We start from the raw sequence: 72,089 nt of genomic DNA, 5'->3' as shown, positions 1-72,089 counted from the left end.
GCTCTCCACGATAGTCGATCTTGCGCAAGCCTCTTCATCCCCGAATATCTATGGCAACCTAAATCCATTTGAAGTTGTTGACTATATTCATGCCTAGGTCTCCGTCTATAGTTTTTACCCTTCCATGCTTTCCCAACCATTGCCAAATTGATGATTCCTTGATGCATCGGATGTGCCCTATGAAACAATACCTTCATTAAGTCAAGTTGTGCTACAAACTCCTTTTTTCCCCAATTCGATTCAGTACCTCCTCAATAGTTACTCGATGTACCTTCCTAACCTTCAGCATTCTTTTGTGGCTATATTGATCAGAAACTTCAGTTCTCTTCTTGTCTGATTACCCTCCACGCTTCAGTTCTATACAAGGTTACACTTCAGACGAATACCTTAAGAAAAGACTTACTAACACTTAACTGTATATTAGATGTTATCAGGTTCCTCTTTTTCAGATGACTTTCTTATTATTGCCAGTCTGCGTTTTATATCCTCTACACTTTGGCCTTCTCAGTTGTTTTGCTGCCCAAACAGCAAAACTCTTCTACTGTTTTTGAGTGTCTCATTTCCCAATCTGATTTCTTCAGCATCACCTGGTTTAATTCGACTACATTTCATTACACTTGGTTTATCTCTTCAAATGAATGAAAAACACTTGCCTTCGAGAGGATAGAATGTCCACTTATGAGGTTAAAAAAAAGGCGTGGTTTGACAGACCCACGAACAATCGATTTAGACGACCTCAACACATCAGTTGGGCCTGTCGAAAGTATCTCCGTGAAACATTTTGGGCCGCTATTACTCCGTTTTCAAAAGCATCTAGCCCAAACGTCATGAGCATGATCAGTTCTGGACCAGTTGGAAATGTTAGAACCCTCTAAAAGTAAAGAAATAGTATTTGTACATACCAAGAGAGTAATCTAACAGTTTCTGAGACATTGATGAATTAGTGATTTTGGTTCTTTCCTGATACATAAGCACCTTCCTAACTGTGAATAAGGTATAAGGCCTACGTTCAGATTTGAGTCAACTCTCTGCGTGCGTGGGCTCGAATTACACTCATTTTTTTCAATAATTTTTATACTTGTGGGAGAGAATGGGAGCTTTCGCGAATCTGTATACTTGTATTTAAAATAAAATAACTCTTACTATGGACAAGGAGAAAAGTGATAATCCTGTATGTCTACGTCTTTTGACGATCTTCAGTGCAAACTATTTATTTATTGTATATTTTCTCACAAAATACATTATCCTCTTTTTGGGAATGTGAAAATGAAAGCTAATTCCTAAGGCCAAAGAAGTATTGAGGAACACGTTTCCAATCTGCAACAAACAAAACCATGTGAATGGTACAACAGTTTGATTTTTAAGCATTTTACATACCTTCTACATCATCTGGACTTCGAAAGCTACCTTATGGTTTGTGACAGTGGGTAAATGTTCCGCCACTACCATTTCCCCCATCCCGTACCCTGTACCTCTCACGAAGGTCGAGCAGGACGACTATTGGTAAGTCTCCGTGTGTGCTCGAATCTGTCTAATTTTTCCTTCATAGTCTCTTCGGAAGATTTACGTAGGAGCAAGCTAATTGTTCATTAACTCTCCTAGGAAGGTATGGCCTCAGAATTTCAATAGCAGTCCACACGGTGATGAACGGCGCATTTCTTGTTCGTGTGCCACTGAAGTTGAATGAGCTACTGTGTGAAGCTTTCGCTCTTACTAAACGAACCTGTTATCAAACGTGCTGTTCTTCTTCCGATGTTCTGTATTTCTTTTATCAGTCCTATCTATTACGAGTCCCACTAAAACCAGCAATAGTCAACTGTTTGTTGAACCACCTTCGTGGTTGATCTACAATCCCTGAGGATTCTTCCAATGAGTCCCAGTGTGGCAACTGACTTCCCTGATATCCGTTTCATGTGACCATGCCACTTGAAACTGTTCCGTACTCATACTCCCAGATATTAATGGATTTTACTGAGACTGTGAGTGTTTTGCAATCGTGTAATGATACGATAACGAGTTTTTCATCTTACGTATGCTCAATACGTTACAGTTGTTCATCGAAATCTACATTTATGTCTATATTATGTGTGTCACCTAGCAGTGTGTGGCAGACGGTACTTACGATAAAACTATCTTTTTTCCCATTCCCTGTTTTATCCGTGAATCACGCGTGGGAGGAATGATTGTCTGTACGCCATGATATTAGTTCTAATTTCTTAGGTTTTCTCGTTGCGGTCATTTCCCGAGACTTATGTGAGTAATATGTTGCTCGACGTTCCGGGAACGTAATATCTCGGAATCTCAATAGTAAACCTCTTCATTATGCACAACGTGTCTCTTGCAGGAGACGTCTCTTGCATGCAAATGCTCTTCCAACTGAGCTACCCAAGTAGGACTCAGGAGCCTTTCTCACAGCTTTACTTACGCCAGTATCTCATCTCCTACCTTCCAGAATTGCCCGTAAAAGGCAAAGGTACCGCGTTCGGATCACGATCCAGCACACAGTTTTAATCTACCAGGAAGTTATATATCAGTGCACATTCCGCTGCAGAGTGAAAAATACGTTCTGAAAACTTAACTTCACTAACACATTAATACGGTTGCATCTGTGACAGAATCCTATATCTTACTCTATACCGAGTGAGTGGCGCAGTGGTTAGGCACTGGACTTGCATTCGGGAGGACGACGGTTCAATCCCGCGTCCGACCATCCTGATTTAGGTTTTCCGTGATTTCTCTAAATCCCTCCAGGCAAATGCCGGGACGGTTCCTCTGAAAGGGCACGGTCGAATTCCTTCCCTGTCCTTCCCTAATCCGATGAGACCGATGACCTCGCTGTCTGGTCTCCTACCCCAAACAACCCAACCCAGCCCCCCCTCTTAGTCTATTATTAAGCAGGCAACAGAGAACAAGGTAGGTCAATAGCTTACGAAATAGTTCATTGTTGGCAATCTGTTCATTTATGCTGTTGCACATCCACACAATTTCCCCTTTGACCAGCTATCGATAACGCTTAAAAACATTATTCCGTTGAAAAATATCTAGCGTTACTTCTATTGAGATGTATGCGAAAGTTCATATATTAATCACATGTCTAAATACTCTTCTGCTGTGTGCTGTCAACTGCCAAATACCCATTTGATTATCTGGGATCATTTATGAACAATGATCAATTTTGTGAACAACTGATTTTTCGCTGTATGGATTTTGTTTGTGTGGGGAAATGAGTCCACTACATAAAACTGTTTTCTCGAGATTGGAGACAGATAGAGAATTCCTCCTGAGCTTAAAAAAACTGAGTTTGTTATAAAATCGTGTGAGAAAAACTGTGGACTAGCAGACGAGTGCTCATCTCTATTTTGTCACTGTAGTGTGTCAACTGCCCCGGAATATACTACCGTTTATTCCGGCTGGGCAGCCGGCCGGGGTGGCCGAGCGGTTCTAGGCGCTACAGTCTGGAACCGAGCGACCGCTACGGTCGTAGGTTCGAATCCTGCCTCGGGCATGAATGTGTGTGATGTCCTTAGGTTAGTTAGGTTTAAGTAGTTCTAAGTTCTAGGGGACTGATGACCTCAGAAGTTAAGTCCCATAGTGCTCAGAGCCATTTGAACCATTCCGGCTGGGCACGCAGGGCGTGGCCCCTGCGGTTAGTACTGCGACCCATCTGTGACTGAGTGCTGTCCCTTCAAATAACACGTGTTCTTTGTGTTGCTTCAAGCCACCTGACACTGCTATCCGCTATGCAGGAACCTGCGTTCTTTGCGCATCCCAACGGTCTGGCCACGATTCCTTGGAGTACTCCTGGAATTACCTTTACATCTGTCGATTTTGTTCCAATAAGAAAGAGATGGTGTGATCTATCTGCAAGAAAGACCGGTATGCAGTCACAAATCTCATCCGCTACATGGTAAGCTCGTATTTTGTTCGCTAAACGAGGGTACAGAACTGTGCATTGAGTGTCAACTCTCGATCCCTACAACGAGCGTTGATCATCTGCAGGTCTTCCTGCATTTCGCTACAAAGTTAGTTTCCCAGTTTTTTTATATTCGTTGCCTGGTAAAATTCAACATCCTCAAGGTGTGGTGGTAAGTTCCTATGGGACCAAACTGCTGAGGTCATTGGTCCCTAGCCTTACACACTACTTAATCTAACTTAACCTAACTTACGCTAAGGACAACACACACACCCATGGCCGAGGGAGGACTCGAACCTCCGGCGAGGGAGCCCCGCGAACCGTGGAAAGGCGCCCCAGACCACGTGGCGCATCCTCACGGACAAGGTCAGTTTATTTACAAGTGACGTGACAGGTTACTCATCATTGTAGCAGTATATGATAGCAAATTCAGATCAAAAGAAATTCACATGTCAAAGTAAAAAAAAAGTTGTCCAAATAGTCGCATCAGTACACAGTATAGTGCCTCTAGCGGCAATTCAAGGCGTGTATTCTCAAATGAAGACGATCATAAAGATGTCGAATGGCATTCCGCGAGTGTCACAAGCATCCTGTGCCTTCTGTTGTTATTTGGCAATAGTTCTTACAGGACCTAGAGGAAGTGCCTGCTTCATCTCGTGCCGTATCTGTTCTATTGGCGAGAGATCTGGTGATGTTACTGGCCGAGGCAGTTGTTGAACAACACAAACAGGATGCTGTCTCGCAGTAGCCATATGTGGACGTGCATTGTCATGCCAAAAAAGCACATCACCTTCCTGTCGAAGAAACAGCAGTAGCACGGACATAAGAGCCTGTGCAATATAGTGGCCAATGAGTACTTCACCTTGTTTACCATGAAGTGCAGAAACACCAAATGTGACCACGAGTTGTAACTATGGCCCTCCAAACCATGAAGCCTGGTATCGGACGTGTGTGTCGTGGACAAATGCATTCTGGAACAGGAAGCTCACCAGGCCTACGCCATACTCTTGGACATCCATCAGTCGCATATAAACACAAACTATTCTCAACAGAGCGCCATTCCACTCTCCAGTCAGCTCTTTGACTGACGACCCAGAATAACCAGACTTCGCAGTGTCGAGGCGCCAGTGGTTGCCTGGCCAGAGGCACACGTGATCTTCATCGTGCGGTGAGCAGAAGGTCCCAAAAGTCCCTGATCAAGTGGCAGGTGCAATGTGTGCCCTGATTTCGTCCCTCGATGGTATTTAGACGGCCACCACTGCTCGCACAATGCATCTCTCTTGGTTGGTGTCTGTACTATATGGGCGTACATAACTTACGGTCACCATTTGGAATGGCTCCCCAAGAGTCCTACCGAAAATCCTAATGACTTTTTTGCAGATAATAGTTTATGTGATAATTGCAGTAATGAGGGTCTCATTTCCATTACATAAAGGTATAAATCCGTTCAATAGTTCTGATCACAGTTCTGGATAGCTCCCCAAGCGTTCTACCGAAATAGTTAAACTCTTACTCGAACTCGGGAAACTTCGTCCTCAGGTAGCAGGACGGTCTCGTGCACAACTGCTTACCCATCTGCACATGATTGTGCAGTCTTTCGTTCTCTAATTTAAATTATCTACTTAAAGTAATATTAAGGCAGGGTTAGATTCTACATGATTTTTAATTATCGCGATAACGTATTTCATTTTCAGTGCGAAGCGTTCTAGAATGTGCAATGCTATGGAGATGTTGTGGTAAGAATTCCGAGTGCTCTTTTAATTTATTTACTGGAGGCAACGAAAACTTAAAATAATGAAATTCTGTTAAAAGAAAATGCGAATGTGACACACCACCGATGCATTGTGCTCGACACGTGCAGCAATCTGCCGATATGTCAATTCAGCTTCCTATAGGCCCACAATACGACCCCATTCAAATTGCTGAAGCTGTCCAGGATGTACTCGTTAGTGGTACATGGTTGTACCGTACAATGAATGTCCAAACACTGTACACCTCTCAACTGAGCACAGTTAATGCCTGCAGAGTCAAAACAGAGGCTGCACAGGCAGGCCACCTGAGCGCCTTCTGGTACCCAATGACCGTGACAAATGAATAGACGTAGGGGTGTAAATGTGGAAGCGTGTGGGTAATGTGGAAACGTCTAGTATCTGGCCTGCAGAGTGCTGCACTGCAGCGGGGCAGCCAGAAATTGTTGCAATAGTTCCTATTTGTCACGGTGGAGTGTTAGCAGTCAGTTGAGCAACAGACGCCGTGACAATGATGCAGTTTATGTTCACGCATTTTCTAAACCTTTTTCGAGGTAAGTTTTGGTATTACATTTATCTACATACTTTGTAGCTATCTTTTCTTTACGTCTGATAGCTTATAAATGGAGGTGCATAGAAGGTTTTAGCAGTCGTTTATCAACCTTAAATGGATAGTTGCTTAATGTAATCTACCGAAATTTAAAATGGCCATTGTGTAGGTAATGTGGGAGCATACATACGATGGCATTGTGGAAACGTTTCCACAATACCAACATCAAATACATTACTTCCAATACGTTTTGCGTCTGTTTCTAGATGCCACGAAAGCTAACTGATCGGAGACCAAGAGCTATTGTGAATAAGTCGGATGCTGGAAACATGACTAAGGCTATAACAGCCTTAAGGGAAAAGCAGATGGCGTTAAATTGTTCAAATGACTCTGAGCACCATGGGACTTAACTTCTGAGGTCATCAGTCCCATAGGACTTAGAACTACTTAAACCTAACTAACCTAAGGACATCACACACATACATGCCCGAGGCAGGATTCGGACCTGCGACCGTAGCGATCGCGCGGTTCCAGACTGTAGCGCCTAGAACCGCTCGGCCACTTGGCCGGCAGATGGCGTTAAGAAGAGCACTAAAAGCTTTCAGTGTAGCTCAGACGACACTTCAAAGATTTGTGCATTGTGATATGTCACCTGAAGAATGTGTTTCTTTGAGACTTGGACGTAAGCCTGTACTACCTGATGCTATTGAGAAACAGTTGGTACAGTATCTCATTGAAGTGGGTAATCTCTTCTATGGCCTTACCAGATTAGATGTCAAGACAAAGGCATATCAGCTAGAGGAAAGAAATAATATTAATCATCCTTTTACTTCAAATGCTGCAGGTAGAGCTTTGTTTGACCTTTTTCTTAGACGACACAGAAATAAACTCACAATCCAGAAACCTATGGGGACCTCATTCTTGAGAGCAAACGGGTTCAACAAAGACGCTGTAGACAAGTTTTTTGATATTTTGGGAGCTGAGTACAGTAAACACTCCTTAAGTTACCTGAGGATTCAGATGTAGAGCCCAATGCACCAACTGTCTCTTCAGGCGAGTCAGATTTGGATCTCCCAGTTGGGGAAGAAAAACCTACTGAAGAAGATGCCATTTGTATTTTTTGTGGAGGCGCATTTTCAAAGACGTTCGGGGAGAATTGTGGATTAAGTATGTAGTGTGTGAGGAGTGGAGGCACTCTTTGTGTGCCAGAAATGAAGGAGATATTTAAATATGCGATTTTTGCAAGTGAACTTCGCTTATGAAGCATTTTTCTATTACACTTGCTTTTAAAAATATTTTTGTGTAATTTCAATTTAATATAAAAAATAGTTCCTAAAATTTTTAATAGTTTTCGTTTGAAGTAGTCAGTTTCCCACAAATTTAAGGCGTTTCCACATTACCCGCACTTCTTGAAAAATTAATTAGTTGTTGTGCAAGGAGAAAATATTTTTTTAATTTTTAACATATTCAGTTTTTGTGTCTCATAATATTAAATTCATTGCTAGAACATTATGAATTAGCTTTGGCTAATTTTTGAAGCTGATAGAGAAGTAAATATTTCTTTTATACAGCAAAAACAAACTGGGTTTCCACATTTACACCCCTACCTGTACTAATGCGACAACTCCTCAGTAAGCACCTTCGAGGGTAATCCCGAAAGTAAGGTCTCCTATTTTTTTTTATAAGTACAGAACTCTGTTTGTGTGGCAGTTGGTCACACTGTTACGAAGAGTGTTCCACGCGCTGTGTGTAAACATGCGCACGCCGCGCTGAGGCGCGCAGTCTTGGCTTGGCAGCAGTTGAGAATGGAGCTCCCGTTGGATGTTACCGCCAAGTGCCAATTGCGCGCAGTTATTCGGTTTTTGAATGCAAAGGGCTCTACGCCGATTGAAATCCATCGCCAATTGACGGAAGTGTATGGTGAGTCGTGGATGGATGTCAAAAATGTTCGTAAGTGGTGTAGAGAGTTTGCAGTCTGCTGGTAAAGTCATTACAACCGGTGTTTGGGGTCGGAAAGGGGTATTGTTGTTTGACTTTATGCCCACTGATACCACAATTAACGCTGACAGGTACTGTGAGGCTCTGAAAAAACTCAAACAGGTAATTCAGAAAAGGAGAAGAGGAATGTTGAGCAAGGGGGAGAATCTCCGTGACTACGCTCGCCCACACATCGCTCGGCATAATGTTGCTCTCCCGCAACAGTTCAGTGGAACGTAATCACCAGCCATCCTATAGTCCTGACTTGGCGCCCCGTGACTATCACCTGTTCGTTAGATTAAAAGAACATTTAGCCGCCGGCCGCGCTGGCCGAGCGGTTCTAGGCGCTTCAGTCCGGAACCGCGCGACTGCTACGGTCGCAGGTTCGAATCCTGCCTCGGACATGGATGTGTGTGATGTTCTTAGTTAGTTAGGTTAAAATAGTTCTAACAAGGGAACCTCCTCATCGCACCCCCCTGAGACCTAGTTATAAGTTGGCACAGTGGATAGGCCTTGAAAAACCGAACAAAGATCAATCGAGAAAACAGGAAGAAGTTGTGTGGAACTATGAAAAGAATAAGCAAAATATACAAACTGAGTAGTCCATGCGCAAGACAGGCAACATCAAGGATACTGTGAGCTTAGGAGCGCCGTGGTCCCGTGGTTAGCGTGAGCAGCAGCGGAACAGGAGGTTCTTGGTTCAATTCTTCCCTCGAGTGAAAAGTTTAATTTTTATTTTCAGACAATTATTATCTGTCCGTCCGTCCGTCCGATGCGAGGTAACTGCGCCGTAGTATGGGGACGTTAAAAACATATGTTTTGACAGAGCACAGGGAAAACTGTGCAGCTGTGAAACTGTTGCATTCATTTGTTGCAGTTTATGTGACAAACTCTTATGTTTTCATCACTTTTTTGGGAGTGATTATCACATCCACAAGAAAACCTAAATCGGGCTAGGTAGAAGAATCTTTTTTACCCATTCGCCAAGTGTATAAGTTAGGTGGGTCGACAGCATATTCCTGTCATGTGACGCACATGCCGTCACCAGTGTCGTATAGAATATATCAGACGTGTGTTCCTGTGGAGGAATCGGTTGACCTATGACCTTGCGATCAAATGTTTTCGGTTCCCATTGGAGAGGCACGTCCTTTCGTCTATTAATCGCACGGTTTTGCGGTGCGGTACCAAAACAAAGACACTAAACTTATTACAGTGAACAGAGACGTCAATGAACGAACGGACAGATCATAACTTTACGAAAATAAAGAAAGTGAACTTTTCACTCGAGGGAAGACTTGAACCAAGGACCTCTCGTTCCGCAGCTGCTCACGCTAACCACGGGACCTCGGCGCTCCTGAGCTCACACTCTCCTTGGTGTTGCCTATCTTGCGCATGGACTACTCAGTTTGTCTAGTTTGCTTATTTTTTCATAGTTCCACAGAACTTCTTCCTGTTTTCTCGATTGAGCTGTGTTGTCCGCAGCTCGTGGTAGTGCGGTAGCGTTCTCGCTTCCCACGCCCGGGTTCCCGGGTTCGATTCCCGGCGGGGTCAGGGATTTTCTCTGCCTCGTGATGACTGGGTGTTGTGTGATGTCCTTAGGTTAGTTAGGTTTAAGTAGTTCTAAGTTCTAGGGGACTGATGACCTGAGATGTTAAGTCCTATAGTGCTCAGAGCCATTTGAACATTAGGCCGGAAAGCGATTCAGCTCCGACGACGAGGTGAAAGGAGGGGTTCATAACTTTCTGAACAGAATGGCGGCGAGCTGGTATGACGTCGGCATACAAAAGCTGCCACAGCGTCTGCAAAAATGCATCGACAGAAATGGTGATTATGTCGAAAAATAGCTAAATGTTCAAGGTGTAAACTGAAGTGAACCGTTGTAGAAATAAACAGATCTATGTACTTATAAAAAAAATAGGAGACCTTACTTTTGGGGTTGCCCTCGTATTATACACTGGTGTCAATGAATATAAGCCTAGAGGGTGACGCATTTTCTCTTTTTTTGCGGGGCTGGGGGGGGGGGGGGGGGGCTGGCAGAGTATTTGAGCCATCCCTTCTGAGTGTTGCTATTTTCATAAGGTCTCAAAAAAAATGGTTCAAATGGCTCTGAGCCCTATGGGACTTAACATCTGAGGTCATCAGTCCCCTAGAACTTAGAACTACTTAAACCTAACCAACCTAAGGACATCACACACATCCATGCCCGAGGCAGGATTCGAACCTGCGATCGTAGCGGTCGCGCGGTTCCAAACTGAAGCGCCTAGAACCGCTCGGCCACTCCGGCCGGCCTCACAAGAGGGCAAACGTAAACAAGAAAGTAATGCGATTGCAGGTGAGAGACAGCTTTACTCTCGGGACGAGCAGGTACAGTCTACCAGAAGGCGTCGCGGGTCCTGACGGGGCTGTGGGGGTCCCTGCTGGAGACGCATCCGGACGTGGAGCAGGCGGCGGCGCCCGCGGCGGTGGAGCGCCGGGCCCTCTCGCGCTCCACGGAAGTCCTGCCGGTGTCGGTGGAGCGGCGGCGGCGGCCCTCGCTGACGCCTCGCCAGTAGCGCGCCGTGGCGAGCGCCAGCCGCAGCATGGGCCGCGTGTTGGACAGCGCCAGCGTCAGCAGCTCCGCCGAGGGCGCGCACAGCGCCTCCACCAGCGCCAGCGCGTCCTGCGCCGACACGCCGCCGCGCGAGTCCGCCTGCTCGCGGTCCATCACGGCCAGCGGCGTCAGGCCCAGCTGGCGCTCCAGGTCGCCCTGCAACCGCCGCCACGAGCCTTCCGTACCGACAGTGGGCGCGCCGCGCACGAAGCAGCTTCTAGCTCAGCCGGCTAACCTGGTCATTACTGTACAGAGGGTAGCTCGGCTGGCTGACGACCGGTCTGTAGAATTTGGCAGCCGAGTGTCGAGCAAACGTTTTGTTCGGAGTTCTCGATCTGTATGCAGGATGTCTAGAAATGGAGTATCGATTTTGTTGAAATAATTACTGTATCCTTGGAGGATATAAGATGAACATTAACAAAAGCAAAACGAGGATAATGGAATGTAGTCGAATTAAGTCGGGTGATGCTGAGGGAATTAGATTAGGAAATGAGACACGTAAAGTAGTAAAGCAGTTTTGCTATTTGGGGAGCAAAATAACTGATGATGGTCGAAGTAGAGAGGATATAAAATGTAGACTGGCAATGGCAAGGAAAGCGTTTCTGAAGAAGAGAAATTTGTTAACATCGAGTATAGATTTAAGTGTCAGGAAGTCGTTTCTGAAAGTATTTGTATGGAGTGTGGCAATGTATGAAAGTGAAACATGGACGATAAATAGTTTAGACATGGTGCTACAAAAGAATGCTGAAGATTAGATGGGTAGATCACATAACTAATGAGGAGGTATTGAATAGAATTGGGGAAAAGAGAAGTTTGTGGCACAACTTGACAAAAAGAAGGGACCGGTTAGTAGGACATGTACTGAAGCATTATGGGATCGGAAATTTAGCATTGGAGGGCAGCGTGGAGGGTAAAAATCGTAGAGGAAGACCAAGAGATGAATACACTAAGCATATTCAGAAGGATGTAGGCTGCAGCAGGTACTGGGAGATGAAGAAGCCTGCGCAGGATAGAGTAGCATGGCGAGCTCCATCAAACCAGTCTCAGAACTGAAGACCACAACAGCAACAACATCCTTATTACTTAAAACGGTTACTGTTGATTACATGTTACATTCAACATGAGCACCATTCATATCCCGACACAACTCCCAGCTGCTGGTTGTGACGAAAACGATATTCCGGAACACCTGCAGTGTTATATCTGCAGCAGCTTGTCTAATTCACTCCCGAGGCTGGACAATCGGTTATACGGTGTCGGCGAAACACGCTTCCGTCGATAAATCCCAAGACGAAGAAGTCTGTGGGGGAGCGCGCCGCCCAGGTCGTGAGCGCTGCATTCCCTATCCATCTTATATGAAAAAAATCATTCAAACACGTACCAACATCTATGACATAACTGCATGGTGCCCTGTCCTGTTAGCCGGCCGCTTTAGCGGGGGGGTCCAAGCGCTTCAGTCCGGAACCGCGCGATCGCTACGGTCGCAGGTTCAAATCCTGCCTAGGCATGGATGTTTGTGATGTCCTTAGGTTGGTTAGGTTTAAGTAGTTCTAAGTTCTAGGGGACTGATGACCTCAGATGTTAAGTCCCATAGTGCTCAGAGCCATTTGAACCACTTTTTAACCTACGGACATCACACACATCCATGCCCGACGCAGGATTCGAACCAGCGACCGTAGCGGTCGCGAGGTTCCAGACTGTAGCACCTAGAACCGCTCGGCCACCCTGGCCGGCAAATTCTAAGTCTAGGGGACTGATGACCTCAGATGTTAAGTCCCATAGTGCTTAGAACCATTTGAACCCTATCCTGTTACACATAAACAATGTGCTCACGTTAATTCTGCACAAGCTGTGTTAACAGGAACTGTTGCGGAATATTCACGCACATTGCCCCATTGATGGAGTTTCCAGCGAAGAAGAATTGGCCGTAGATTTTGTCAATGGATATTCCCATCCAAACATAACTTTGGGGGAGCCTCGCTGGAACTGCAGGTGCTCCGCTGGTAGTTTGCCGAGCCACGTGTTGCATTTACATCGGTTAACCATTCCACAAGTGTGAAAGACTGTCTCGTAGCCGAACATAATTTGGCTACAGCCGTCGGCAGACGGACCGTGCATCCGAACGTTGAGCGTTGAGCGTGCCGAGTTTCTGACGTAGTAGCGTGGAATAGCACGTTCGGGAGTCTTTCCGAACGTGTAGAGCAATATCTAGCACGTCAGATATTCTGAGCGCGCGTCTGAGCGTTGACCAATCAGATGGCACAACACCACCTACGTCACACGCACGCCATCTTCCTTCAGCACGGAGTTGTGAGGCGCCCTGTTGGCATTCATTTCAAGCCTATACGTATATATGACGTTTCTGAGCACCAGCAAACTGAGAATCACTCGAAGACATGTTGTTAACTGTGTGATTCGTTGCAGTAAAATAATGAGAAACATCATATTCGTGGCAAAAGAATTATTGTAACTTGCGTCTGATGAGACTATGACATTTGAAGGCAACGACACACTGAGGATCCACCAAAAAACGCATTGTTCTTGGTACAATTTGTTATAATTAAATTTCAATTAGCAACATAGCTACGATTAAATCGTTTAGCAAGTAGGAACATGCTAATAATGGCTACAGTTCACGAATTGTCGTTCAGCGTAGTGAATAGCGCGACTGATTTCTACAGTAGCTGCAGAAGATGTTCGAGGCTCCCCCTGTCCAAATTTTTTTCTTCCTAACGTTCGCGTTTTTAATAGGTTAGATGCTTTATTATTAGTTTAATGTAAGTATATACTATAATATTTGATGTTATTTAAATATAAGTTCACCTTTCTTTTGAGCGGTGAGTTTGTTCGATTGGCTTAATCTACAGGACAACTTGCGCTACTTGCGTAAAGATATTTTGCTCCTTTTTCTTTTACGTTTCGTAATTCACATGTTGCAACGATTCTGCTAGTAGGTAAGAACAGTGATCAAGTAAGGATGACCTTGGGGTTTTACTATAATGTGGGAATGATGAAATAATGTTTATCTTATGTGGAGAACTGTTGCAAATTTGGATCGCGCTCTTTGTAATGGAACGTTTGTAAGTCTGTATGCTTATTGATTGGACATGGTACTTTCCTTTTCGTCTTGAAACATGTACATGGATATTGAAGTTTTTATTTGTGTATATTACAAATAGAACAACGTGGCTATCATATGGACAATGGAGGAAATGTGCGTTTTAATAAAGCTAACGTGGGCATTTTACGTGCGCCCGTTTAGCAGTGTGATTTACGAACTAGAAACATCCCGCAACTGCCGCAGAGGGTGTTGTGATCGCGTATACCACGTTGGGGCCCACGTACCGTATGCACAAATCGCATCGTTTCTGAGCGATCAGCAGCACGTTGAACTCAGCACGCTCAACGTTGACGTTCGACAGCACGGTACGTGTGCCGACGGCTTAACGATGCTGCCATTTACATCTGCTTCAAGCAAGTCCTAGCACATGTTCATATGCTCTGCCAATTCCTCTCCATGTTATTGGTGGAGAACCTGCAAGTGATACGGCGTTGTTTCCAGCATGTGTCGCACCACTTTAGGCCCTGCGAGTATGGAATGTCCAGTTCCACAGATAATCGTCGCACCAAATTTGGACGGCGCTCAACAGATGTTCTAATGTCTTCAGTTCGGCCATCAGAGATTGATGGATGGCCTTGTCCATGTTCGTTCTTTAGGTACCAGTGCGCTTAAACTTGTTCACTAATTGCATGATTGGCCTATCAGTAGATCCAGGCTTATGGAAGGCGATTAAATCTCGTCCAAATTTCACCAAATCTGCGACACCTACGTCACAACGTCTTCCTTGTCCCGCACAGTTAACATCACGCTTGTTCAGGTACATTTAACGACTGGACACACGTTCAACGGTGCCATGAAGACAATCCTTCCTTTTCCGCGATGTTCCTGCAGTGCACTAGCATATACATCTTACCCCTAAAATTTCGTTTTCTACTAAATCGATACTTAGTTTTTGGACACCTTGTGCTATACTTCCAGAGTTCTCTGTGCAAAATTTGAATAGTTCTGCAGAATATCGCGAAGAATACGGAAGTAGTAGGAAAAAATTAAATCTTGTAAAAGGAATTAATTATCAATTTACGACAAAAATAATGATCACGGTTCTGAGAGTTCTACCGAAAACCCTAACGACATTTTTTTCAAATAATAGTTTATGTGATAATATGCAGTAATGAGGGGCTCACTTCCATTACATGGAGAAATAAATCCGTTTAATAGTTCTTATTACAGTTCTGGATAGCTCCCCAAAAGTTCTACCGATGGTGGTCAGTTAAACCCTTACACGAACTGTGAAAGCTTTGACCTCAGGTAGCAGGACGGTACAACCCACAACTGGTTACCCATCTGCACATGATTGTGTAGTCTTTCGTTGTCTTATTTAAGTTAGCTATTTAAAATAATATTGCGCCAGGTTTAGATTCTGAGGGATTTTTAATGATCGTTTGCAATGCGAAGCGTTCTAGAATCTGAAGTATTATGGAGATTCTGTGGTAAGAATTCGAAATGTTTATTTAATTTATATACCGGAGGCAACGAAAACTTATTTTCACGGTTGGAAGACGATCATGAACATACACGAGTTCCAGAATATTTAACAAACAGAAGAAAATCTTGAAATTCTGTTACAAGAAAACGTGAAGATTGCGTGACATGTCTCTAAGGCTTATTCGTAAAGTAGCGGATGACAATCAGACGACAAAGAACGCTTTAACTAAGAAGGCTGTAAAGAGTATACGCAGCAATGGTTCAAATGGCTCTGAGCACTATGGGACTTAACATCTGAGGTCATCAGTCCCCTAGAACTTAGAACTACTTAAACCTAACTAACCTAAGGACATCACACACATCCATGCCCGAGGCAGGATTCGAACCTGCGACCGTAGCGGTCCCGCGGTTCCAGACTGTAGCGCCTAGAACCGCTCGGCCACTCCGGCCGGCTGTACGCAGCAATGCCAGTCGCGTTCGTTTTATCAGTATCGTTACGCTCGGTCAGTCGGTACTGTTACAAAGTTGACTGTGGTGTAACTGATATTTACGAACCATGGTAGTAGGGAGTTGGGGTTACGAAGACACTTTTGGTATCAAATTGATGCGCAAATGAATGAAATTGACCAATTAAACACCTGTGCCCCCGCCCACCCCCGCCACCGGATGATGTCACGTGTTTTTCTCAGCCTGCTCATTATCACCGAAGTATGTCAGATGACATATCCTTCTTGTTACACCATATAAAATCTCATGTTGCCACCTCACAAGGTTACTGTACTTTATTTATTTTCGTCGAGAAACTGATAATTAATCACAAGGATTGCGCCTAATTACACAACGATATGCATAGTGGCATGGATGGCATAGGATGGCATAAAATCGCAAGACAACTCAAAAACTGGCGATACCATAAAACTGGTGTTATCCTGCTGGGAAAAAGCTTTCCTACTCTCGTGAAAAGAGGACATTTATTGTGGTCACGAATGTGTTTTTGTTTTTTAATATTTTCTTTCTTATAGGAGTCGAGTTGGTGTTAAACACTCCGGCACAGAACAATGGGCTGTGCGGGCGAATTCTCTAACAGGTCACGGCTCTCTCTAGGTCGGGATAGCAGTCATTTATCACGATTCTGAGGGCTGCCGGCATGAGGACGCAGTAGCTTTAGGCGGCAGGGCTTCCTGTTTCGCTCGCAGCTGACTTCTGAAATGGCCATACGGGGCGTTCTCAGGATGAGTGGGGTTATGCTACTTGCCGCGCGAGATTAGCCGAGCGGTCGGCGGCACGGCAGCTCAGCGTGTTCGGTCAGAGGGTTACCTGCCCTCTGTAAAAAAAAAAAACTGAGTTAATCGATCGAAAACGAACTTAAACAGATGTTTTACGACGTCCGCCCCGAGCAGATGCAACGAACAATAGCGAACAAAATGAGATAAAAACAACCGTGTAAGGCGCTGCAGTCATGGACCGTGCGGCTCATCCCGGCGGAGGTTCGAGTCCTCCCTCGGGCTTGGGTGTGTGTCTTTGTCCTTAGGATAATTTAGGTTAAGTAGTGGGTAAGCTTAGGGACTAATGACCTTAGCAGTTAAGCCCCATAAGATTTCACACACATTTGAACATTTTTTTGTTATGCTACTTAATTTCCCTTTTTTGTTGCCTAGGGTCGCTGCCTGAAGGCATGCCGCATATCACGAGTGATGCACAGGGGGCAGCAATGGTTGCAGGACACAACCTGTCTCTGCCTAGGGGGTGGTGCATTGGGGCTCTGTTGCTATATTTTAGATGAAGAAGTTGCACTTTATTGTGTTTTCGTAGGAGCATCGTCCCAAGGTGGCGGCCAGATGGTGGAAAGCAAATGCGGCCAGCGACCGCAGAGGATGGCAGCAAAGGGCGGGCAGCGAGGGTGCAGAGAAACTACGAGACGCTCAGTGGAGCAGCTGGCCGTTTTAAGAAGCCTGTGTCCCCACCGTAGGTGGATGGAGGGAGGGAGGAGTGGAGGAAGGGATGAAAAGGGCCTCGATTTTCGGCAGTTTGTGGACGCCTATCAAGTAAAACGCATGTTCAACTACCGACCCCTTTGCAGCCTTTTAGGACGACGATTTTCCTGAGTACATGTGCTGCATTAGGATCCGTTTATTTCGAGCGCTGGTAACAGTTTCGAAGTGTGATTAAATGTGTGATGCATTTTTTTCCAATCAGTTGTGGTATTGCGATTTTATGCCATCCTTGTGTAGCTCTATGCATATGGTTGTGTAATTAGGCCTTATCTTGGTGATTAATTATGTAATTAGGATCGATCTTTGCGTCAGTTTCCTGACCAAAACAAATAAAGTGCACCTAATCTTCCTCTCCCACATCTGGACAGTTTCCATTTGTTAGGTTGTGCACTTGGGCTTTCCATCCAGCAGAATCATGGTTCAAGTCCCAGAATGGGCACCACCAGTTTTAATTTCCCGTCAATTCCAAGCGCTTCTGGCGGTATAATTGTGTTTGGGGGGGGGGGGGGGGGTTCAATTGGGCTTTCCATCAAGGAGCACCAGGAGTTGATTCCCAGAAAGGGCAACGCCAATTTAATTTCCCGTCAGTTCCCAGATGGGGGTTGGGGTGGGATGTCAGCACAGTCCTGGGACATGAAAATTCCCGCTAAAATTCGAAATCACCACCAAAATTCGAAATTCCCACCAAAATTTAAAATTTTCACCAATAGGATAAGTTGGGGGAGGGGGAGGGGTGGAGAAGGGGGGGCAGGGGGATGTGGTTGGGACACACGTGCAGGCTGAGCAAAACACACATTCGGGGTGTGGGTGTGGGCGGGTGTGATTAATTGGTCAATTTAATTAATTTGCATATCTACTTGATACCAAAAGTGTCCTCGTAACCCCAAGTCCCTACAACTAACCATAAAACCCATAAAAATATAAAATCTACCAGAATTCAGACAACTTTTTTTCCGCAAAATTCTGCAGAGCAGTTCAAATATTTTACAGAAAACTCTATAACTATAGTATACGTATCAAGAATTCTGAACAAAATGTACATTCTCCGAAACTCGGGTGCGAACTTCAGATGACTTCACAAGACTATGCAAATAAACACAACCCACCAGGCCACATCAACCAGTTTGATGCACCATTCCAGCGTGTCCCTTCTGTAGCCCAACAGGAGGCATAATATTTGCAGGGTGTGTGTATGTGAATTAGCGGGCAACCCACTCTTGTATCCCAGAGTCATTATGCGTTTACTCACTTTACTACACAGAAAATTGTACCTGCCTTGTTCCCCCCTCCCCCTAGTGAACAAACCTTGATACGACTCTTTATTGAAATGAAGGCCTCGGAAAGGCGAGGGGTTCTTACCACGCTGTCGGATAACATACAAAAGTGAGAGGTGCTAATTCGTTATTTTTACAACAGGCATGTCAATAGGAACTGTGAAGGTAGAATGAAGAGCGTTAGCTCGGAATTCTGGGATCAGTTTAACGGATATTAATTACTGTGTTTAAGTTTTATGGATAATAAATAATATTTATGCAGTACAAAATCACACAAGGCTGGGACACGTTCAGTTCTTACCATCTAGTCTAATCAACAGTGACAAATGCCATGAGTGACAGGTTGTTCTGGCCGCCACACGAAATAGTACGGGATTCACTGTTCACATATAAAATCCTACAGCACATAACAAAGAAACTCAGCCAGTACGTAGGCAACATATGATAACGTCTCGCCGCTTTTATCGATGGCGGACGACAGTATCCTGTAACTGTTGTGGCTCGATACAGAAGAGACCAATGTCTGCACATGCTCTGAACTTTGCCTAAGTCCTTAGGACAGAGAATTTTCTTTTGGCTGTAACTGAACTCCACTGTCCGACAACATACTACAGATGAGTGATGAACTCAATGACTGCAATTGCAACTAAGCTTCTTCTCTATATTTTAATTCGGGATAAGCCCTTTTGTAGCTCCCAGATGACATAGGTCCTATCGCCTTTAAGTCTAATGTGAATATGCTATCGACTTGCTAAGATTTGGATAATTCTTTCCTTGTCTGCCTTGTAAGCAATGCTCTCTTACCTATGATTGGAATCTACATGACTAATACCTCACCGCGCTGTGTATTAACTTTTAACTTTCAACAACCCGCTTCTCTTCTGCAGCGAGTAAACGCCGCTGGTTGAGTAGCGAAGAGGAATGTTCTCATCAGGCATCGCTCTTCTTCATGAATATGCTCTGCCACACACTGCAGCTGCAACAAGGACGCTCCTGCAGCGTTTTTGATGGGATCTGTTTGACAACCCACCATACCGCCCGGACTTAGCTCCCTCTGATTTTCATCTCTTTGCTCAAATGAACCTATGGCTATGAGGACAGCATGCTGGCACGGGCAACGAGCTGCAGACCAGAACTGGTGGCAAGCACAAGCGAATGCATGCTGCAAGCAGGGTATTCCGAAGTTGGTACCACGCTAGGACAAACTTCTGATTTCTAGTGAGACTATGTAAAGAAGTGGCTAAATACATTAATATTCCAGATGAATAATGTTTGATTTTTGCTGTCGTTTCCATGAAGTGAGAAATGGATAGGTTGAAGTTGCGTGTATAGAGTGTTTAGAAGTGCGGTGGCAGGAAGAACAGTACTTCTGGTCAGCTGAGTCCAGAGTTACAAATAGGAAACGAGGTACGGATAATGCAGGAGCAGGTCAAACACTCAACAAGAAAGCATGAATGAAGATAAGCTACCACAAACAGCATAGTGAATGCCAACATCCATCACAGTAGTACAAGTTTATATGTTAGTATTAGGGAGATGGGTGCATCAGGAGACTTTTGATATAAAATTGATACACAAATTAATTAAATTGATCAATTAATACCACCCCGCCCCCGACTACGCCCACCCCCGCCTCCAACCATGCCCACCCACAACCCCAACCACACCTACCCCCACCTCGAGATGAATGTCATGTCTCTATCTCAACCTGTACATGGGCCCCAGCCCCCCTCCCCTACCCCTTCCCCCAGCCTATCCTATTGGCGGGAATTTCGAATTTTGGCAGAAATTTCGAATTTTGGCGGGAATTTCGAATTTTGGCGGGAATTTCTTTGGCCCAAGGCTGTGCTGATGTCCCCCCCCCCTCCCCCACGTAGGAATTGGTAGAAAATTAAAATTGGTGGTACCCTTTCTGGGACTTGAACCCTGGTCCTCCTAGATGGAAAGCCGAAGTGCATCCACGATAACACAGTTACACCACCAGAGGTGCATGGAATTGATGAGAAATTAAAAGTGACGGTGCCCTTTCTGGGATTCGAAGCCTGATTCTTCTGGATGGAAAGCCCATATGCACCCCCTTTACATGGAAACTGTCGATATGCAGGAGAGGAAGGTTAGGTTAGAGTACTTTATTTTGGTCAGGAAACTGAAGTAAAGATAGGTGCTAATTACGTAATTAACCATAAAGATTAGGCCTAATTACACAACTACATGTATAGTGCTACACAAGGACGGTCTAAAATCGCAATACAGCTCAAAACTGACGATACCATGCAACTGGTGCTATCCTGCTGCGAAAAGAATCCGCAATACCACTCAAAACTAGTGACAGACACACCCAAATTTTACTCTTCACCTACAAGCTGTAGGGAAAAAAAGGCAGGGGTGTAAAGTACTATCTTTACTGTGACTTCTGAAATTTTCCCAGAGTATTTCTTCTTCCAGTAATTTTCGGGTTTGCAGCCGGATCCCATCAACATTCTACCACGATATTTCAGCCCACAGACGTCCAGCCATCCTCAGGTGAGTAGACGAAGTACTGAAGAGACCTGATGCAGTCATGGTATTTATAGCAAATTTCGCGCATTTGAACTGTACTGTGGTCTCACTTCTTACCAAAGTGCCTTTATTTGACTCGCTACATCTTATTGGTAACTTGTTGAGTGATGATTTGACGGCCTTGTTTGAACGTACTCTCTCCTCAATTTATTTTTTCTTTAGTAACGAATTTTTTTTAACAAACTGACGGTCTCGTCATGGGGAGTCCCTTGTCCCCTGTGGTGGCCAATCTTTTTATGGAAGACTTTGAGGAGAAATCTCTTGAGTCTGCCGTCTTAAGGCCTACGGTTTTCTGGCGTTACGTAAATGATACTTTCGTTGTGTGGCCTCATGGCAGACAAGAACTGGAAAAATTCCTTTGTCATTTAAACTCTTTAGATGAGAACATCAAGTTTACGGTGGAGATTGAGAAAGATGGGACTTTACCCTTTCTAGACATGTCAGTACGCCGTAAGAATGATGGGACTTCGGGCCCGTGTACAGAAAACCGACGTATACAGATCTATATCTTGGCGGCCAGCTGTCATCACCCTGCAACAAACCGCCGTTTTTCTTAGTAGTTTAATTCATCGGGCGCATGTAATATCGGATACTGACAGCCTCCACGAAGAATTAGTGTGTCTGATGAAGGTTTTTAAAGGGAATGGCTATACTTCGCATCAAATACGGAATCCTTTTTTAACGCCAACAATTTCAGTATTCTGCAAACACTTCCTTCCCCTATCCGAATGTAGTGTGACAATTCGTTCACTGTGATGCGTCTGTCAGCAGTCACCAATTCGTTAACTCTCTGCACATTGTCTGGAGTGTGTGCAGTACGAGGCCTGCCGCTGCGAGGACAATCCTCAATATTGTCGTGCCCGCTTTTATCACGTAACCTACTTGCCCACAGACTAACTGTACTGCGATCGACAGCAGCATCTCCATACACCTTTTTCAACCTCTTGTGGATGTTTCCCACTGTCTCGTTTTCACAGCACAGGAATTCTATGACAGCACGTTGCTTCTGACGAACGTCAAGTGTAGCAGCCATTTTAAAGACATGCTGTGACGGCGCCACTCACGGGAACAGGTTGAACCAAGTTTGAAAACGAGCGGGAAGGATGTATCTACACACTCTAAAACTTTCACACATGCAGAATGAAAACGACACGAACTGTCCAGGAACGCCGTGTAGAACACGAAATACACACCTGTCTGCGGCAACCTTCAAAATCAGCAGCGGCAGAGCATTGCATTTCCATGGGACATTCAATGAAATACAATACCAAAATTTTAGCATGGGTTTCCAGCTTCTGGGTGTCTATAATTAAAGAATCCGTGGAAATACATCTTGCTGATAATTTAATGAATCGTGATAATGGCTTTCAGCTGGATAAAAATTGAAATCCAATCATTAAAATTATGCAGTCAAAACGGAATCGACATGCTCAGTCGATAGTCAGCGATTAGTTGGTTCTTATTTCATCACTGAGGGCGGCCACACAACTTGGCTGCCTTGCGCATGTCACCTCCTAACACATGCGCCGTAAACCGCCAGTACGATTTGCATGCGTGGAATTCGCTATAAATACCATGACTGCATCAGATCTCTTCAGTACTTCGTGTGCTCACCTGAGGATGGCCGGACATCAATGGGCCAAAATATCACGGCAGAACGTTGATGGGATCCGGCTGCAAACCCGAAAATTACTGGAAGAACTATCTTTATTCTTCTTTCTGGAAATATGTTCAAATGACAAGATGCTGTTGTTGGACAGAGAGTTTAAAAAGTGTTTTACCTGTAAGCACAGAGCTGAGGAAAGTATCTATCATTCCAGAATGAGATTTTCACTCTGCATCGGAGAGCTTCTGTAAAGTCTGGAAGGTAGGAGACGAGATACTGGCAGAAGTGAAGCTGTGAGTGCCGCGCGTGAGTCGTGCTTCGGTAGCTCAGTTGGTAGAGCACTTGCCCGCGAATGGCAGAGGTCCCGAGTTCGAGTCTCGGTCGGGCACACAGTTTTAATCTGCCAGGAAGTTTCATATCTATCATTGTTTGACGTCAAGAGTTCACTACAGATGTCTAATCAAAAATCACCCTGCAGCCCAGGTAACAGAAGCCAACACACAATACCACAACTGACGGAAAAAAATGCATCACAGTCCTAACTACGCTTAAAAATTGTTGTGAAAAAACCAGCACTCGTAATCTTTTCTTGACTGGGTCATAATGCAACAGATGTACTGTGGAAAGTTGTCATCCTGAAAGACTGCAGAAGGATGTCAGCTGAATGTACGTTCTAATCGATAGGCATCCACAAGCTGCAGATAATCGAGGCCCTCTTCCTCATGCCTTCCCCTCCCCCCCCCCCCTCCATCCATCCATCCATCCATCCACCTACAGGGGGGAGGGGGGGGGGGAAACAGGCCTCTTCAAATGGCCAGCTGCTCAGCAAAATGCTTATTTTTGTTTTCCTGTGGCCACACTGCCACCCCTCTGCCATCATTGGTCACACCAGGCCTCCCACTACCCTCCGCAGTCATTCGTGGCATGAAGCCTGCCTTGAGGCAGCGCCTCTTAGCACAAAAGGGAAATTTAGTAGCACCACCCTGCCCCTCTGGAGAGTGCTCTAGATGGATTTATCAAAAGTCTGCTGCTTGGAAAACAGGGAGCGTTCTCCTTAAAGTGACCCCTGTTTCACACTGCAGTGTCTTCAGTACAATGTGATCCGGCAAGCACACTGCTGGGCAGTCAGCGCGATCAACGCTGACAAAAGCGTTTTTTCTTATTGGTGAAAAAAATTTAGAAAATTAAAAATAAAAACATGTTGAGGGCATCGCATCATATGGAAACAGGACGAGCCTGTAGCATTGAGGAACGCTCCCAAACAACTATATGAAGGTGATGACCTCTATATTTAATCCGCGTTCCAAACGTCGCGGCCTCCCCTTGTAAGCTAAGGACATCACACACATCACTGCCCGAGGCAGGATTCGAACCTGCGACCGTAGCGGTCGCGCGCTTCCAGACTGAAGCACCTAGAACCGCTCGGCCATACCGGCCGGCCCCATTCGGGGAAGTTCGTCCGCCAACTGCAAGTCATTCCAGTCGACACCACATTGGGCCAATCATTGAAGAGGATGAAATGATGATGAGGACACCACAACACCCACTCCCAGAGCGGAATCTCCAACCCGGCGGGGAATCGAACCCAGGCCAGCTTGCATGGGAGGCGAGCACATACCACCCAGCTAAGCAGACGGGTTCCGTGTTATGATTTTTTGAAATGATAGCGGAACTTTACGTACACCGCATAGTATTCGGAAATAATTTTACCGCCACGCTCGAAACACATGTGTTGAGTGAGATAGATGATCACTATTTTGCCGCACGTTCAAGCAGGAAGAAGATAATAAACCGGTAGTTAACAGGGAGGCCGTATTATTATTTTCCAGCAGAGGTGAAACACAGTGTTTACAGCTTGTCAAAATAGATACCACCGCCTACGAGATAGCATCTGTGCAAGGACTCGCTGCTCAGTTAACTGCCTAGCAGTCGCCCACGTGCTGCGGCTACTGGCGGAACACTAGGTGCCTGCCAGCGCAGCAGGTAAGTACGGGGCGGCTAGAGATAACACACGTACACTGGCGTCCAGATATGCCGCTGTCGACGAGAGGTGGCGTCAACGCATTCCGCCGTCGCACCTTCACTGCTGTGACATGTAATACGTCAAGGGGGACAGGGCTTCTGGACAAGGCCGATGTGAAGAAAACCTCGGCGCGGTCGCTTCTTTCGTCATACCCTCACCGGATAAATCTGGCCTCACGGCCGCTGGGAACGTTCAAGGGCGTTATTTCTCATTTAAACGGGCAGCCGCCTCTTTATCCGCTGGTCGTGCGAATTCGGATGAAGAGCTGTTTGTATTCATTGTGTTTTAAATGACATCGAGGAACTGCCCATACTACCGAGTGCAAAACTAAGAAAACGTGAGACAACAATAAATTGTAGTTACTTCATTGAAAAGACATGGACATATCGAAATTTTTACAGTTAATATTTGTACATTTTGCTATCACAGATGTAGTGCCATTGAAAAGGCGTTGACCATAATCAGTTAAATTAAAAAACAGACCCCTTTTACAAAGTCTGATGAACTTATAAATAGAATTACAGAACTGTGTGTTCAAAGAACTTTGAGTTAACGGGGTGAGGAGTAATAAACAGATTTGAGTTCTTCATCGTTTTGACCCTTTGTTTGTTATACTTTACACTAAAACTAAACCAAACTCCACCCGAACAGGCCATGAAGCCTCAACGGTTCCGACCAGCCGCCGTGTCATCCTCAGCCCATAGGCGTCATTGGAAACGGATATGGAGGGGCATAAGATCAGTACACCGCTCTCCCGGCCGTATGTCAGTTTACGAGACCGGAGCCGCTACTTCTCAATCAAGTAGCTCCTCAGTTTGTCTCATAAGGGCTGAGTGCACCCCGCTTGCCAACAGCGCTCGGCAGACCGGATGGTCACCCATCCAAGTGCTAGCCCAGCCCGACAGCGCTTAACTTCGGTGATCTGACGGGAACCGGTGTTACCACTGCGGCAAGGGCGTTGGCGTTATACTTCACACTGTTCACCAAAACATCCAGGATGTCCTTTTCAGCTGTATAGTCATAGCAATTCGGAGACGCTGTTAACTGCAACAGGTGTATTGTCTTGTTCGTGGCCATGTAACCGAGTCTTAAATTTACTTGTCGTGACGATCTCCATCAGCTTATTCTCAGAAATAAAAAACCACTGGGTATGAGATTCGCACTGTTGAATAGCCCAGTGCCAAATCCCTTTGGTGTGAGCTGTTACACATTTATGGGTGGCTAGTCAGCGCTTTCGTTGAGCCTTTGTCGATGTGGGCGCTACAAACAGAACACTTCATAGAGATTATTCGATTAAGTGAAATGTGATAGGACGTCCTACGCTAGACAGTATAAAGTTTTTTGCTGTAGCTCCTCTGCAATGGACAACAGAGTAATGGTAGAATCGGTACATATCAGGACTCCGTCGACCAATAGCTCATTTTCTTCTTCTAAACACGTTTCTCATCAGAGTTACCAAAAGCTGTATATTAAAACTACCTCTCCAAGGAAGTCTTATAGGGTCATTACTTTTCACTGTATCCGCATGTAAATGACCTTGCCTATAACGTAGGAGGTTCCATGAAGTTTCTCGCTGATGATTCTGTTGCATACAGAGAAATCGCAAAGCAAGAAAATAGTAGCGGAATGCAGGAAATCACGCAGAGGATCGACGCTTGGTGCAGGGAGTAGAAACTGACCCTCAACACAAACAAGCGTTATGTATTGAGCATAAATAAGCAGGAACACCCATTATCGTATGATCACACGATCGCAGAACAATCACCGGAAACACTCACAGCCTCAGAATATCTAGGATTATGTGTACGGAAAGATTTAAATTGAATTTTATAGATCACTTTTTACGAAATGATTGATTTATGTAGAAGTTGGTTGAATTTTTAGCATGACACATCCAATTCCTTATCTATCTTTATACATTATTTTTCTTGAATTGACTGTGTGCTTAATTTGTAGACGTTAGTTTTAATTTTAGAGTGACATTTCCATTTTATTGTTTTTAGACAATTTTATAAAATCACTATATACTCAAGTTGTAGATGTTAATCTGAATTTTAAGGTGACAAGTCCAATTACTTTAACGGCACGTAACATCCACAGATTGTTATTTCATACAGGCTGCTTCACTAACCATAATTGGCCATGGTAGAATAAAAATATACATTTGAACTGACGAGGTACAGTGCATCGAGCTCTAAATCTGGGTATGTCACCATTTCTTCCGTACATGTATTTTTGTGATTTTCGTAGAAATTACTTTCATTTTTTCTATATAGCTGACAGATCTTGGTGTTGGCTGTCGCCGAAACGCATTACATCTACATCTACGAGATTGCTCTGCTATTCACGATAAAGTGCCTATCAGAGGGTTCAATGAACCACTGTCAAGCACTTACATTTTTCTGTGCGAGACCTGATTTCTCTTATTTTATCGTGATGATCATTTCTTCCTATGTATGTGGGTGCCAACAGAATGTTTTCGTAATTGGAGGAAAAAACGAGTGACCGAAATTCCATGAGAAGATCCCGTCGCAACGAAAAACGCCTTTGTTTTAATGATTGCCACTATACGTATCATGTCTGTGACACTATCTCCCCTACTTCCCGATAATACAAAACGAGCCGCTCTTCTTTGTACTTTTTCGATGTCATCCGTCAGTTCCATCTGATGCGGATCCCACACCGCACAGCAATACTCCAGAATAGGGCGGACAAGCGTGGCGTAAGCAGTCTCTTTAGTAGACCTGTTGCACCTTTTAAGTATTCTGCCAACGAATCGCAGTCTTTGGTTGGCTCAACCCACAACAATTATGTATGTGATTGTTCCAATTTAGGGTATTTGTAATTGTAATCCCTAAGTGTTTAGGTGAATTTATAGCCATCAGATTAGTGTGACTTATCGCGTAATCAAAATTTAACGGATATCTTTTAGCACTCATGTGAATAACTTCACACTTTTCTTTATTCAGGGTCAGTTGCCACTTTTAGTACCATACAGATATCTTATCTAAATCATATTGCAATTCGTTTTGGTCATCTGATGACTTTACAAGACGGTAAATGACAGCATCATCTGCAAAAAATCTAAGACGGCTATTGAGATTGTCTGGTATGTCGTTAACATAGATCAGGAACAATAGAGGGCCTATAACACTTCCTTGGGGAACGCCTGATATTACTTCTTTTTTACTCGATGACTTTCCGTCTTTTACTACGAACTGTGACCTTTCTGACAGGAAATCACGAACCTAGTCGCACAACTGAGGCGATATTCCATAGGGACGCAGTTTGGTTAGAAGACGCTTGTGAGGAACGGTGTCGAAAGCCTTCTGGAAATCTAAAAATATGGAATCAATGTGACAAACCATGTCGATAGTACTCATTACTTCATGAGTATAAAGAGCTAGTTGTGTTTCGCAGCCGGCCGCTGTGGCAGAGCGGTTCTAGGTGCTTCAGTCCTGAACCGCGCGACCGCTACGGTCGCAGGTTCGAATCCTGCCTCGGTCATGGATGTGTGTGGTGTTCTTAGGTTAGTTAGGTTTAAGTAGTTCTAAGTTCTAGGGGACTGATGACATAAGATGTTAAGTCCCATAGTGCTCAGAGCCATTTCAACCGCCGGCCGGAGTGGCCAAGCGGTTCTAGGCGCTACAGTCTGGAACCGCGCGACCGCTACGGTCGCAGGTTCGAATCCTGCCTCGGGCATGGATGTGTGTGATGTCCTTAGGTTAGTTAGTTTTAAGTAGTTCTAAATTCTAGGGGACTGATGATCTCAGAAGTTAAGTCCCATAGCGCTCAGAGCCATTTCAACCATCTGTGTTTAGCAAGAACGATATTTTCTGAATCCGTGCTGACTACATGTTTTTAAATTGTTTTCTTCGAGGTACTTCATAATGTTCGACTACAGTATATGTTCCAAAACCCTACTGCAAGCCGACGTTAGTGATATGAGCCCATAATTCAACGGATTACTCCTACTTCCCTTTTTGGGTATTGGCGTTACTTGAGCAATTTTCCAGTCCTTAGGTGCGGATCTTTCTGTGAACGAGCGGTTGTATATAACTGCTAAATATGGAGTATGTTCGACGCAGTCGCGCATTGTCATCCATAAAAATGAAGTCAGGGCCGAATGAACACCTCAAAAAACGCACATGACGAAGGAGTACAACGTCACAGCAACTTGACCTGACAGTGTACCGTGTTCAAAGAATTGGAGGTCTGTACACCCACGCAATACCATGCCTCAACACAACGTAACATGTGGACCAGCAAAACGAACATGTTCTACAATGTCCCTGGATGAATTATGTATTCTCACTTCTCGCCACATGAGAGCACGACCAGAATCACTACTATCACTGCTCAGACTCAATCTGGTCTCATCCGAAAAGAGCAGGCGACCCCACATCTCGCTGGTTCAGTCCCTATGCTTTTGGCATTGTCGTAAACGGTGTCGTCGATGTATGGAATGGAACGCAACGTACTGGTTATCGGGCATAGAAATGACCCAATGCAGACGACGTGCCACAATGGAGTGTAATATTAGGCTACGTCCCTTACAGTCCTGTTAATTGAGGCTACAATTGCACCGCCGTCTCACGAGGGTTCCTTGTTGCCTGTTGCACAATGTAGCGGTCATCTGCTGCTGTAGTTTATCGTGTTCGAACAAATACTCTCCTTCGGGTAGCAGTTCCTGTGATTCGGAACGCCCCCTATGAACGTGAAACAACGCTGCTAACAATACCAAACTTCCGCTACAGTCGTTACACTTCGTCGTTGTTCCAATTTCCCGATTATTCTCTCAGTGTGAAGTCGTCCAGACTTTATTTCCGGGACAAGCTGTAGCGAAGAGCACCATGAAGTGCACCGTAACTGTTCGTTGATTGACACAAATTGTTTTCTCCTGTCCCTTCGACAGCCTTTAGTGTAGCGGAGACAGCCCTCTTCGGCGTTATATGGTGAGGTGACAATAGTCGTGGGATAGCAATACGCGCAGATACGGATGGCGGCAATATCGCGTACAAAACGCATAAAAGTGCCGTGCATTGGCATAGCTGTTATTTGTAGTCAGATGATTGATGTGAAACAGTTTCCGACGTGATTATGGACGCACAACGAGAATTAACAGACGTTGAACGTGAAATGGTTGTTGGAGATAGGCGCATGGGACATTCCATTTCGGAAACAGGGAATTCGGTATTCCGCGATCCACAGCGTCAAGAACGTCCCAAGAATAGCAAATTTCAGGCGTTACCTTTAACCACGAACAACGCAGTCTCCGATGTCTTTCATTTAACTGCCAATAGCAGTATTGCGTATTTGTCACTGTTAACAGACAAGCAACACTACGCGAAATAACAGCAGAAATCAATGTGGAAGTACGACGAACATATCCATTAGTACAATGCGGCAAAATTTGGCTTTGGGCTATGGAAATGGACGACTGACGCGAATACCTTTGTTAACAGCACGACATCGCCTGCACCGCCTTTGCTGGACTCGGGATCATATCTGTTGACCCTAGACGAATGGAAACCGCTATCTTGTCAGATAAATTCCGATTTCGGCGGTAAAAGCCGATGGCAGGGTACGAGTGTGGCGCAGATACCACATAGCCGTAGAACCAAATTGTCAAGGCACTTTACAAGCTGGTGGTGGCTTCATAAAGGTGTGGGCTGAGTTTACATGGAATGGACTGGATCCTCTGGTCCAACTGAATCGATCATTGCAGCGCGGAGTAGCCGGTGCAGGGAGTGGCAACTGACCCTTAACATAGACAAATGTAATGTATTGCGAATACATAGAAAGAAGGATCCTTTATTGTATGATTATATGATAGCGGAACAAAGACTGGTAGCAGTTACTTCTGTAAAATATCTGGGAGTATGCGTGCGGAACGATTTGAAGTGGAATGATCATATAAAATTAATTGTTGGTAAGGCGGGTACCAGGTTGAGATTCATTGGGAGAGTCCTTAGAAAATGTAGTCCATCAACAAAGGAAGTGGCTTACGAAATAGTCGTTCGACCTATATTTGAATATTGCTCATCAGTGTAGGATCCGTACCAGATCGGGTTGACGGAGGAGATAGAGAAGATCCAAAGAAGAGCGGCGCGTTTCGTCACAGGGTTATTTGGTAACCGTGATAGCGTTACGGAGATGTTTAACAAACTCAAGTGGCAGACTCTGCAAGAGAGGCGGTCTGCATCGTGGTGTAGCTTGCTCGCCAGGTTTCGAGAGGGTGCGTTTCTGGATGAGGTATCGAATATATTGCTTCCCCCTACTTATACCTCCCGAGGAGATCACGAATGTAAAATTAGAGAGATTAGAGCGCGCACGGAGGCTTTCCGACAGTCGTTCTTCCCGCGAACCATACGCAACTGGAACAGGAAAGGGAGGTAATGACAGTGGCACGTAAAGTGCCCTCCGCCACACACCGTTGGGTGGCTTGCGGAGTATAAATGTAGATGTAGATGTAGATGTAGGGCGTCTTCTCACAGGCCGTGCGGCTGCCCCCGTCGGAGGTTCGAGTCCTCCCTCGGGCATGGGTGTGTGTGTTGTCCATAGCGTAAGTTAGATTAAGTATTTGTAGTCTTAGGGACCGATGACCGAAGTAGTTTGCTCCCATAAGACCTTACCAATCGATCATTGACGGAAATGGTTATGTTCGGATACTTGGAGACCATTTTCAGCCATTCATGGACTTCAATTCCCAAACAAAGACGGAAGTGTGCTCCCTGTCGCCGTTGGATAAGCAGCTGCAGCAGCAAGTCGTATACTCCTAGCTCACTCATTTGTTACATAGTTTAATTCTTAATTTCTTTGCGTGTTTTTGGTACTTGCATTGTTTAATTCATAAATTTCGGGCGTATTATAGTATTTGAGAGTTGTAGCATCGCGTTTTAGTACCTGAATAGTGTAAAACCGCGTAGTCTCCTTCCGCCGCCGAGCAGTGTGTCAGCAGTGCGCAAGTAGTAGCATTTCTGCATTTACTAGGCAATCTTGTATTTTAATAACCGTTTAAATTTTGTGTCGATTTGTTTGCGCTCTCTGTAGATTAGTTCAGACGTTCTTTGCAGAACAGTTTTTAGCATGGATAGGAACTGCAACTGCTGTGTTCGGATGCGGGCTGAGTTGGCATCCCTTTGCTCCCAGCTTCAGGCAGTGTTGGCTTTGGTCACACAGCTTGAGGCTGTTGCCAATGGGAATCACTGTGGGGTTCCGGATGGGGGTTTGTCGGGGACGGCCAGCCCGTCCCACGCATCCCCCGATCGGACTACGACTGTGGTTGCCCGGGATACTGCCCGCATTGAGGCTGATCCCTCACCTGTGGTGGAGTGGGAGGTCGTCTCAAGGTGTGGCAGGGGGCGAAAGACATTCCTGAGGGCTGAACGGAAGGCCTCTCCAGTTTGTCTGACGAACCAGTTTCAGGCTCTGTCTCTGGCTGATACTGATCTTCGGCCTGACATGGCTGCTTGGCCTGTTCCAGAGGTTGCCCCTAAGTCTGCAAGATCCGGGCGGTCGTAGAGGGTGGGCTTACTGGTAGTTGGGAGCTCCAACGTCAGGCGCGTAATGGGGCCCCTTAGGGAAATGGCAGCAAGAGAGGGGAAGAAAACCAATGTGCACTCCGTGTGCATACCGGGGGGGGGGGGGGGGGGGGGGTCATTCCAGATGTGGAAAGGGTCCTTCCGGATGCCATGAAGAGTACAGGGTGCACCCATCTGCAGGTGGTCGCTCATGTCGGCACCAATGATGTGTGTCGCTATGGATCGGAGGAAATCCTCTCTGGCTTCCGGCGGCTATCTGATTTGGTGAAGACTGCCAGTCTCGCTAGCGGGATGAAAGCAGAGCTCAACATCTGCAGCATCGTCGACAGGACTGACTGCGGACCTTCGGTACAGAGCCGAGTGGAGGGTCTGAATCAGAGGCTGAGACGGTTCTGCGACCGTGTGGGCTGCAGATTCCTCGACTTGCGTCATAGGGTGGTGGGGTTTCGGGTTCCGCTGGATAGGTCAGGAGTCCACTACACGCAACAAGCGGCTACACGGGTAGCAGGGGTTATGTGGCGTGGGCTGGGCGGTTTTTTAGGTTAGATGGCCTTGGGCAAGTACAGAAAGGGCAACAGCCTCGAAGGGTGCGGGCCAAAGTCAGGACATGCGGGGACCAAGCAGCAATCGGTATTGTAATTGTAAACTGTCGAAGCTGCGTTGGTAAAGTACCGGAACTTCAAGTGCTGATAGAAAGCACCGAAGCTGAAATCGTTATAGCCAGAGATAAATTCTGCCGAAATTTTTACAAAGGTACAGACGGTGTTTAGAAAGGATAGATTGCATGCAACCGGTGGTGGAGTGTTCGTCGCTGTTAGTAGTAGCTTATCCTGTAGAGAAGTAGAAGTGGATAGTTCCTGTGAATTATTATGGGTGGAGGTTACACTCAACAACCGAGCTAGGTTAATAATTGGCTCCTTTTACCGGCCTCTCGACTCAGCAGCATTAGTGGCAGAACAACTGAGAGAAAATTTGGAATACATTTCACATAAATTTTCTCAGCATGTTATAGTCTTAGGTGGAGATTTCAATTTACCAGATATAGACTGGGACACTCAGATGTTTAGGACGGGTGGTAGGGACAGAGCATCGAGTGACATTATGCTGAGTGCACTATCCGAAAATTACCTCGAGCAATTAAACAGAGAACCGACTCGTGGAGATAACATCTTGGACCTACTGATAACAAACAGACCCGAACTTTTCGACTCTGTATGTACAGAACAGGGAATCAGTGATCATTAGGCCGTTGCAGCATTCCTGAATATGGAAGTTAGTAGGAATATAAAAAAAGGGAGGAAGGTTTATCTGTTTAGCAAGAGTAATAGAAGGCAGATTTCAGACTACCTAACAGATCAAAACGAAAATTTCTGTTCCGACACTGACAATGTTGAGTGTTTATGGAAAAAGTTCAAGGCAATCGTAAAATGCGTTTTAGACAGGGACGTGCCAAGTAAAACTGTGAGGGACGGGAAAAACCCACCGTGGTTCAACAACAAAGTTAGGAAACTACTGCGAAAGCAAAGAGAGCTTCACTCCAAGTCTAAACGCAGCCAAAACCTCTCAGACAAACAGAAGCTAAACGATGTCAAAGTTAGCGTAAGGAGGGCTATGCGTGAAGCGTTCAGTGAATTCGAAAGTAAAATTCTATGTACCGACTTGACAGAAAATCCTAGGAATTTCTGGTCTTACGTTAAATCAGTAAGTGCCTCGAAATAGCATATCCAGGCACTCCGTGATGGTGATGGCATTGAAACAGAGGATGACACGCGTAAAGCTGAAATACTAAACACCTTTTTCCAAAGCTGTTTCACGGAGGAAGACCGCACTGCAGTTCCTTCTCTAAATCCTCGCACAAACGAAAAAATTACTGACATCGAAATAAGTGTCCAAGGAATAGAAAAGCAACTGGAATCACTCAACAGAGGAAAGTCCACTGGACCTGACGGGATACCAATTCGATTCTACACAGAGTACGCGAAAGAACTTGCCCCCCTTCTAACAGCCGTGTACCGCAACTCTCTAGAGGAACGGAAGGTTCCAAATGATTGGAAAAGAGCACAGGTAGTCCCAGTCTTCAAGAAGGGTGGTCGAGCAGATGCGCAAAACTATAGACCTATATCTCTGACGTCGATCTGTTGTAGAATTTTAGAACATGTTTTTTGCTCGAGTATCATGTCGTTTTTGGAACCCAGAATCTACTATGTAGGAATCAACATGGATTCCGGAAACAGCGATCGTGTGAGACCCAACTCGCTTTATTTGTTCATGAGACCCAGAAAATATTAGATACAGGCTCCCAGGTAGATGCTATTTTTCTTGACTTCCGGAAGGCGTTCGATACAGTTCCGCACTGTCGCCTGATAAACAAAGTAAGAGCCTACGGAATATCTGACCAGCTGTGTGGCTGGATTGAAGAGTTTTTAGCAAACAGAACACAGCATGTTGTTATCAACGGAGAGACGTCTACAGACGTTAAAGTAACCTCTGGCGTGCCACAGGGGAGTGTTATGGGACCATTGCTTTTCACAATATATATAAATGACCTAGCAGATAGTGTCGGAAGTCCCATGCGGCTTTTCGCAAATGATGCTGTAGTATACAGAGAAGTTGCAGCATTAGAAAAGTGTAGCAAAATGCGGGAAGATCTGCAGCGGATAGGCACTTGGTGCAGCGAGTGGCAACTGACCCTTAACATAGACAAATTTAACGTATTGCGAATACGTAGAAAGAAGGATCCTTTACTGAATGATTATATGATAGCGGAACAAAGACTGGTAGCAGTTACTTCTGTAAAATATCTGGGAGTATGCGTGCGGAACGATTTGAAGTGGAATGATCATATAAAATTAATTGTTGGTAAGGCGGGTACCAGGTTGAGATTCATTGGGAGAGTCCTTAGAAAATGTAGTCCATCAACAAAGGAGGTGGCTTACAAAACACTCGTTCGACCTATACTTGAGTATTGCTCATCAGTGTGGGATCCGTACCAGATCGGGTTGACGGAGGAGATAGAGAAGATCCAAAGAAGAGCGGCGCGTTTCGTCACAGGGTTATTTGGTAACCGTGATAGCGTTACGGAGATGTTTAACAAACTCAAGTGGCAGACTCTGCAAGAGGGGCGGTCTGCATTGTGGTGTAGCTTGCTCGCCAGGTTTCGAGAGGGTACGTTTCTGGATGAGGTATCGAATATATTGCTTCCCCCTACTTATACCTCCCGAGGAGATCACGAATGTAAAATCAGAGAGATTAGAGCGCGCACGGAGGCTTTCCGACAGTCGTTCTTCCCGCGAACCATACGCAACTGGAACAGGAAAGGGAGGTAATGACAGTGGCACGTAAAGTGCCCTCCGCCACACATCGTTGGGTGGCTTGCGGAGTATAAATGTAGATGTAGATGTAGAATTTTTCTGGATGATAATGCGCCGTGTCATAAGGCCAAACCTGTTCGTGATTAGTTTGAAGAACATTCTGGACAGTTCGAGCGAATGGTTTGGCCCTCAGATTTTCAGAAATGAATCCCATTGAACGTTTCTGAGCTCAGTTCGTGCACAAAAATCTGCACCGGCGACACTTTCGTAATTATGGACGGCGATAGAGGCAGCAGGGCTCAATATTTCTGCAATGGACTTCCAACGACTTGCCAAGTCGAGTTACTGAACTACTCCAGGTAAAAGGAGGTCCGACACGAGGTTGGGAAGTATCCCATGACTTCAGTCACCTCGGTGTAGTCAAGCGGGACGTCCCGACATGTGACGTGCAACTTTCTATACACGACAGGGAGACCTTTGGTTCCTGCACTAACATTCATTTCCACCGAATAGTTATTATGTCATGTTACTTTATTTAGCTCGTCCATAAGTTTTGCAGAGCACTGTAGTTGGTTTATCGAATGTGCCTTAATTCATTACAATGTTAATTCATTTTAAACTGTAACATTTATCAGTGTAAAGAGCGTTGTATTGTGTACTTGTAGCTATATTTAAGACAAAGGTTCATAGATTCACCGATTTTGTACCGAATTTTATGTCCTTTGTGATTCACAGTGAGAATGTAATGCATCGAATGGAAGGAGTGTCCTAAACATCATTCACGCCAGTTTGTGTCAGCTTCTGGCATCTGCGTAAGCGACCTCTGTTACGAAAATGAAACAGGAATGACTCAGACATAAAGAAACTGCTGGTAAGATGGAGGAGAATGCACGTGTAATTGCGAGGTAAATCAAGAATATCGTCATGTCGCTACCTTTAGCCCTTGCTGACGACTAGAACGGGGCTATCCCTACAGGGCACTGCACTGAATACAATAAAGCAATTCTCCGTCCACACTGGGTTATAATATTAACTTAGTATTGCAACAGTAGTTATTGTCGATGGTACGTAACGTACACTGATGAGACGAAACATTATTACCACTTGCTTAATAGCTTGTTTGTCCGTCTTTGACAAGAAATACATCACTGATTCTGCGTATCAGGGATCGGACAGTTTATTGGTAGTTTTGTAGAGGCATGTGGCATTAGATGTCTAAATATAGGTCAGGTAATTTGCGTAAATAACGGGCCGCTGATCTGCGTACGCGCTAATGGCGCCCGTTAACGACCCAGATGGGTTCTTTAGGTTTTACATCAGATGAATTCGCTCGTCGAGACATCAACGTGAGTTCACTATAATGCACTTCAAACCACTGAAGCACGGTTCTGGCTCCGAGTTACGGACAATTATAGAGCTGAAGGTGACATCGCCGTCGAGAAAGACATCAAGCATGAAGGGATGCAGGTGGTCTACAGTTGTGAGCGTGCATTCGATTACTACCCAGGTCTCATGCAAGCGCAAGAGAATGTCTCCCATTGCGTAATACTGCTCCCACCAGCCTGTGTCCGTGGAGCGCTGCACGCCGATGAAGTCGTTTGTGGAGACAATCATCGGCCTACTGTAGCAAAAATGTGATTCATCTGAAGAGTCGACACGTTTCCATTGATCAACGGTCGAATCCCGAATGTCCAGTGTCCATTGCAATGGTAACTGATGATGTAGTTGGGTCAACATGTGAACACGTAGGAGTGGTCTGCTGCGGAACTCCATGCTCAACAATGTACGATGAACGGTGCGCTCCGAAACACTTGTGTGTGCACTAGCATTGGGTTGTTTCGGCAGAGATGCCGCAGATCTCCATCTATCCTACTTTAGAGAGCCAGCAAGCCTCTGAATCCCACGTACTGTGAATAGTCGCGGACGTCCAAGCATTTGGCGCTACTAGTAGTTTTACTGTCCTCCTACTTCTTTCCTTAGATGCTCAAGACAGGAGCGTGTGAACATCGGACCAGCTTCGCCGTTTTCGAGATACTCGTTGACAGGCTCTGCGTAATAATAATCTGCTCTTTGTCACAGTCGCTTATCTCAATGGATTTCCCCACTTGCCGCCCATATCTTCGCTAGGTTGATCCCCGTCCGTTTCTGCTCAGCTTACATACATTTGTTACTATGTCACGTGCCTGCAACGCCACCTGGTGGCTTCCAACGTCTCAGTGGGTAGTGGTCATAATGTTTTGGCTGATGAGTATAAGTAGATGGAAAAATAATACTGGCATTGTGCCTTGAGTTTTAATTACGAAATACACACATCAAAAAAAGTTTTGCATGACCCCAGTTCCCAGAACTCCTGAAGATAGACGTTGACTATGGATACTGTATCACAGACACAGTCCCTTTGACTGTTCAGAGATGTCACTAAACCCTCCCAAAGATGTAAACAACCATGCATGAGCAGCGCCTATTACACGGAGGGGGTCCGCCAGCCGATCACTTCCAGTCATTCCACCAGGAAGGAGGTACACGGCCCGTGTTCTCTGTAGTTCAGCCATGCCTAGACGGTCAATACCGTCGTTCGATCACGTCCACGTTGTTACTTTGTGCCAGGAAGGGCTCTCAACAAGGGAAGTGTCCAGGAGCCTCGGAGTGAACCAAAGCGATGTTGTTCGGACATGAAGGAGATACAGAGAGACAGGAACTGTCGATGACATGCCTCGCTCAGGTCGCCCAAAGGCTACTATGCAGTGGATGACTGCTGCCTACGGAATATGGCTCGGAGGAACACTGACAGCAACGCCACCATCTTGAATAATACTTTTCGTGCAGCCACAGGACGTCGTGTTACGACTAAAACTGTGCCCAGTAGGCTGCATGATGCGCAACTTCTCTCCCGACGCCCATGGCGAGATCCATCTTTGCAACCACGACACCATGCAGCGCGGTACAGATGAGCCCAACAACATGCCGGATGGATCGCTCAGGGTTGACATCACGTTCTCTTCACTGATGAGTGTCAATATGCCTTCAAGCAGACAATCGTCGGAGACCTTGTTTGGAGGCAACACGGTCAGGCGAACGCCTTAGACACACTATCCAACGAGTGCAACAAGGTGGACGTTGGCTCAAATGGCTCTGAGCACTACGGGACTTAACATCTGAGGTCATCAGTCCCCTAGAACTTAGAACTACTTAAACCTAACTAACCTAAGGACATCACACACATCCGTGCCCGAGGCAGGATTCGAACCTGCGACCGTAGCAGTCGCGAGGTTCCAGACTGAAGCGCCTAGAACCGCACGGCCACCGCTGCCGGCGGTGGACGTTCCCTGATGTTTTAGGGTGGCATTATGTGGAGCCAACGTACGCCGCAGGTGGTCATGGAAGGAGCCATAACGGCTGTACGATACGTGAGTGCCATCCTCTGAGCGATAGTGCAACCATATCACAGCATATTGGCGAGGCATTCGTCTTCGTGGACGACAATTCGAGCCACCATCGTGCACATCTTGTGAAAGACTTCCTTCAGGATAACGACATCGTTCGACTAGAGTGGCCAGCATGTTCTCCAGACATGAACCCTACCGAACATGCCCGCGATAGATTGAAAAGAGCTGCTTATGGACGACGTGGCCCACCAATCACTCTGAGGGATCTACTACGAATCGCCGTTGGGGAGTGGGACAATCTGGACCAACAGTGCCTTGATGAACTTGTGGATAGTATGCCACGACTGATACAGTCATGCATCAGTGGAAGAGGACGTGCTACTGGGTATTAGAGGTACCGGTGTGTACAGCAATCTAGACCACCACCTCTGAAGATGTCGCTGTATGGTGGCACAACATACAATGTGTGATTTTCATGAGCAGTAAAAAGGGCAGAAATGATGTTTATGTTGATCTCTACTCCATTTTTCTGTACAGGTTCCGGAACTCTCGGAACCGAAGTGATGGAAAACTTTTATTTATGTGTGTAATTAGTACTGAAGAAGAAGGCAGAGATACCCGCTAATATCCGCATCAACATAACCTTTATTCACCAAATATATTCGTGAAAACGTCCAGCTATGAATTGCGCATCTTGTACTGATTAATGTCATCCCATAGAACCATCATCAGACTATTTCTCCGCCGTTCTCTCAAGAAGAGGCGTCGTGGAAAACGAACGCTTTCATCTTTCCGTGTGAACTCTGATTTCTCTTATTTTATTACGATGATCATTTCTCCCTATGTGGGTGGACACTAATAAAATATTTTCGCTTTCGGTGGAGATAGATGGTGATTGAATGATCGTGAGAAGATCTCGCCGCAACGAAAAAAAAAAAATGGTTCAAATGGCTCTGAGCACTATGGGACTTAACATCTGAGGTCATCAGTCCCCTAGAACTTAGAACTACTTAAACCTAACTAAACTAAGGACATCACACACATCCATGCCCGAGGCAGGATTCGAACCTGCGACCGTAGCGGTCGCGCGGTTTCAGACTGAAGCGCCTAGAACCGATCGGCCACACAGGTCGGCGCCGCAACGAAAAACGCATGTGTTTTAATGATTGCCATTGCAACTCGCATGTCATATCCGTTACACGCTCTCTCCTGTTTCGAGATAATACAAAACGAGCTGCCCTTCTTGCATTTTTTCGGTGTCCTATCTGTTACTGATCGAATACGGCGTAGGAACAGTCCATAATAGGCACTATAGTCATTGCTCCACATGGTTACCACGCATCTCGCGGTCGCAGGTTCGAATCCTGCCTCGGGCATGGATGTGTGTTATGTCCTTAGGTTAGTTAGGTTCAAGTTGTTCTAAGTTCTAGGGGACTGATGACCTCAGATGTTAAGTCCCATAGTGCTCAGAGCCATTTGAACCACGCATCCCGACACATCCTTTAGCCCTTCTTCACAGTGAATCCCGCGCTCTCTCAAACACACTTAGCTCCATTCAAATTGCGTTACACGCACTGGTCACACGCTGCTGTAACGTCTGCACATTGTCTACGGGTCAGGCATACACCAATGCCTTTAAACTTTTCCATACCCAGAAATCCATCGGATAGTGAACAAGTCGGCAAAGATACGGAACCTCCTCCATCAATCCGGGTCGCGTGAAACTTTACGGTGAGGTTCTGTCGCACGATCCGTAGAGACGGGGTGGTGCCTCGTGCATAAACAATAGTCGTTTTTCTGCAGGGGAACGTTCTCCTTTAGCGCTTGTAAGTCATCACGCATAAATCGGCGATGCATGGCATCAGTTAAGTGTATGACGCTATGAGTCTGTCACCGACAATTCCTGGCCATTCATGGATAATGAAGCATTTCTGAAACCTCCCCTCCGTGATTGCTCAAGAATTTGCATCTACCCAGATACGTATATTGTGGTAGTTTACTATGTCATCTGTTGTGAATTCTGTCTCACCGAGTGAGGTGGCGCAGTGGTAGCACACTGGACTAGCATTCGGGAGGACGACGGTTCAATCCCGCGTCCGGCCATCCTGATTTAGGTTTTCCGTGATTTCCCTAAATCGCTCCAGGCAAATGCTGGGATGGTTCCTCTGAAAGGGCACGGCCGACTTCCTTCCCTAATCCGATGAGACCGATGACCTCGCTGTTTGGTCTCTTCCCCCAAACAACCCCCCCCCCCCCCCCCCCGAAATCCGTCTCATCTGCAATGTTACTCGTCATAAGTAAAACAGCTCATATGTCAACAGGTATTGACTTCCGGACATATAATACAGGAACTTTGCCTTTAGTATTTAGCAATACGCATCTTCTGTAGGAATATGAGACTCTTTTATTAAACATCCTATATATATAAACTGTTCATTAACTATGAATATAAATATATTTAATTTCTTTTTAATATCAAGCATTTTTGTACAAAATTTTAGTTTACTGTGAATACTGTCATTTTCATGCCATTACTGATTAAAAAAGGTGTTATTTTTATCTAAAAATTATGAATCAGTATTTATTCATTAATACTTCCCTTTGATAATAAGTATAGAATTTAAAAAAAGTTGAAAAACGCGATTTAGAATAGTTATAAACAAAGCGGGACACCTTTTCCCATTTTTAAATACCTCGAACAGCGTAAAGATACTGATGTCCGGGCATTGACCTTTAAAATCTTTAATTCTGGAGAAATTCGAAGAGAACGAGCGGTAGGTAATTTTCCCTTGTGAGGTGTACAATTTGCCGTATAATAGAAATTTTCGCCGAACAGCGTGAAACCGGTTAAAAGATTTATGACAGGAATAAAAAATTTTTAAACGTCGTAGAGCAATCGTAGCTTCCACTTAGCAGGACACGCCTAGGCGAACGGCTGCTGTGAGTAGGAAACTACGCTATAGCAGCGGGTAGGAGACAGACAGAGAGAGTGAGAGAGAGAGAGAGAGAGAGAGAGAGGGGGAGGGAGGGAGAGACCTGCTGGAACCATTCCTCGGCGAGCAGGTCGGCGGCGCGCGAGTTGTCCGGGTAGTTCCTGCAGAGGGCGCTGTGGACGGCGGCGGCCATGAGCGCGTCCTTGACGAGGCGGCGGTGCGGCGGCTGGTTCCAGAAGAAGTCGTTGGTCTTGAGCAGCCGCAGCAGGCGCCGCCGCGTGCGGAAGTAGGCAGTCAGCTCCGTGGACAGCAGCAAGCAGCGCACCTCGGTCAGCAGCTCCTGCCGGTCCGTGTGAGGGAACACCGCCAGCGGCTCCACGATTATCTTCAGCACCTGCCAGGGGCAAGAGGCTATTTAGTACTGTCCTACCAATAACTAGAGGCTCCAGCCAGCACACTCACTCACCCAACCGCCGACCTGCCCCCCCATAAACACACAGCTACGGAAGTCGCGGCACCCAAAGCTTTTAGTATTTTACACTACTGGCGATTAAAATTGCTACACCGAGAAGAAATGCAGATGATAAACGGGTATTCATTGCACAAATATATTATACTAGAACTGACAGCTGATTACAAAAATAGTTCAAATGGCTCTGAGCACTATGGGACTTAACATCTCAGATCACCAGTCCCCTAGAACTTAGAACTACTTAAACCTAACTAACCTAAGGACATCACACACATCCACGCCCGAGGCAGGATTCGAACCTGCGACCATAGCGGTCGTGCGGTTCTACACTGAAGCGCCTAGAACCGCTCGGCCACACCAGCCGGCACATGTGATTATATTTTCACACAATTTGGGTGCGTAGATCCTGAGAAATCAGTACCCAGAACAACCACCTCTGGCCGTAATAACGGCCTTGATACGCCTGGGCATTGAGTCAAACAGAGCTTGGATGGAGTGTACAGGTACAGCTGCCCATGAAGCTTCAACACGATACCGCAGTTCATCAAGAGAAGTGACTGGCGCACTGTGACGAGCCAGTTGCTCGGCCACCATTGACCAGACGTCTTCAGTTGCTGAGAGATCTGGAGAATGTGCTGGCTACGGCAGCAGTCGAACATTTTCTGTATCCAGAAAGGCCCGTACAGGACCTGCAACATGTGGTGGTGCATTATCCTGCTGAAATGTAGAGTTCGCAGGGATCGAATGAAGGGTAGAGCCATGGGTCGTAACACGTCTGAAATGTAACGTCCACTGTTCAAAGTGCCGTCAATGCGAACAAGAGGTGACCGAGACCTGTAACCAATGGCACCCCATACCATCACGCCAGGTAATACGCCAGTATCGAGATGACGAATACACGCTTCCAATGTGCGTTCACCGCGATGTCGCCAAACACGGATGCGACCATCATGATGCTGTAAACAGAACCTGGATTCATCCGAAAAAATGACGTTCTGCCATTCGTGCACCCAGGTTCGTCGTTGAGTACACCATCGCAGGCGCTCCTGTCTGTGATGCAGCGTCAAGGGTAACCGCAGCCATGGTCTCCGAGCTGATAGTCCATGCTGCTGCAAACGTCGTCGAACTGTTCGTGCAGATGGTTGTTGTCTTGCAAATGTCCCCATCTGTTGACTCAGGGATCGAGGCGTGGCTGTACGATCCGTTACAGCCATGCGGCTAAGATGCCTGTCATCTCGACTGCTAGTGATACGAGGCCGTTGGGATCCAGCACAGTGTTCCGTATTACCCTCCTGAACCCACCGATTCCATATTCTGCTAACAGTCATTGGATCTGGACCAACGCGATCTGCAATGTCGCGATACGATAAACCGCAATCGCGATAGGCTACAATCCGACCTCTATCAAAGTCAGAAACGTGATGGTACGCATTTCTCCTCCTTACACGAGGCATCACAACAACGTTTCACCAGGCAACGCCGGTCAACTGCTGTTTGTGTATGAGAAATCGGTTGGAAACTCTCCTCATGTCAGCACGTTGTAGGTGTCGCCACCGGCGCCAACCTTGTGTGAATGGTCTGAAAAGCTAATCATTTGCATATTACAGCATCTTCTTCCTGTCGGTTAAATTTCGCGTCTGTAGCACGTCATCTTCGTGGTGTAGCAATTTTAATGGCCAGTAGTGTATTTTTGTGTCAAAGGATTTGTAGTGATAAGTTTTGTTTCTTAACCCCAGGTGCGCCTTGAGCCTGGATCATCCAGCGAGGAAGACAGTCCAAAAATTTCCTCATTTAATCTATATCCAGTTGAAGCCAGTCATCGATGACTGTACACGGTCCAGTCACATTAATGCGACCACATGTCAAAAGCTTGAACAGCCACCTTATGCAGCACGGACGCGAGGAGAGTCAGGGAGGTTCTGGGAGGCACTGACAGGGATATGGAGCTGTGCCAGCCCCAGTGCTGTGGCCAGCTGCACTAGATTCTTTGGTTGAGGCTCCATGGCGTGAACAGCCTGATCAAGGTGGACCCACAGATTCTCGATTGGGTTTTTACCCAGCGAGTTTGCTGGCCATGGTAGTACGGTAAACTCATACTGGTGCTCTTCGATTCAAGCATGTGCACAGTTTTGCGAGCTGTGTGACATGTTGCATTCTCCCACTGGTAGATGACATCGTGCCAAGGGAACATGGTCCCCAAGGATAGATGCATACTTGTGCTAATGCACTGTGTCTTCCAGAATGACGAAATCATCCAGGGAATATCATGAAAACATTCCCAGTCCTAACACTTCCTACTCTGGCCTGGACTCTTCCGACGATTGTAGGAGGGTGTTTGCTTTCAGATGTTTCATGCCATACACGCCAGCGGCCAACTGTCCAACGGAACATTAAACGGGATTCATCCGAAAAGTCCACCTATCGGCACTCAGTTACGTTCAGTTATGGTGCTGGCGTGCAAATTCCAGCGTTCGCTGCCAATAAATAGCACTCAGCATGGGTGCATGAATCAGGTGCCTGCTGAGGAAGTCCGTACACAGCAACGTTCGCTCAACGATCATTGAGAAGATACTATTGGTAACCCCTTGGTTCATCTGTGCGGTCAGTTGCTGAACAATTGCACGTCTATTCGCTTGTACACACATCTGCAATCGTCTTCACCCCCGTCGTCCATAGTCCGTGGTCCGTCATATTTGCCCCACCGCTGTCTTTGGATAGCGCCATTTTGCCAAGCACGATACACTTTAACCTCGGTGGCACGGAAACAGCCTACAAACTTAGCTGTTTCGCAAATGCTTCCACCCTTGGCCCGAAAGCCAATGATCATCACCTTTTGGACAGCATATAAATCGCTCTGTCACCGCATTACGACATCGAATGCACTCTTTTCCGCGCGTCTACCACCCCCACCCCCCACCCCCGCCGACTGCTTTACGTACCCTGAACACAGACGGTTGTCACATTATGTGAATGGACCACATAATATTTCGTCCAGTGTGCTTATATTCAACATTTCGTTTATGGGTATGCTGTGAATGTAACTTATATTAATTACATTTATTAATTATAAAGTAACTTATACTTGAGTGCGGCAATTCAGTTAATAATAACTAAAAAGATTAGGAGCATGGCTACAGTTAAGTAAAACGTTTACTTTCAAGGCCAGAAGACTCAGGCCCAGAATGCCGCTAGTGGGTAGTACTATAGACTATACAGAAATGTGATAGAGATTATTAAACACATCAATAATTTTAATGAGAAAGAGGAGCGTGTGAAACTCAATGGCACCTCAATTCCCGTAATAAAGAATATGCGTACCAGTCATCTACCACAAAAGCGGGCAACACCAATCGACGACAACAGCGCTCGAACTTCAAAGTATAATGCCTCTTTGCAGGAGCTCGAAGTAAGGAATTTTTTTTTAGTGGTTTGCGAGCTAGAGTATGAACTAGACCTTCACAGAAGGTATAATCCCCTTTAATACGTTCTCCACGTACGAGAACGAAATTTTAAGTTTCTCCAAGAAAGTTATATGACAATAGCTTAATAGTTTATTAAAATATGAGCTACAGGGAAGTAATTAATGAACACAGAAAATACTTTTATTTAAAAAAAATTCCCGTTTGAGTTCACGAAGTACACTCATGCTCATAAATTAAGGATAACGCTGATAGATGGTGAAACAACGCTCTGGTGGGCGGTTTGCGGGTTTGAATCACCTCAGGATATGACCATGCGGTGCATTTGACCTGCGTTCGTCGCACGATGGCGCTGGCAGCAGTCCACATACGCAGAGGTGTGTTGGTGCATGTCAGAGTACGGTGCAGCGAGTAAGTGGTGAATGGTTCAAATGGCTCTGAGCACTATGGGACTCAACTGCTGTGGTCATAAGTCCCCTAGAACTTAGAACTACTTAAACCTAACTAACCTAAGGACATCACACACATCCATGCCCGAGGCAGGATTCGAATCTGCGACCGTAGCGGTCGTGCGGTTCCAGACTGTAGCGCCTTTAACCGCCCGGCCACTTCGGCCGGCCACAGCGAGTAAGTGTGTAGACGTTTTCAGACATGCTAATGGTGACTGTATGTTGAAAATGGCTCAAAGGACACATATTGATGACGTTATGAGGGATAGAATACTAGGGTGACTGGAGGCTGGTCAAATACAGCAGGTCGTAGCACGGGCCCTCCGTGTGCCACAAAGTGTGATATCAAGATTATGTCAACGATTCCAGCAGACAGGAAACGCGTCCAGGCGCTACAGTACGGGACGTCCACAGTGTAAAACACCACAAGAAGACGGATATCTCACCATCAGTGCCCGCAGACGGCCGTGGAGTACTGCAGGTAGCCTTGCTCGGGACCTTACTGCAGCCAGTGGAACGGTTGTCTCCAGACACACAGTCTACAAACGACTAAACAGATTTGGTTTATTCGCTCGGAGACCTACAACAAGGTGCATTCCACTGACTCCTAGTCACAGGAGAGCCCGTAAAGCCTGGTGTCAAAAACACAGTACATGGTCATTGGAACAATGGTCCCAGGTTATGTTCACGGACGAGTCCAGGTATAGTCTGAACAGTGAGTCTCACCGGGCTTTCATCTGGGGTGAACCAGGAACCAGATACCAACCGCTTAGTGTCCTTGAAAGGGACCTGTATGGAGGTCATGGTTTGATGGTGTGGGATGGGATTATGATTGGTGAACATACACCCCTGCATGTCTTTGACAGAGGAACTGTAACAGGTCTGGTGTATCGGGACGTCATTTTGCACCAGTATGTCCTCCTTTTCAGGGGTGCAGTGGGTCTCACCTTCCTCCTGATGGATGATAACGCACGGCCCCACCGAGCTGCGGTTTTCTCAACTTATCACCAAACCGCGGACTTACAGATCTGTGTCGTGTGTGTTCCCTACGTGCCTCTGCCATTATTTTGTGTAGTGCCACGATGTGTGGCACCACATTCTGCAATTATCCTTAATTTATGAGCATGAGTGTATCTCTATAATATTTGCGTTTTGATCGAATCTACCGGTAACACGTCTAACAACACGCCTTTGAGTTGCTTCGATGTCTTCCTTTAATCCGACCTGGTACGGATCCCAAACGCTCAAGCAGTACTCAATAATGGGTCGAACTAGTGTTCTGCATGCTGTCTCCTTTATAGATGAGCTACTCTTTCCTAAAATTCTTCCAATAAAGCGAAGTCGACCATTTGCCTTTTCTACTGCCGTCCTTACAAGCTCTGCAGTGTTACGCCCAGATATTTACTCGGCGCCGCTGTGTCAGCAGGACGCTACTAATGCTGTATTCGAACAGTTCACATTTGTTTTTCCTTCTCATCTGCATTAACTTACGTTCTTCTACATTTAGAGCTAGCTGCCATTAATCATGCCAACCAAAATTCTGTATAAGTCATCCTGCATCCTGCTACAGTCACTCAACGACGTCACCTTCCCGTGCACCACAGTGTGATTGCTGCTCGCCTTGTGCATCGGATCATTTATGTACATAGAGAATAAGAGTGGTCCTATCGCATTTCCCTGGGGCACTCCTGACAGTACCCTTGTCTTTGATGAACAATTGCCGTCCGAGGTCAATTTATTTAGTTTTAAAACTTCTTAAGGTCACTGAAATGTCTGCGAATCAAATCTGCATGGCACAACTTCGTGAACGGTCTGTAGTGGGGCTCTTCATCCATGGGTCGCAGGATGTCGTGGTAGAAAAGGACTAGCTCAGTTTCGCAAGAGTGATGCTTTCTAAATCCGTGATGATTTGTGAACAGAAGCTTTTCTGCCTCAAGAAAATTTGTTATGTTCGAACTCAAAATATAATATATTGCAATTCTGCAACAAAACAGTGTTCAGGATACTGGTCTGTAATTATGCAGCTCCGTTCTTTTACCCTTCTTAAACACTAGAGTCACCTGCTAACTGGAAGTGCATGCCACCAGAACCTCCGTGTTGTTATATTCGATTGGATGACCGATGCCAAGACAATTTTCTGCAATAGCAGATTTTCCCTCCCCCCATGAACCATGGACCTTGCCGTTGGTGGGGAGGCTTGCGTGCCTCAGCGATACAGATGGCCGTACCGTATGTGCAACCACAACGGAGGGGTATCTGTTGAGAGGCCAGACAAACGTTTGGTTCCTGAAGAGGGGCAGCAGCCTTTTCAGTAGTTGCAAGGGCAACAGTCTGGATGATTGACTGATCTGGCCTTGTAACAATAACCAAAACGGCCTTGCTGTGCTGGTACTGCCAACGGCTGAAAGCAAGGGGAAACTACGGCCGTAATTTTTCCCGAGGCCATGCAGCTTTACTGTACGACTAAATGATGATGGCGTCCTCTTGGGTAAAATATTCCGGAGGTGAAATAGTCCCCCATTCGAATCTCCGGGCGGGGACTACTCAAGAGGATGTCGTTATCAGGATAAGGAAAACTGGCGTTCTACGGATCGGGGCCTGGAATGTCAGATCACTTAATCGGGCAGGTAGGTTAGAAAATTTAAAAAGGGAAACGGATAGGTTAAAGTTAGATATAGTGGGAATTAGTGAAGTTCGGTAGCAGGAGGAACAAGACTTCTGGTCGGGTGACTACAGGGTTATAAACACAAAATCAAATAGGGGTAATGCAGGAGTAGGTTTAATAATGAATAGGAAAATAGGAATGCGGATAAGTTACTACAAACAGCATAGTGAACGCATTATTGTGGCCAAGATAGATACGAAGCCCACACCTACTACAGTAGTACAAGTTTATATGCCAACTAGCTCTGCAGATGACGAAGAAATTGAAGAAATGTATGATGAAATAAAAGAAATTATTCAGATAGTGAAGGGTGACGAAAATTTAATAGTCATGGGTGACTGGAATTCGGTAGTAGGAAAAGGGGGAGAAGGAAACGTAGTAGGTGAATATAGATTGGGGCTAAGAAATGAAAGAGGAGGCCGCCTGGTAGAATTTTGCACAGAGCAAAACTTAATCATAGCTAACACTTGGCTTAAGAATCATGAAAGACGGTTGTATACATGGAAGAACCCTGGAGATACTAAAAGGTATCAGATAGATTATATAATGATAAGGCAGAGATTCAGGAACCAGGTTTTAAATTGTAAGGCATTTCCAGGGGCAGATGTGGACTCTGACCACAATCTATTGGTTATGACCTGTAGATTAAAACTGAAGAAACTGCAAAAAGGTGGGAATTTAAGGAGATGGGACCTGGATAAACTGAAAGAGTTTCAGGGAGAGCATAAGGGAACAATTGACAGGAATGGAGGAAAGAAATACAGTAGAAGAAGAATGGGTAGCTTTGAGGAATGAAGTAGTGAAGGCAGCAAAGGATCAAGTAGGTAAAAAGACGAGGGCTAGTAGAAATCCTTGGGTAACAGAAGAAATATTGAATTTAATTGATGAAAGGAGAAAATATAAAAATGCAATAAATGAAGCAGGCAAAAAGGAAAACAAACGTCTCAAAAATGAGATCGACGGGAAGTGCAAAATGGCTAAGCAGGGATGGCTAGAGGACAAATGTAAAGATGTAGAGGCTTATCTCACTAGGGGTAAGATAGATACTGCCTACAGGAAAATTAAAGAGACCTTTGGAGATAAGAGAACCACTTGTATGAACATCAAGAGCTCAGATGGAAACCCAGTTCTAAGCAAAGAAGGGAAGGCAGAAAGGTGGAAGGAGTATATAGAGGGTCTATACAACGACGATGTACTTGAGGACAATATTATGGAAATGGAAGAGGATGAGGATGAAAATGAAATGAGAGATGCGATACTGCGTGAAGAGTTTGACAAAGCACTGAAAGACCTGAGTCGAAACTAGGCCCCCGGAGTAGACAACATTCCATTGGAACAACTGACGGCCTTGGGAGAGCCAGTCCTGCCAAACTCTACCATCTGGTGAGCAAGATGTATGAAACAGGCGAAATACCCTCAGACTTCAAGAAGAATATAATAATTCCAATCCCAAAGAAAGCAAGTGTTGACAGATGTGAAAATTACCGAACAATCAGTTTAATAAGCCACAGCTGCAAAATACTAACACGAATTCTTTACAGACGAATGGAAAAACTGGTAGAAGCCGACCTCGGGGAAGATCAGTTTGGATTCCGTAGAAATACTGGAACACGTGAGGCAATACTGACCTTACGACTTATCTTAGAAGCTAGATTAAGCAAAGGCAAGCCAACGTTTCTAGCATTTGTAGACTTAGAGAAAGCTTTTGACAATGTTGACTGGAATATTCTCTTTTAAATTCTAAAGATGGTAGGGGTAAAATACAGGGAGCGAAAGGCTATTTACAATTTGTACAGAAACCAGATGGCAGTTATAAGAGTCGAGGGACATGAAAGGGAAGCAGTTGTTGGGAAGGGAGTAAGACAGGGTTGTAGCCTCTCCCCGATGTCATTCAATCTGTATATTGAGCAAGCAGTAAAGGAAACAAAAGAAAAATTCGGAGTAGGTATTAAAATCCATGGAGAAGAAATAAAAACTTTGAGGTTCGCCGATGACACTGTAATTCTGTCAGAGGCAGCCAAGGACTTGGAAGAGCAGTTGAATGGAATGGATAGCGTCTTGAAAGGAGGATATAAGAGGAACATGAACAAAAGCAAAACGAGGATAATGGAATGTAGTCGAATTATGTCGGGTAATGCTGAGGGAATTTGATTAGGAAATGAGACACGTAAAGTAGTAAAGGAGTTTTGCTATTTGGGGAGCAAAATAACTGATGATGGTCGAAGTAGAGAGGATATAAAATGTAGACTGGCAATGGCAAGGAAAGCGTTTCTGAAGAAGAGAAATTTGTTAACATCGAGTATAGATTTAAGTGTCAGGAAGTCATTTCTGAAAGTATTTGTATGGAGTGTAGCCATGTATGGAAGTGAAACATGGACGATAAATAGTTTGGACAAGAAGAGAATAGAAGCTTTCGAAATGTGGTGCTACAGAAGAATGCTGAAGATTAGATGGGTAGACCACATAACTAATGAGGAAGTATTGAATAGGATTTGGGGGAAGAGAAGTTTGTGGCACAGCTTGACCAGAAGAAGGGATCGGTCGGTAGGACGTGTTCTGAGGCATCAAGGGATCACCAATTTACTACTGAAGGGCAGCGTGGAGGGTAAAAATCGTAGAGGGAGACCAAGAGATGAATACACTAAGCAGATTCAGAAGGATGTAGGTTGCAGTAGGTACTGGGAGATGAAGAAGCTTGCACAGGATAGAGTAGCATGGCGAGCTGCATCAACCCAGTCTCAGGACTGAAGACCACAACAACAACAACAGATTTTCTCAGCTGTTGTAAGCTCAGTGCACCGGTTCTCTACAGCGTCAATAGTCTGACCAACATATGACATACCACAATTGCCTGGAATACGACAAAAAGCCCACCTTACGCATACTGAGATCATCCTTAAAAGTAACTATAAAGAGGATGTCGGATAACGCATTTCTAGAGTATCAACTCCGTACTGTCACAGCTCACCCTGTGCACTGCTGGTTCACAGCGCAACGCAAGTCTGATCTGTCTTTCACTGTAACTATTCTGACGAAACGCGAGCTCAAGATGCTTCAACTCAGCTAACAAACTCTCAGGATGTGAAATGACGTGCGCCCAGGGAACCAAAGTACGAGATACCCCTTCACGTTGAGCCGGATGGTGACAACTATCAGCCTTTGGGTACAACTCAGTGTCAATAGGTCTCCTATAAACAGCGTGTCCTAAAGCACCATCCATCCTCCCCCTGACCAACACATCACGGAAGGGTAGACAGCCATTCTCTTCAACCTCCATCGTGAAACGATATATCCGGGTGGAACGAATTCAGGTGTTCTAAAAAGTCGTTCAGACTCTCACTGCCATGAAGCCGCACAACAGAAGTATCATCTACATATCTGAAAAACAAGAGACGCAAGTTTCAAACCCACCGCCTCCAAGGCACGTTCCTCGAAGTCTTCCATGAATTAATTTGCAATAACAGATGAACAGGTGACAACGGACTTCCCGTTGCAACACCATCCGTCTGCTTGTAGTATTGGTCAGTGTATAAAAAGTAAATTGTGATCAACACACGACGAAATAGGTTCATTAATTCAACACCAAAGCCAACCTCAATTAACCGTAACGAATCATATAGAGGAACAAAAGCTCACATCAAAACTTACTAGAATATTAGTGATACAAACACATTCCCTCTAATGGGCGTACGAAATCTGCCTAATTCTTAATGCGATGCTCAAACCTACCAACTTTTGGGCTTAACGGAGTAACAAGATGTTTTACTACACGATACGTCGGAGCACCAAAATTACTTACAATCGGACGAAGAGGAACTTCTTCTTTGTGAATCTTCGGAAGGACATAACTTAGGGGGAACACAACAGTAAGTTTTAAGACTCTTGATAGTTTCCTGCAACAAGGAACTTTTCTTCAGGAGGTTATTAATCCTTCTCGCAACACATTTTGTGAGGTCAGCACCGATCCTGCGCTACGCTGGATCAGATAGTGAACACTGCATCCTTTGGACGTAACACTGCTTGTCCAGAACAACTGTAGCACTGTCCTTGTCCGTGATAAAATGACAATATCCGGATCAACTGTAAATGAACGCAAAGCAACCCTATCTGCTGCTGTTATATTACTCTTGATTGGGCGAGCCCAATCAGTACAAGACATGCATCCCTCCTAGCCTCCTCTGAAGTCTCAGGAGATAGTTTAAAAACAGTCTGTTCAACAGAACTAATTAAATCAATCATCGGCAAACGCTTGGGTGACGGTGCAAAATTTAAACCTTTTCCTAGCACGGATAAAGGTGCGCCGTCAAAAGCTGATGGTGTGACTACATGTTGGTTACTGGGTATGTCTGTCGTTACAGGAATTTTTCAAGTGGAGATTGTAAACATGCCGTCGCCGCCTTCCGGACTTTCAGAGAGACTTAGAATTATTTGAAAGAGAGGCAGAGGAGCATCATACCGACAGCTTTCACAGGCAGCTCTCTCTAGTGCAGTGAGTGCAGAACGAGTGGTTATAGACGGGACAACAGTGTGGCAAGAAGAGAAGGCAAGAGTCTTTCCAGGACGACACCATGAGGAGATCGTACAACTTTTCGACTGGCTTTGACGAATGCCGGATTAAAACGGCTGAAATCTGAGCACTGACTACAGGTAGTGTGTGACCACGAACCATCGGACGTAGATTACTGGAAGCAGGACTGAGTTCTCGAGATGACATGCGCCGTTTACTGCTGACACCACACGAAAGAAAACAGGCTCTCGTTTCTTGTAGATCCAGTCAGCTGGGGCATCGAGGGGCGTTCTGTGGTGTTGAATGACGATCACTGCTTCTGATAGTGACAGTCATTTCTATGCCAGCATGTCTGTAGACGCCCCAGTGAAGGGTTACAGGAGTCACAGTTCTCATGATCCGTATCTCTCCAACTCAAAGGCAGTTCCCGTCAGATCACCGAAGTCATGGTGACAGAAGGTACTGAACATGACAGCAAGACTAATCTGGCAATTCCTGGAGTGAGACTGAATGCTCGCCAGTATGCGGCAAGAACGGTAACCTTATTGTGGCACCTTTCATGACCAGGGTACCAAATGGTATATCCCAACAGAATAGTACCAAACTCCACACGGCAGTTCACTCCACAAACGCTTTGAGAAAAACGCAGATCTTTGATTGACCACTACAGTCGCCTGATTTGTCACCCAAGGAGCATGTCTGGCACGTGATGAGCACTCCGTCTTCAGGCCACAAGTGGCCCATCGGGACCATCCGACCGCCGTGTCATCCTCAGTAAGTATGTGGATAGGAGGGTCGTGTGGTCAGCACACGGCTCTCCCGGTCGTTATGATGGTTTTCTTTGACCGGAGCCGCTACTATTCGGTCGATTAGCCCCTCAACTGGCATCACGAGGCTGAGTGCACCCCGAAAAATGGCAACAGCGCATGGCGGCCCTGACGGTCACCCATCCAAGTGCCGGCCATGACCGACAGCGCTTAACTTCGGTGATGTGACAGGAACTGGTGTGTCCGCTGCGGCAAGGCCGTTGCCTTTGAGACGTGATGGGAAGACGTAAACTTTCGTATCAGTTTGCAGGTAGCAATCTTCATGTACTGACACACCACGCATTTGAGTCATGGCAAGAAATTTCTCGAGATGATCATGTGCCACAACAAATACAAGAACGTATTTTTGCCCGTGGGGCTCACACTTCATGCTAATGTACGTAGGAACTTAAGAAAGAAAGTACACTTTTCATGCCAAGCTGAGACCACTGTGCAGCAATAGTGACACATCGCCAGGAGAAAGTGCATTTTCTGGGTTTCCTGCTGACACAGATCTGCTGCGGTACGGATAAAAGATGTATCACAGTGTGGTGGTGAAATGATGCTCCAACTAGAAACCTACTCCAAAGCTGAAGTACGCGCGACAGTACGATTCTTGTTGGCAAAGCATCTGAATTGGACACAATTTCGCCGTCAAATTCTGGTGGCATCGTATGGTCCAAATGAAATGTCAGGTCCTGTTGCAGTGAAATGGTGCCAACAATTTCACCGAGACCGCACAGACGTGTGTTATGCTGCTGGGTAAGCCCAGATCTTGCATTACGTAATTTATATATTTCCGGCAAGCTGAAAGAACATCTGGTGCAAAAGAGATTTTTCACTGATGGGGACATTCAAATAGCGGTTCTCAATTTCCTCCGTGACCAACGAGCGGTTTTCTGCCGTAAAGGAGCTGAACAATTGGTAGAACGTTCCGACCGTTTGGAGACTATGTTGAATGTAGTGTCATGTATCTGCGTCACTTTTAAGTGTAGTGCGGCATTCAATGAAAATTACTTGGCCTGTCATGGTACTGAGTAACTTACTTTTTGAAGTCCTCTCATCAATGATGGCAGTCGCTACCGAATGGACTGAAATATTAATCATTTAATATCCGTTATGTCGTGAACAGCTACACAAAATTTGATAAGTATCAGACTGGTGATTCATTATCTTTTTCCATTTCCGGCAGAGTAGATATTTGTCACTCAAGGTTCCCCAAAATAACGTCAGTTTTGTTTTATCAAAACCTGTGATCAGTACTTTATCTTAGTGAAGTCTAAGCAATTTTACTTCGGCTCGAAATTCGGCAGCTTAAGACATTCATTCAGTCACTGAAAACTATTTTCGATCCTACGCATTTACTTGTTGATGTACCAAATAAGGAATATAGCTTTATAATAGATTTCACTACTGATGATGATAAGCAATATGACTGCATGCTCAGCAAAAGTAAGAAACAGAAATGTAAAAATGGTTTAAAGCGCTCCTTATAAATTAAATAAGTTCATAAACTCAAACTTTCAATACGTATGAAACTGGAAGTATACAGGCAACGTGAATTATAAGTTTCTTCATATGGTAGTGACCCATGGTATTTAATAGAAATCATCCCAAAAGTGAAGCATGATTAGGAAGGAATGGAGAGTTACATGGTGAGAACAACTAACAGGGATAGGAAAACATATACACTGTATCATCAAAAGTCTCCGGACACCTCCAAAAATAACGATTTTCATATTACGTGCATTGTGCTGCTACCTACTGCCAGGTATTCCATGTCGGCAACCTCAGTAGTCATTAGACTAGAGAGTCATTAGACCAGAGAATAGAATGGGGAGTTCCGCAGAACTCAAGGACTTCGAACGTGGTCAGGTGATTGGGGGTCACTTGTATCATACGTCTGTACGCGCGATTTTCACACTCCTAAACATCCCTAGGTCCACTTTTACAATGTCATAGTGAAGTGGAAACGTGAAGGGCATGTACAGCACAAAAGCGTACAGGCCGACCTCGTCTCTTGACTGACAGAGACCGCCGACAGTTGAAGAGGGTCGTAATGTGTAATAGGCAGACATCTATCCAGACCATCACACACTGCATCAGGATCCACTGCAAGTACTATGAAAGTTAGGCGGGAGGTGAGGAAACTAGGATTTCATGGTCGAGCGGCTGCTCATAAGCCAGACATCACGCCGGTAAACGCCAAACAACGCCTCGCTTGGTGTAAGCAGCGTAAACATTGGACGATTCAACAGCGGAAAAACGTTGTGTGAAGTGACGAATCACGGTATACAATGTGGCGATCCGGTGGCTGGGTGTGGGTATGGCGAATGCCCGGTGAACATCATCTGCCAGCGTGTGTTGTGCCAACAGTAAAATTCGGAGGCGGTGGTGTTACGGTATGGTCGTGTTTTTCATGGAGGGGGCTTGCACTCCTTGTTGTTTTGCGTGGCACTATCACAGCACAGGCCTACATTGATGTTTTAAGCACCTTCTCGCTTCACACAGTTGAAGAGCAATTCGTGGATGGCGACTGCTTCTTTCAACAAGATCGAGCAGCTGTTCATAATGCATGGCGTGTGGCGGAGTGGTTACACGACAATAAACATCCCTGTGATTGACCGGCCTGCTCAGAGTCCTGACTTGAATCCTATAAAACACCTTTGGGATGTTTTGGAACGTCGACTTCGTGCCAGGCCTCACCTACCGACATCGATACCTCCCCTCAGTGCCGCACTCCGTAAAGAATGGGCTGCCATTCCCCCAGAAACCTTCCAGCACCTGATTGAACGTTTGCCTGCGAGAGTTGAAGTTATCATCAAGGCTACTGGTGGGCCATAACAATATTGAATTCCAGCATTACGGATGGAGGGCGCCACCAACTTCTAAATAATTATCAGCCAGGTGTCCGGATACTTTTGATTACATAGCGTACATTGGTCTGAGGAACCTAAGGACGAGATAGATAAAGTAACATAATACAGGGTGATTCAATAAGAATAGCACAACTTTAGGAATTTAAAACTCTGCAACGACAAAAGGCAGGGCTAAGCACTATCTGTCGGCGAATTAAGGGAGCTATAAAGTTTCATTTAGTTGTACATTTGTTCGCTTGAGGCTCTGTTGACTAGGCGTCAGCGTCAGTTGATGCTAAGATGGCGACCGCTCAACAGAAAGCTTTTTGTGTCATTGAGTACGGCAGAAGTGAATCGACGACAGTTGTTCAGCGTGCATTTCGAACGAAGTATGGTGTTAAACCTCCCGATAGGTGGTGTATTAAACGTTGGTATAAACAGTTTACGGAGAATGGGTGTTTGTGCAAAGGGAAAAGTTCTGGACGGCCGAGAACGAGTGATGAAAATGTAGCACGCATCCAGCAAGCAGTAACTGGACTACAGTATCTGGAGATGTTAGAGAATTGGCTGTTCCCTCAGCTCGAACAAGAAGCACAACAATTCATATTTCAGCAGGATGGAGCGCCACCACAATGGCACTTATCTGTCGGTAACTACCTGAACGTTAACTACCCGAGGCGATGGATCGGCCGCCAGGCAACCCGTGACAGAGCACTTCATCACTGGCCTCCAAGAAGCCCTGATCTTACCCCCTGCGATTTTTTCTTATGGGGGTATGTTAAGGATATGGTGTTTCGGCCACCTCTCCCAGCCACCATTGATGATTTGAAACGAGAAATAACAGCAGCTATCCAAACTGTTACGCCTGATATGCTACAGAGAGTGTGGAGCGAGTTGGAGTATCGGGTTGATATTGCTCGAGTGTCTGGAGGGGGCCATATTGAACATCTCTGAACTTGGTTTTGAGTGAAAAAAAACCTTTTTAAATACTCTTTGTAATGATGTATAACAGAAGGTTATATTATGTTTCTTTCATTAAATACACATTTTTAAAGCTGTGGTATTCTTTTTGAATCACCCTGTATATTAAGAAGTCGGTAGAAATGAGTGAACGTGTGAGAGAATGTTACCAGAGGTCTCCCGGTCGTGAACAGAAAGTTAGACGTCATGTGGCGTGAGGGCAGGATGACTATAGCGCCAAATGAGGCTGGCCCTGCAACACGAGGCAATTGAAGAATCGGGAATAGACAGTGTGTGCCAATCAGTGTGATATTACAGTGCACTGTGCTGCTGATATTCTGTAGAACATGGTGTGGGCACCAAATTTGGATGAGTTCACACAGGGAAGAATCATTTGGAAACTGGAGGAAGGACGAAGTGTGACGAGTGTAGCAAAGGAGTTTGGTATTGCTCACAGCATTTTTCTTACGTGCGTGGAGAGCGTTCCGAATCACAGCAGATGACCGCTGCACTGAGCAACTTGCAAGAAGGGACCCACGTCCAACAGCGGGTGCACTTCCAACCATATTTAACGGGACTACAAGGCGCGGGATTAGCCGAGCGGTCTGAGGCGCTCCAGTCATGGACTGTGCGGCTGGTCCCGGCGGAGGTTCGAGTCCTCCCTCGGGCATGGGTGTGTGTGTTTGTCCTTAGGATAGTTTAGGTTAAGTAGTGTGTAAGCTTAGGGATTGATGACCTTAGCAGTTAAGTCCCATAAGATTTCACACACATTTGAACATTTTTGGGACTATAAGGCATCCAGTCTCCACGCTGCACAGCGACTGCATGGGGGTGGTCCCTATGTCCTACGACCAAGTTGTTGCATTGGCACCCGCACATCGGCGGCACCGTTTGCGGTGGTGCCGAGAGCATAGGACTGGACCAATGAGGAGCGAGGGCGTGTACTCTTCTCGTGTGAGATCAGATTCAGTATGAGTAGTGATTATGGACGTACCCTCATATGGTGAGAGGTGGGAACAAGTAATGCACCCAGGAACGTTATGGAAAATTATCGTTTTGGTGGTCCAAGTGTTATGGTGTAAGGAGGAACGATGCTGCATGGGCGTACTAACGTCCAAATGTTTGAAACTGACTCACTCGGTGGTCAACACTATTCTGACACTGCCGTCTTTCCCCATGCGTGTATTTTCATGGGTGCATTCGGTCCTGACTTAATTTTTATGGATGACAATGCGAGACCGCATAGAACTGCGCCGTTTGAGCAGCCCTTGGAACGACAGGATATTCAACGAATGATCGGCTTGCCAATTCCCGCGACTTGAATCCCATCGAGCACGTGTCGGTTACGTTGGTGAGGCGTACTGCAGCACGTCCACATGAACGAACGACCCGCCGGCAGCCGTCAAACGCGCTGGTGGGGGAATGGAACGCCCCACCACGAAAACTCCTTATCAACCCTTGTGGCCAGTATGGCAGCATGTTGCAGAGCATGCACTGCCATCCGTGGCGATCAAACGCCTTACTAAGAACTATGTCTCGCTTTTTGTAATGTCCAGGGGTCCATCACAAATCGCGACTTCAGTATAATTATTATCTTTGTATAAAAGTGTAATTCCTGATGGTCTCACTGCTTATTTCGTTCAGTTATCTTCTGTACTATACTGTAGCAGTTCTCCCTGTCTGCGGTCCCAGTTTCATTGAGTTATGTTACTTCGCAGTGACCCACCACGCCAAAGTTACTTTCGTCCTTAAGTTTTGCGCACCAGTGTAAATTGGATAGGCAACCGAGAGGGGGGGGGGGGGGTGACGGACGTAATTATGACTGCAAAAAAAGTATAGCAGTTGTGGGCGAGACATGTAACTAAGAGAGTGGATGATGACGAGGGTCACTCCAAACGAAAGGCCCATTATTTTTGTAAAAATACAGTTTTCATTCTGCATGTGTGAAAGTTTTAGAGTGTGTAGATACATCCTTCCCGCTTGTTTTCAAACTTAGTTCAACCTGTTCCCGCGAGTGGCGCCGTCACAGCATGTCTTCAAGATGGCTGCTACACTTGACGTTCGTCAGAAGCAACGTGCTGTCATAGAATTCCTGTGCTGTGAAAACGAGACAGTGGGAAACATCCACAGGAGGTTGAGAAAGGTGTATGGAGATGATGCTGTCGATCGCAGTACAGTTAGTCGGTAGGCAAGCAGGTTACGTGATGAAAGCGGGCACGGCAATATTGAGGATTGTCCTCGCAGCGGCAGACCTCGTACTGCACACACTCCAGACAATGTGCAGAGAGTTAACGAATTGGTGACTGCTGACAGACGCATCACAGTGAACGAACTGTCACGCTACGATGGGATAGGATAAGGAAGTGTTTGAAGAATACTGAAAGAGTTGGCGTTAAGAAAGGTTTGTGCCAGGTGGGTTCCCAGGATGTTGACAGTGGCTCACAAAGAAACAAGAAACGCGGCATGCAGGGAACTTTTGGAACAGTACGAGAATTGTGGGGATGAATTTCTTGGAAGAATTGTGACAGGTGATGAAACATGGCTCCATCATTTTTCACCAGACGAAGAGGCGATCAATAGAGTGGCATCATGCAAATTCACCCAAGAAAAAAAAATCAAAACCGCACCTTCTGCTGGAAAAATTATGGCTACGGTGTTTTTCGATTTCGAAGGGCTCTTGCTTGTGGACATCATGCCAAGTGGAACCACCATAAATTCTAATGTATGTGTGACGATACTGAAGAAACTTCAAGCTCGACTGAGTCGTCTTCGACCACATCGGCAAAAACAGGATGTTTTGCTGTTGCATGACAATGCACGGCCACACGTCAGTCAAAAAACCATGGAAGCGATCTCAAAACTCGGATGAACAACAATGAAACACCTGCCTTACAGTCCTGACCTGGCTCCATGTGACTATCATCTCTTTGGGAAACTGAAAGACTCTCTTCGTGGAACAAGGTTTGAAGATGATGACTCCCTTGTACACGCTGCCAAACAGTGGTTCCAACAGTTTGGTCCAGAATTTTACCGTGCGGGTATACAGGCGCTGGTTCCAATATGGCGTAAGGAAGTTGAGAGGAATGGAAGTTATGTGGAGAAATGAAAATATTGTTCCTAAAACAACAACAAGGACTGGAAGAACAGTCCAACAAGGACTGTAAGGCAGGTGTTTTATTGTTGTTCTTGTAAACCTTTCAAACATATAAAAGATGGATTAAAAAAAATAACGTGCATTTCTTTTGGAGTGACCCTCGTATATGGATCGAAGAAAGAGTAATAGAGCGACCTGAGACCTAATGGGAGGTGAGTAAGTCACAGTAGGAAATGTACAGGAGGAACACGGATACATATCAGAGCAGACTACAATGCGTAGTAAAAGTAAAAAGAGGCCTTTATAAAGAAGTAGACATGTATGGTTAGTTATGACGACGATGATCAAGATCCTGGTCTAATAAATAGTACATTTTACCTGAGTAATGATAATGAAGAGTATTTTTTAAAGAAGTAATGTGCAGTCGTCATTAAACCGCAATCGAACTACATTTCTTATTAGCACTCAGAAAGTTTAATTTTACTCTTTCAGAGTCAAGGTACCCCAGGTTGGGAATCCTGCGCATTCAGTCACACGCAGTCTATCGTCCTGCATGCAATCCAGAGTAGCACAACTGTCAAACGGCAAGTGTGTTTGTTTGGGGTGCCGCGACATGCGCTCTCGACTAATATTTACTGAGGGAACCATGAAGAGCACACACTGTGTCAGAGTGAATTTACTTATTTATTCGTCCAGAACAAATTGGTGTTGTCGGGACCTCTCATACAAGTTAACCCGTCATTCTACATGTTTCACAATGCATTCATTGAGACAAGCTTGTTTAAGTGGTCTTACATTTGCTGTAGCGTCGAATATTTGGAAATAACTATCACATAAATTGAGGAAACAGTGGCAGCTCCCAAGTTACAGCCATTGATGAATAGACAAAATAAAGGAAGTGGCTTAACTGAGAAATGAAAAGAGAAATAACTGAGAGGACGAGAGCACATGCTCTACTCTCTGGTAGAGAGAAACTGGCCATTTGGGTGTATTTTTGGGGAAAAGTTATGGGGCTAGCACAAGGAAGTGCGTGAGCTTTTCCTTAAAAGCGATAAAATTAGTACCAAACTCTTGGTTTCCCTCTACGATTTTTACCCTCCATGCTGCCCTCCAATACTAAATTGGTGGTCCCTTGATGCCTCAGAACGTGTCCTACCAACCGATCCCTCCTTTTAGTCAAGTTGTGCAACAAACTTCTCTTCTCCCCAATCCTATTCAACACCTCCTCATTAGTTATGTGATCTACCCATCTAATCTTCAGCATTCTTCTGTAGCACCACATTTCGAAAGCTTCTATTCTCTTCTTATCTAAACTATTTATCTTGGATGTTTCACTTCCATACATGGCTACACTCCATACAAATACTTTCAGAAACGACTTCCTGACACTTAAATCTATACTCGATGTTAACAAATTTCTCTTCTTCAGAAATGCTTTCCTTCCCATTGACAGTCTACATTTTATATCCTCTCTACTTCGACCATCATCAGTTATTTTGCTCCCCAAATAGCAAAACTCCTTTACTACTTTAAGTGTCTCATTTCCTAATATAATACCCTCAACATCACCCGACTTAATTCGAATACATTCCATTATCCTCATTTTTCTTTTGTTGATTTTCATCTTATATCCTCCCTTCAAGACACTATCCATTCCGTTCAACTGCTCTTCCAAGTCCTTTGCTGTCTCTGACAGAATTACAATGTCATCGGCGAACCTCAAAGTTTTTATTTCTTCTCCATGGATTTTAATACCTAGTCCGAATTTTTCTTTTGTTTCCTTCACTGCTTGCTCAATATACAGATTGAATAACATCGGGGAGAGGCTACAACCCTGTCCCATTCCTTTCCCAACCACTGCTTCCCTTTCATGCCCCTCGACTCTTATAACTGCCATCTGGTTTCTATACAAATTGTAAATAGCCTTTCGCTCCCTGTATTTTACCCCTGCCACCTTCAAAATTTGAAAGAGAGTATTCCAGTCAACATTGTCAAAAGCTTTCTCTAAGTCTACAAATGCTAGAAACGTAGGCTTGCCTTTGCTTAATCTAGCTTCTAGGATAAGCCGTAGGGCCAGTATTGCGTCACGTGTTCCAGTATTTCTACGGAATCCAAACTGACCTTCCCCAAGGTCGGCTACTACTAGTTTTACCATTCGTCTGTAAAGAATTCGCGTTAGTATTTTGCAGCTGTGACTTACTAAACTGATAGTTCGGTAATTTTCACATCTGTGTACACCTGCTTTCTTTGGGATTGGAATTATTATATTCTTCTTGAAGTCTGAGGATATTTCGCCTGTCTCATACATCTTGCTCACCAGATGGTAGAGTTTTGTCAGGACTGGCTCTCCCAAGGCCGTCAGTAGTTCTAATGGAATGTTGTCTACTCTCGGGGCCATGTTTCGACTCAGGTCTTTTAGTTCTCTGTCAAACTCTTCACGCAGTCTCATATCTCCCATTTCATCTTCATCTACATCCTCTTCCATTTCCATAATATTGTCCTCAAGTACATCGCCGTTGTATAGACCCTCTATATACTCCTTCCACCTTTCTGCCTTCCCTTCTTTGCTTAGAACTGGGTTTCCATCTGAGCTCTTGATGTTCATACAAGTGGTTCTCTTATCTCCAAAGGTCTCTTTAATTTTCCTGTAGGCAGTATCTATCTTACCCCTAGTGAGATAAGCCTCTACATCTTTACATTTGTCCTCTAGCCATCCCTGCTTAGCTATTTTGCACTTCCTGTCGATCTCATTGTTGAGACGTTTGTATTCCTTTTCGCCTGCTTCATTTACTGCATTTTTATATTTTCTCCTTTCATCAATTAAATTCAATATTTCTTCTGTTACCCAAGGATTTCTACTAGCCCTCGTCTTTTTACCTACTTGATCCTTGGCTGCCTTCAGTACTTCATCCCTCAAAGCTGCCCATTCTTCTTCTACTGTATTTCTTTCCCCCATTCCTGCCATTTGTTCCCTTACGCTCTCCCTGAAACTCTGTACAACCTCTGGTTTAGTCAGTTTATCCAGGTCCCATCTCCTTAAATTCCCATCTTTTTGCAGTTTCTTCAGTTTTAATCTACAGTTCATAACCAATAGATTGTGGTCAGAGTCCACATCTGCCCCTGGAAATGTCTTACAATTTAAATCCTGGTTCCTAAATCTCTGTCTTACCATTATATAATCTATCTGACACCTTTTAGTATCTCCAGGGTTCTTCCTGTATACTACTGACACTTCCATGTATACTACTGAAGACATAATAGAATAAAACTAGCAAAACACGCAGATTGTTTTATGTTTATATCTACTGTCTCACCCCCCTCCCCTCCTCCAGGAAAGTGTGATGTACGAGTAGTTGTGCTGCTGGAATTTATTACTACTTAGTCTCCTTTAAATTCCTTAAAACTATGATCCAGTGGTTGTCGTCATAATAGACAAGGTGTAACAATTAACAGGCTTGACTCTACCAGGCGACGCATTTGCACTGATATACGTCCACTCTTTATGAGCACGTGCCTACAGCAATCGTAATGGACAGTGTCATTGGGTCAGCATGGGAACACGCAAACATCCGCCGATGTTCGCCATTTCAGAAATACTCCTTCACTGGCGCCGTGCCATAACAGTCTGCCCTTTGTCGAAGTCGCTTACGTCACTGGATTTCCCCATTTGCGGCCTGTATCGTCGCTAGGATGATTCCCCATTCATCTGCTCGGGTTACATGCCTTTTTTCCTTACTGCGTCACGTGTCACGTGCCCGCAATTTCGCCAGAAAACGGAATCTCGCGATGGACATTCGTCATAATGTTTGTGACCTACTAGTGTGTGTGTGTGTGTGTGTGTGTGTGTGTCTGTGTGCGCGTGTTTGGGAGGCGGGAGGGTGTACTTAAGCATCTGCGTTTCTTCGTTCGATGATGATGATGATGATGATGATGATGATGATGTTTGGTTTGTGGGGAGGTCAACTGCGCTGCTATCAGCGCCCGCACAAATTCCCAACCTTTGCTCAGTTCAATATCGCCACTTTCATGAATGATTATGAAATGATGAGGACAACACAAAAACCGAGTCATCTCGAGGCAGGTGAAAATCCCTGACCCCGCCGGTAATCGAACCCGTCTTCGTTTGAAAGTTTTATTACTGGGGAAGGATACCTGCCAAGACAGGCCGCCTGGAGAACGAGAAATATCACTCTGCTATGAATTCCTGCCGTGAGCTTCTGCGGTTCGTTCCGAGACAATCTGTGCGTAGGACGGCGTGCAGGTTAGCACATTATGCTGGTTCCTGGAACTGCCGAGTTCTCTGAACACGGGTGGTGGCGATTAGTTTTGTTTCAGTTACGGACTGTAGGTCTGTCACGTCTAACACAAACGTTACTGATTGCTGCTGCTTACCGAATAATGCCAGGTCCACAAGTCGTATTTTGCACTACTTACATCTGCATCTACATACATACTCCGCAATCCACCGTACGTTGCGTGGCGGAGGGTACCTCGTACTACAACTAGCATCTTCTCTCCCTGTTCCACTCCAAAACAGAACAAGGGAAAAATGACTGCCTATATGCCTCTGTACGAGCCCTAATCTCTCTTATCTTATCTTTGTGGTCTTTCCGCGAAATGTAAGTTGACGGCAGTAAAATTGTACTGCAGTCAGCCTCAAATGCTGGTTCTCTAAATTTCCTCAGTAGCGATTCACGAAAAGAACGCCTCGTTTCCTCTAGAGACTCCCACCCGAGTTCCTGAAGCATTTCCGTAACACTCGCGTGATGATTAAGCCTACCAGTAACAAATCTAGCAGCCCACCTGTGAATTGCTTCTATGTCCTCCCTCAATCCGACCTGATAGGGATCCCAAACGTTCGAGCAGTACTCAAGAATAGGGCCATTACATGCTTGCCCCACTTCATACCGCTCTGCAATGTTACGCCCAGATATTTAATCGACGTGACTGTGTCAAGCGCTACACTACTAATGGAGTATTCAAACATTACAGGATTCTTTTTCCTATTCATCTGCATTAATTTACATTTATCTATATTTAGAGTTAGCTGCCTTTCTTTACACCAATCACAAATCCTGTCCAAGTCATCTTGTATCCTCCTACAGTCACTCAACGACGACACCTTCCCGTACACCACAATATATTCCAAATTATTTCAAATTTCAAAAGCACTACCTCAGAGCCTTTATCACAGACATCCGTCTAAATGCCTGAGTATCATCACTAATTGGTCATAGAGTATCTTCTTACGTCATCAATTAACGAAAATTTATTGAATGATTTTGAAACTGGTTAGCTCAATGTAACTTTCAATGCATTATGTATTTGTTGAACAAAAAGGAATCATTTTCATTAACAACTGAAAGCCGGCCGGTGTGGCCGTGCGGTTCTAGGCGCTTCAGTCTGGAACCGCGTGACCGATACGGTCGCAGGTTCGAATCCTGCCTCGGGCATGGATGTGTGTGATGTCCTTAGGTTAGTTGAGTTTAAGTAATTCGAAGTTCTAGGGGACTGATGACCATAGATGTTAAGTCCCATAGTGCTCAGAGCCACTTGAACCACTTGAACATTTGAAAAAAAATATTAAATATGGAAATTGACCTCTGAGTTTGCATTTTTCCCGAATGTTTCTCGCAGCGAAAATCCTAACTTACTACAAAAAGATAATATGTAGTTAGACTTTAAATGAAATAATGTTCCCACAGCACCTATCGAAAATGGAGTACGGATTTGGGAAGCAACGGACACTTGCAACAACGGTCGTTATATTCACATTTGATATCTTACGAAACTCGGACGCACTGACATTCATGAGCTTACCAAGTATCGGAACAGTTTAAATACTGAACTTCCTTGCAAATAGAACTCTGCATGTCGTTCTTAAAAGAAAAAATCGAAAAAATCATCATAAGTGACGACAATTTCATGAGTACCCCAACGAAAAGAAAACGACACAGCACATAGGAATTACCCGAATGGGACGAAAATCGACGGATGTGACGTACATGTACAGGCAAACGAATAATTACAGTTTCAGAAAAATTGGACGATTTATCCAAGAGAAAGAAAGAGCTTCACTGTTTGAGAAAGATAGTAAGGCGGTGGTCCACATCTGGCCCTTATGTAAGCAGTTATCGGCTTGGCATTGATTTGTAGAACTGATGAATGTCCTCCTAAGGGATATCGGGCCAAATAATGTCCAATTGGCGCGTTTCATCGTCAAAATTCGGAGATGGTTGGAGGGCCCCGCCCATAATGTTCAAAACATTCTCAACTGTGGAGAGACCCGGCGACCTTGTTGGCCAAGGTAGGATTTGGCAAGCTCAAATGGTTCAAATGGCTCTGAGCACTATGGGACTTAACAGCGGTGGTCATCAGTCCCCTAGAACTTAGAACTACTTAAACCTAAATAACCTAAGGACATCGCACACATCCATGCCCGAGGCAGGATTCGAACCTGCGACCGTAGCGGTCGCGCGGTTCCAGACTGAAGCGCCTAGAACCGCTCGGCCACTTCGGCCGGCATTTGGCAAGCGTGAGGCCAAGCAGTAGTGACTCTCTCCGTGTGCGGGCGGAAATTATCTTGGTAAAATGTAAGCGTAGGACTTACCATGAAGGGCAACAAAACGGAGCGTAGAATATCGTCGACGTACCGCCGCGCTGTAAGGGTGCTGCAGATGACAATCAAAGGGGTCCTGTTATGAAATGACTCCGGTCCATCTAGCCTGGTTCTCGGGTCGTATTATTGTGGCCGATAGTCAGGTTGGTATCCCACCACTGTCCGTGGTTTCTCCTGATACATCCAAGGTATGGAATCTTATTGACTTCAGTAGAATTGTCTTCAGTGATGAGCTACGCTTCGAACGGAGAGGCCAGGGCAGTGGTGGGGTGCCAACCTCGTCGTCGCCCGCCATACGACCCAACAACTGAGAGTGATGGACTGTGGTGCAGTTCCATTTCATAGCAGGACCCATTTGGTTGTCATCCGTAGCACCCTTAATGCACAGCGCTACGATGACGATATTCGATTCCGTGTTTTGTTGCCCGTCATGGCAAGCCATCATTAGCTTACATTTTAGCAAGATGATGCCCTGAGTTTCTGCTGCTTTTTCCAAACTCTATCTTGGCCAGCAAGGTCGCTGGATCTCTCCCCAGTTGAGAATGTTTGCAGCATCATGGACAGGGCCCTTCAACAAGCTCGGATGACGATCTAATGCGATAGTTGGACAGAATTTGGCACGATACCCATCCAGAGGACCCAAGAGCTCTATCAATTAATGCCAAGCAGAATAACTGCTTGCATGAAGAGGAACTTAGAACTGTAGTCTTTGTTTCTTATGCTGGAGGCATATCCTTTAAGACTGGAGGAAATCTAAGGAGTTTCAACATTAAGAGCGTGTTCTGTCCATCTTCCAAGATTAGGGCATTACACGGCTCTGTCAAAGATGATTTGGAACCTCGAAACCTTGGAAAAAAAATTCGTGTCAAGACGGGAAGGCTTACATACGTCGTTCGATTCGCACAGTTCAGGAGAGGAGCAAGGAACATCGCCGTCATCGAGGCTACAGCAGCTTGAAGAACTGACAATAGCGGAACATGGTTTAAAGAAGGGATATGGGATAAAATTTTTCGAGACGCTGATAGTTGCCAATATTTCTGGTTTCTGGAACAGTGTTTCTAAAGAGGCAACTGAAATTAGGTTGCAGACAGTTTAATTAATAAAGACAATGTTTTTCCTTTGTACTACCTCACATCAAAACACAACGTTCTTTACCTCGGCCGACCGAAATGTGTCAAGATAGTCTTTGAGTGCGATGCATCGTTGGCGCCGGTGTTCTAGTATGGTCGGCGCCACGAGTCCAGTCTCGGGTGCAGCAACTGCGGTGGGCGGCGCATGCCGTGTATGTCGTACGTACGTCTGTACATGACGACGATTTGCAACGTTTGCATCACTTTCCAGCGGGACTCGGAAGCAGCAGCGTTCTCCTGAAGATGGCGGACAGGTAGAATGCCGAAATGTCGAATCATGTAGGTCATTGTATGTATCGAGGCCACGAGGCCATAGAGCGTGCTATGTGACACTGATAAGTGGGCTCGTACTGCCAAGTCCTTTGTAAATTTGACTCGATTTCGTACTTATTTAAATAACATAACATACCCTCTCAACCCATGAAATTTAATTTCGTTTCCTCCTAATTTTTGGCTGCTGCACTTTTTTGTGAGTCATTATGTACAAAGAGGACATAATATAACTTACATGTGTTCTTAAAACTAAAAAAAAGATGAATTTAATTTTGTTATGAATATAAAATTCCATTGCTGACCTTTTGTTTTTCATTGAGAGACACATAAAAAGGTAACAAAATAATAAGATGATAATTTTTTAAAAGCGCTACAGTGAGGTGACAATCTTTAAATGAAGCACTGCAGTTTTACTAAAAATTGAGGGGCCTGTATTGGGGAGAAATATTTACTGGAGTGAAATATTAGATATTGTGTGGGTTCTAGACACTGATATAAGCATGTGGGTCTGTTGGATTGTAGCTATGGACACGAGAATAGGTGCTGCGTTGGATGGTAAGAAAACAGAAAGAAGAGTAGGAAATAAGTCTGATGTGAAATTTAAAATTTTCCCGGCGAACTAAATATTCAAAAAGATTTTGAGCTTGCAGCCGATCGTCGTTAGCTTCCATCCACGATATTTCGACTGGACAACTGCCAGCCTTCCTCAGGTGAGCCATCGAAGACTGACGAAGACGCCCTCCGTTCCGTAATATATAGCGTGCAGCGAGGATTCTGCGCATGCGTCAAAATCATATGGAGAGACGAACCACACCGCCCGCCAGCAGCGCCCTCGCTGGTGGAACTGCAGAACTCAGTTGTCTTCGGCGTTGTCGATTGCCGCGGCCATCGGAGTACTCTGACGTCTTCGTCTGGAGCAGATCTTAGAGATGACGGGGTTCCACGCATTATCTAGCTGGTAGCCATTGTCACGGTTGATAAGATTGTCTGTCATGCGAATTTCCATTGATTCTTTTATGACGGAGTCCCAAAAGGATGTTGCTGTGGCCAATGTCTTGTCATACTCCATTGAGTGTCCAGTGGAAATGCAATGCTCAGCAATTGCAGACTTGCTACGTTGCAAAAGGCCGGCCTAGGCGGTACAGTCTGGAAGCGAGCGACCGCTACGGTCGCAGGTTTGAATCCTGCATCGGGCATGTATTTGTGTGATGTCCTTAGGTTAGTTAGGTTTAAGTAGTTCTAAGTTCTAGGGGACTGATGACCTCAGTAGTTAAGTCCCATAGTGCTCAGTGCCATTAGTGCGTGTTGTTTTGTCACAGCGCAAGCACAGAAGATGAGTGCAGAAAATATCTTCGTGGGCAGGCGAGTCTGCTTTCGGTGAACGTGATTAAATTTGTTGGAACCTCTAATACCCAGTAGCACGTCCTCTTGCATTAATGCATGCCTGTATTCGTCGTGGCATACTGTCTACAAGTTCATCAAGGCACTGGTCGAGATTGGTCCAGATTGCCCCGCTCCTCAACGGCAATTCGGCGTAGATCCCTCAGAGTGGTTGGTGGGTCACGTCGTCCATAAACAGTCCTATTCAATCTATCCCATGCAAGTTCGATAGGGTTCATGTCTGGAGAACATGCTGGCCACTCTAGTCTAGCGATGTCGTTATCCTGAAGAAAATAATACACGAGACGCGCACGATGGGGGTGCGAATTGTCGTCCACGAAGACGAATGCCTTGCCAATATGCTGCCGATACGGTTGCACTGTTGGTCGGAGGATGGCATTCCCGCATCGTACAGCTGTTTCGGCGCCTTCCATGACTACCAGCAGCGTACTTAGGCCCCACTTAATGTCACCCCATAACAACAGGTAACCTCCACCTTGCTGCCCTCGCTGGACAGTGCGTCTAAGGCGTTCAGCCTGGCCGGGTTGCCTCCAAACACATGTCCGACGATTGTCTGGCGGAAGGCATACGCGACACTCGTCGGTGAAGAGAACGTGATTGCAATCCTGAGCGATCCATTTGGCATGTTGGTGGGCTCATCTGTACCGCACTGCATGGTGTCGTGGTTGCAAAGATGGACCTCGCCATGATCGTCGGGAGAGAAGGTGCGCATCATGCAGCCTATTGGGCACAGTTTGAGTCGTAACACGGCGTCCTGTGGCTGCACGAAAAGTATTTTTCAACATGGTGGCGTTGCTGTCAGTGTTCCTCCGAGCCATATTCCGTAGGCAGCAGTCATCCACTGCAATAGTAGCCCTTGGGAGGCCTGAGCAAGGCATGTCATCGACAGTTCCTGTCTCTCTGTATCTCCTTCATGTCCGAACAACATCGCTTTGGTTCACTCCGAGGCTCCTGGACACTTCCCTTGTTGAGAGCCCTTCCTGGCACAAAGTAACAACGTGGACATGATCGAACGACGGTATTGACCGTCTAGGCATGGCTGAACTACAGACAACACGGGCCGTGTACCTCCTTCCTGGTGGAATGACTGGAAGTGATCGGCTGGCGGACCCCCTCCGTGTAATAGGCGCTGCTCATGCATGGTTATTTACATCTTTGGGCGGGTTTAGTGACATCTCTCAACAGTCAAAGGGACTGTGTCTATGATACAATAACCACAGTCAACGTCTATCTTCAGGAGTTCTGTGAACTGGGGTGATGCAAAACTTTTTTTGATGTGTGTGTATAAGAGTTTTCGAAAGAATAAAGCCTCATAATCAAATCGGGTACCGGTTTTCTTAGCTGAAACGTGGGTTCACACACAGTACACCATAAATAAATATTGGATAAGAGGCAACGCACGAAGAGTATTGTCGAACAGAAGTGACGGTCAACATTTGTTATGCGTGCAGGCGGTGATAGGGTTTGCATTAAGGGTGTAGT

At 45.4% G+C, this 72,089-nt stretch overlaps 1 pseudogene; it reads right to left on the bottom strand.

The window, feature by feature from the left end:
* Positions 1-25,625: 25,625 nt before the first annotated feature.
* On the bottom strand, positions 25,626-25,743 carry LOC124725139 (annotated as a pseudogene).
* Positions 25,744-72,089: the final 46,346 nt, after the last annotated feature.

The sequence above is a fragment of the Schistocerca piceifrons genome, chromosome 1, assembly GCF_021461385.2.
Source record: "Schistocerca piceifrons isolate TAMUIC-IGC-003096 chromosome 1, iqSchPice1.1, whole genome shotgun sequence".
NCBI lineage: Eukaryota > Metazoa > Arthropoda > Insecta > Orthoptera > Acrididae > Schistocerca > Schistocerca piceifrons.
Note: the sequence above shows the minus strand (reverse complement) of the source record. Positions and strands in the feature narration are given on the sequence as shown.